The sequence below is a fragment of the Cinclus cinclus genome, chromosome 7, assembly GCF_963662255.1.
Source record: "Cinclus cinclus chromosome 7, bCinCin1.1, whole genome shotgun sequence".
Classification (NCBI taxonomy): Eukaryota; Metazoa; Chordata; class Aves; order Passeriformes; family Cinclidae; genus Cinclus; species Cinclus cinclus.
Genome location: NC_085052.1, coordinates 34,357,619 through 34,429,707, shown reverse-complemented (window position 1 = coordinate 34,429,707; position 72,089 = coordinate 34,357,619). Strand labels below are relative to the sequence as shown.

Below are 72,089 nucleotides of genomic sequence, written 5' to 3'. Positions count from 1 at the left end.
AAACCAACAAAAAACAGGGTTAACGCATTTTGGCCAACTACATTATCTTTCTTTCTTTGGGACAACCAATTAAAAAGAATCAAACCTAACCAATAATATTCTAAAAAGATAAGAGCTTACATTTCTTCTAGCATGAGTCATTCCAAGCAAGTAGTTTTTCTTATCTCAAAGAAAGTGCCAGCAGACCCTCACAGGGGTATCTGCAGAGGGATTCGTCTCCTCTACAAAGTACCACACCTAAAATGTTTCTACACTAATGAACACAGTACAAAACACAGGAAAAAACAAGAGTAGCTCCAGGCTTTGGCCCAGTCCCAGAGTTTGACATCACTGAACGAGTGAAACCTGGTGTGATGAGTCCTGTGCCTGGAAATCCCTGTGGGATGGTTACAGGCTCTTCAGGTGGGAGATGCAGGGCAGAAGACACAGAAGAGTGGCACTGTATGAAATAGAAGGGTTAGAATGTATGGAGCTCACAGCTGGCAAGGGCACAGTAGAGAGCCTCTGGATAAAATCCAGGGGCAAACAAGTAACACAGATGTCATTGTGGGAGTCTTCTGTAGGCCTCCTATGCAGGAAAATGACACTGACAAATTTTTCTTTGAGCATCTAAGGGACACTCCCAAGTCAACTGCCTGTCTCTTTATGGGGGACTTCTACTTGCCAGAAATTAACTGGTACAACCCAGGCCAGAAAATCCCTAAAAATCCTGGATGACAACTTTATGGAACAGATCCTAAGGAAGCCAACTCGGAAAGATGCCCTCATCGACCTGCTGCTTGTCAACAGAGAGGATCTCTGAGCAAAGTGGGGATTGGGGCTGTCTTGGCCACAGTGACCATGAAGAGATTGAGTTTAAAATCTCTGTTGACAGGAGGAGAAGTGCCAGCAGAACTTCAACCCTAAGCAGGAGGAGACCAGACTTCAGGCTGTTCAGGGAATTAGTAAACAAGGTCCCCTGGGAATATATCTTTGCAGGTGCTGGGGTCCATCAGTGCAGTCACTTTTTAAACATGATCTCCTAAGTGCACAGGAGCAGCAACTCCCAAATGCTGGAAGTGAGGCTGGTGAGGCAGAAGGCCAGCTTGGCTGAGCAGGAATCATCTCTTGGAAATAAGGCAAAAAAGGAAGGTGTATGCCCAGTGAAAGCAAGGCCAGGAGACATGGGAAGAACACAGGTATATTGCTAGCGACTGCGGGGATAAAATTCATGAGGCCAAAGCTCAGCTGGAGTTGAAGCTGACAGAACTGTAAGGGACAATAAAAAGGAGTTTTCTCAAATGTAATAATGGCAAGAGGCAGTGTAGAAATAGCACCAGCCTGTTCCAGGATGAGGATGGTCACCTCACAAACAGGGCCATGGACAAGGCAGAGCTGCTAAATGCATTCTTTGTCTTCAGCGTGGATGAGGGACCAATGGGGTCTCAGTGCCTTGAGCTGGAGGACCATGACTGAGAGAATGATCAATTCCCCGCTGACCCTGAAACTGTGCAGGATCTGCTGCTCCAGCTGCATCCCTGCAAATCCATGGGGCCTGATGGGATTCATCCAAGAATCCACAAAGAACTGATGATGCCATTGCAAAGCCTCTCTCTATGATTTTTGAGCTGTGTTGGAAATCCCTGCTAACTGGAAGCTGGCAAACGTTCCAGTTTTCAAGAAGGGCAAGAAAGAGGACCCTGGAAACTAAACCTGTCAGTGTCACTGCAGTGCCTGGCAGTGTTATGGAGAAGATTATTCTGGGAGGTATTGAAAAACACCTGAAAGAATGCAATCATTGGTCACAGCCAGCACAGCTTCATGAGAGAAGTCCTGCTTATCAAACCTGATTTCCTTTTATGACAAGGTAGCCCACCAAGGTGATCAAGGGAAGCCCGTTGATGGAATCTTTCTGGATTTCAATAAATCAGAATCTGAAATTTTGATACTGTCTCTCCCAGGATTATTCTGGACAAAATGTCCACCCCACAAGCACATTATAGGATGGGTGAACAACTGGCTCATGAGTCAGGTGCAAAGGGTGACAGTGACTGGGATAGGCATCAGAATGGTAACCTGTCACTAGTGGGGGTCCACAGGGCTCCATCCTCGGCCCTGTGTTCTTCAATATCTTCATCAATGACTCAGACAGAGGACTGGAAGGGATACTGAGCAAGTTTACAGCTGATACAAAGCTGGGAGGAGCTGCTGACTCTGTGGAAGGCAGAGAGGCCTTGCAGAGGGCTGGGCAGAGGACTGGGAAATCATCAACCACATGAAGTTCAACAGGGGAAAATGCTGGATTCTGAACCTGGGACAGGGCAACCATCTTTCCTCTGTGGTGACCAGTGATAGGACCTGGCAAATGGCCTGAAGCTGTGCCAGGGGAGGTTTACACTGGAATTTAGGAAAAGGGTCTTGACCCAGAAGATGGCTGGGCACTGGAACAGGCTCCCCAAGGAAGAGCCCCAAGCCTGACAGACCTCAGGAAGTGTTTGGACAATACTCTCAGGCACATGACTCTTGGAGATGGTCCTGTGCAGCACCAAGAGTTTGACTTGATGATCTTTATGGTTCCCTTCCAACCCAGCTTATTCCATGATTCTATGTGAAATCCTTGCTTCTATTTGCTTGTGTGCACAACTTTTGTTTCATTTATTAAACTGCCTTTATCTGAGTCCATAAGTTTCCCCACTTCACTCTTCTGATTCTCTCCCCCATCCTGCCAGAGGTTGGGAATGAGTGGCTGTGTGGGGCTTTGTTACCAGCTGAGGTAAAACCACGACAATATTTTACAAAAAGAGGGAAATATAAAAAAGTATCTGCAATGCACCAAGAACTTTTACATGAAAGAATTGTGCTTCCCTCTGACTTTTCATAGTGTTATGACTCCTAAAATAACTTTCTGAAGAACTACATTCCACAGATGAACTCCTTTTCTAGCACAGGTGCTCACTTGATAATATTTTGAGAGATCTGGGAGAAGGTCAAGAAGCCAGCTCTTACATCATTAGCTATGAAAAGGCTTATATATCAATTCTCCATCATAAATGTGTAATACTTTAGTAATCTTCTAAAATCAGAACTATGACAAGCATTTTTAATAAAATATCAACAATCGAGCAGCATGATAAACTGTTTAAAATTACAGAACACTTTTTGTTGCTGCTGTGTAGGAAGAATAGAAATGAAAGTCTTGTCTCTGTGTTTACCAAGTGATGTGGTAGGTTTTAGCCAGTCAAGGCTTTAAGCAATGAAACTCTGAAACTCTAAACAGTAACAGGGTTTCTCTATGTACTGGTTCAAGCGTGTTGAAGTTATTCCACCTATGTTTCTTTCTCATTTTTATTTACAGCTTAGTTTTGATTGTCTCTTTTAATTGCTTTTCCTCCAACAGTTCAATAACAAATTTAGAAGTTCTAGCTTTTTGAGTATCTGTAGTTACAGGTCATCCTGAAGGATTTCTGCACTGTTTCACTGGGTTTATTAAACTGAACACTCCAAAGAAGTCAGGAATATTTTACTATTCGAATCACACGTTTGCTGATTTTGCCTTTGGAGTTGCAAAACTTTTATGCTGTTACCAGTTGGGTTTCCTTTCCCTGTGACAGTAACCTTCGGGTTCTGATGGAAACGTAATGAAAGAGCAATAACGTAACTTGAAAAGGCTGAAGCGCAAAGCAGCTGCCGAGAGCGACACAATGCCACTACAGAACCTCTTGGATGAATCAGCAAAACCCACATATGCATCTATAGGGGCTGTTGCATGAGCGAGGAGAAGGCATTCTGTGCCCATAGGTGCAGTGGGAGCAGTGGATTCCCTGTCCAATGAGGTGGAATGCTCCGTGGGCACATGGTTTACGCTGCTCAAAATAACTTGGGACCTGCAAACTGACAAATGCTATTGCTCCGGTGGTGACAGGTTGTCCAGCTCCTTACAGCCATCCTCACAATAACGAAGGTTAACTTCCTTCACTCCATGGACTCCTAGCTGTTTGTGTTCCTGAGGACTTGAAGAATCCCCTGGCTTCCTTAACTTTAATCTCACACTTCTGGATAACTGTCAGCGCTACTCACTGCCAGGTTGGGCAGCAACATCTGGAGGAATTAAAAAAGGTAATCCCTCAATTTCAGATTGATCTACATTTTGATTTTGCAGAGTGTAGCAGAAGGGTTTGATAAGCATGTATATTTGAATGCTAATTTTAGCTGGTAAGGCATACACAGGGAACAAGTACTGTTTAAACTGACTTAGATTATGCTGAAGTATGTGCACTGCAGTGAAACACTGTTCTGCAGCCTTATGAAGGACCTGAATACCATTGGTGCGGTTCTCAAAATCCCTCGGAGCCAGTCTGACTCCTCTAAAGAGCCAACAAGATTCTAATGACCTGAAAAGTTCCTTGCTGGAACTCTTTCCTCTTCCTGCTCATCTTCCCTTCATGAAATAATAGAGGAGTGAAATATTTACATTCTTGTATTCAGCCTTAAACTGAGATGCCATAATTTGGAATTCCTTCTTAAGCAAAATCGAACCTAATTTAATGTGCCCCCCATAGTTAAATGCTTTCTACTTATTTAATTATTTATTCTGTCATGTAAAATGACCCCCGTGGCTATATTTAGTGCAGGGAGATCTGCTCTCTGGATTAATGTACACAACAGCTGCAGAAACAGTCCTGCTAGAAGGGCATAGCTCTCACCCTTGAGCTCTCACTATCTCCTTTGCTCTCTTTCTCTCTCTCAGAAAAGTATTTGACTGTCAGTAGCAAATGTTTGGCCCAATATATTGCAACATTAAGCAGTAATCAGAAGGCCATGTTAAGTTTTACCAAATAATACATCAACAATTGACAAGAGAACAGAGTAGTTCCTGAGCATATGTTAATAGAAAATTATACAAATCATTCTAAAGACACTGACGACTTTATCAGCAGTTTTGTTTCGGTCATGAGGTTTACATTTGTGAAGATGCTCTAGGGTTCAAGAGTGAAAACAAGATCAGCAAGCATTAATGGAACAATTTAATAAACTTCAACTCTGCTCTTCTCCCTCTCCTACACCTCCTGAAGGTTCCTAAGGTCAGGATATTTCTTTGCTTTTGTCTGTTTTTAATTTTTTTTTTTTTTTTTTTTTTACTTTCAGAAACAGCTAACAAAATTAAACAGCAATAGCAAGTGTGGTAGTTCCTGAGCAGAATAATATTTACATGTCAAAAAATATTTATAATCAATTCAGGAGTTAGGTCTTGTACATGGCAGAGTACCAAGCACAAAGGGGAACTGTGTGCTCTGTGCTGGTTTTTATTCCTGGCCATTCTTTAGAGATTTTACAGCAGGTCTTGCTATGGCACTGAAGGAATCTTTTTTTATCAATAGCTGATAACAATTAGTAGTCTAGGCATATTTGCACATAAATACAACATCTAGATAATTTGTTAAAAATGTACACAATACCATAAAGGCAATTGGGCAATGCAACCTCAGTTGTAACCTAAACCATGGGGTGGGGGGAAAGAAAAAAAAAAAAAATCAGTTTACTTTTCTGTTTAAAACTTAACTTTGGGTTAGTGCTTGTTTTCATAAAAAAGAATATTGTACAGGAATGGGCAAATCATTCCTGTAGAATATAAATCTCATTTAAACATTGCCATTTGAAAAGATGATTAAAATATTAAGGCTTTTATGTTACAATGTTCTCAGGGAAGACTGTTAAAAAAACACAATAAAAAACAGTGGACAAAAAGAAATGTAGTGGGACCATGAAAAAAGAAAGGTACTGAAAAACCTGAAGAGAAAAATGCAATCCAGACTTTCTTTGTGTCTAATTTACTGCTTTGTTGGAGTGTGTAAATCAGAGGCCTCTCTGAATTTTTCAGAGAGAGATCAGAGTGCAGGAACTGAATTAAAACCTTTGGCTGGATTGAAGTATATTAAGGCACTCATTCATTAAATAGAGGTGTAAGCTTAAGTTTTGGATAAGTAAGTAAGTAAATAAGTTTAAGTAAGTAAGAATATGTTTTAAGTGCCTTTAAGAGTAAAAGTCTTAGATACCAGTGTAGAAAACAAGTCTTATGGTAACAAAAATGTACAAAAAGCTGTAGTTTCAGTCTCAAGCTGAAACATTACAGTAGTCCTCAGCTACATGCATGTGTGGATTTCTGCACTGCTCACACATACTGCCAACACAAATGACCGAGTTTAAATAATTTGGCTCACAATCCAGGAAAATGGATTTGCAGTTTTAGCCATGAGAAAAGGTGTGCAGAGTGGTATGTTTGTGTTTGAACCAGGATAAATGAATATTATTGCCTCTCAGTTATATTTTCATTGAGCACTTCCGTACTGTGGATCTCTGCTGCAACTGTTTTGACCTTTCCTACAACTTTTTCTCATATGGGCAATGCTTGAGGGAAAGAGGACTATAAACATTACTTGAATCAATAAAAACTTGTCCTAGATTGAGAGCACTTGAAGTACACTGAGAAGTTGTCCTAAAAATCTGAGGCCTGGCTGCACAGGTCATTGGGAGAGAAGGATGGAGAAGCATCTCAGGCAGGACTCAAAGACAGCCATCACCTGTCTTCCTTTCTGAACTTCTAATTGAAAAATCAGCTGAAAATGTATTTGTTTCAATGAGATGTTGCTTCTTCAAGATATTTGCCTTGCAGTACAAGGAGATTCACTGAGGAGGAAAAGGAAACTTGAGACATGGGATAAAGGCTCTCAGTTCTCATTTCAAGAACTACTAAGGGGCAATATTAACTATGAAATAAGGAAGACATTTTGTGATCCGAGTGAAAAATAGAAGGTCTTTTTATTATATGAGAGTATAAGGGAAATGTTGAAAAAAGTAGAGAGCTCTTAATGTGCTTTTTCCTTTGAAGCAGTGTTGAGTATTTCCTCCTGCTTAGTGTGTCTAATACTGTAACAGTGAGGTCATGGGCCAGGGCACAACTCCAAGTGCACACAGGGCTTTTGCAGTCTGCTGCAGAACAGCTTGGAGAGAGGATTTACCCCATCACATTTTTGAGGCATTTTGTTTCCATGAGAAATTGTTACACTCCTGAGCCTAGAGATTCTCCATTTTCCATATTTAATTACATTACTTGGAACTGGGAGTTTAGTTGTCTGAATCATTACAGAGAATGGAAATCAAGGCCACCAAAGTGTCTAAACCAGAAAAGCAAACCACCCTCTTGTACACAGTTTTCTAAACACTATTTTAAAATATATCTCATAGGCACACCCCCAAACACACAGAAACGCTAACATTAGTCCTCTACTCCAGCCTAACCTTTAATGTGTTTGGAGTCTCAAGGCCTGTCTTGCAGCAGCCACAGCTTGTCAACAAGCAGCACCAGAAACTGTGACAATGGCAACTGCTAAGTGAGAATTCCTGCAAGCACACGAGAATGTGAGAGAATGTGACCGTGATCATCCAACGTCTGCAAGACACTTCACTTGTGTCAGCTCTTACCTTGTTTTCAGTTGGAACACCCCCATAAATGTTAAACTCTCCATGAGTAAATGCAATTCATGTGCATTAAATTAATCATGTAGATATAGCCTCTAATATTTGCTCCATTTTCCAGTTTCCATACTGAGGTGCTGGGTATGCAGAGTGCTGCTGTGTAAAGGCTCCAAAGGTGCCTCTGCAGTTTGCTTGCTGCTCTGATGTTGGGGTTTCGCACAAAAGCACTCCCAACAGAAACAATGGGAGCTGCAAAAACTAAGACAGGAACAACATGTACCGACTGGAATTTCTCCTTTTAGCTTCTGAAAGCCAAAGAAGATGTTTTTTTGCATATAACCTGTTTATTCTGACACAGAGAAGGAGAGTTTGAAAAATTATCTTCAGGGCATCAAGCATTAGAAGCTGTTCTCACCAAGTAAAACAGAGATATATCAGATATATCTGGGATTCCCTTCAGCTTGCTGAGATTTCACTAGTGCTGTTTTAGTAGGAAAAGCTCAGATTCTTTCAGTGGTGACTCAGGAATGAGTCTAAGAAAACTCAAGGAAGAAGAAATTGAAGTGTTTGGTGTCACGCTATGCAAGACTCCATGGTACACATTTCCTCCCTTCCACGTAAGGATTTTCAGGTCAAGCAGCACCAAAACAAACTGTGGAAAGTAATTCTACCTTTGTGACTATTTAATCCTAAAGATCACTTGGCTAATAAGAGAACATTGCCATAACCATAGGTTCTTGGAAACTCGAGGCTTGTTCAATTAGTTGCCTAATGGAAACTGAATTAGCAGAGTGAAGAAATTAATGGAGTCAGTTTTGTTGGTGGCATCCTCTGGTGCCTTTCAAGACAGCAGGTGCCTAAGGTCACTGCAGCTGGTGTCCCAGGAAAGCCAAAGATGCTGCCCTTGTGCTGTGGTTAGGTGCTGTAAGTAATGAGCCAGTCAAGAGGAGAGAAATGCAGGTTGCTGGTGCCAGTCACCCCATTTCCCCCTAAATAACACCAGTTCAGAGACATTACTTGTAACCAGCAATGCAATTCCTGCCCTTGATACAGGTATTATGACACTTTTCCAACTGGCAGAATTACTGGTGTTTTCATTGCCACCACAGATTGCTGCCTACAGTGTTTGTACTCATTTGTTCTTCTTACTGCCTGCTCAACACAGCTATCTGCACTTATCTGCTCAGCAGAGACATCAGCCATTACAATACAATTAGCACAGCTCTTTGGAAAAAAAAAAAACACAACAAATTGGACATCACTCAAGACATAAGCAAGGCAGAATTAATAACTGAAATGGGATTGCCCAGTAGCCTCACAGCAACATTCGCTGAAACTTTACATTTTCCATTCAATTAAAAATCCCAAATAATTCAAAATACTTTAAAACTTCAGTAGACAAGCATTGCCTCAAAGTGCTACATTTGACTAGAACCCAACTACTTCATTACTAAAAATAGAATAAAAAGTCATCTTCTACACCAGCTGAAAATAGAGAAGAGTTAGATATAAAATTCTGACCCTGGGTGAGCTCTAAAGAAAAGTGATGGCCCTCTAAGAATTAAGAATTTGGCATCGGATTCATTCTCATTAATATCTTGCTTCCCAACTCTAGAATGAGAACTCTGCTCCCTTCTACCTCTTCTGCTCCAATGGGCAGAAGGAAGGAAGTTGTTCCAGGTCCTTTGCTGGAGAACTCTTTGTTTTCCTCCCTTTGTTATCAAATTGTGGCTTCCTCATTAAGATTTTTCAAGGTGGAATCATAAAGCTATTTTGCCTAAACACATCTAAACAAATCTTAGAGAGCAGTTCCTTATGTTGCAGTAATACTCCTTAAACAAATTAGCAGAAATTACTTTTTTCATTTTTCAATTATTTCAATTCATTGAAAGAAGACATGCAAGAACAAAGTCTCAAATAACCATACTGAACACACAGTTGCTTTACTATGGTTTCCTGCAGAAAAGCTACACTGTGATTAACAACCTCTGTTGAAATGGATATAGCACTTATGCCTGTGCAACAGAGGAAAATGGAATTACCTCAGTCAGATAATTTTCATATACTCTTTAAATAAAACCATTATAGGAGTTCTTCAAGTTTATTTGACTTCAGGTTTTGATCACACAATATTCCTTCCCTACTTAAAGCGTCCAGTGTTCTCCAAAGATCTGCATCATCTTTTTTTCAGCTCTGATGACCTTTACAGACGCTGAGATGAAGATGTGCCATTCTGAAATGCTGCAGAAAGAGTGGCCAAGAAATACAGCAAGCTAAATTTTGCCACCTTGCAAAATACATACTTCTCCAGTAACAAATACAAAAATACAGCCTTCCACTGCATCCTGTAAAGCTACAAAGAGCTGGATGTTCTAATTCAGCCAGAGCCACACGTGGAGGGGTTCTGGGCGCTAGGACTGCAGTTCATTCAGGGGACAGGTCTGTCTCCCAGGCTGTAAACTCCTTATGTTAGAATGTATTTTAATTCTTGGAGCTGAAACTGTAGCTTTAGCTGTGACCTTTACAGCACATAGTCTGAGATCAGCACATAAACAAGCTAAGAAAGGCCCTGAAACACATTCAGCTTCACTAAGGTGGCACCGCTGCCCAAGAAGTTAAAGCTCAGAAAGCAAAACCAGTTTCCATTGAGCAGGAACTTAAAGCCTCATGGAGACCTCTTTGTACTCTTAAGAGGTTAAATTATAAACTCTGTCCAGTCATGAAACAGCTCACGATGTTATCTCATGTGGGCTTCCCAAACCAATGTTCTCTATGTGCCACAGCTTCACTGAAACACTGTGCCAGATAATGTAATGCCAAGTGTTCAGTTATCACAGACCCTGGCTCAGCTGCAGGGACTGGAAGGGGTGCTCAAAAGCCTACAATTTATATAGCATTTTATTTCTCATTCTTTGTACAGGTACAAAATTAGCAGTATTTTGATTGGGTGCCTTTGTAGTCTTAGTGATTTTCTTTGTTTCGTATTATGAAAATAAAGCAAAATCAATAAATCTAAAATGCCCAATATTTACATAAGGAAAAGGATTTCAGTATAAAAAAATGTGCCTCAAGAAGAGGGATTAAGGTCTCAAAATGCACATCAGATAATGACAGCTGTAAGTTCATTCATTGAAGAAGAATAGAAACAGTTTAAATTGAAACCTTCCCGGAATTTTTTGTAAATAAGGAGTAAAGGCTGACACTCACATTCCAGGAAGAAATACTGCAGCAGTATGAGACATTACCACTTCATTTATTTTTAACCAGCCCTTTTCCAGGGACAATTGTCCCACTATAAAAGCCCTAAGCCTTCCACAGCAGAGATACCTTTTTAGCTTTTCTTTCCCTGGTGACTTCAGCTGTTACATAAGGCTGTGAATGGAGATGGCCAATGCTAGGGCATGGACATTCTCGTCTCTTGATGCCACCACAGGAACAGAACCTTCTGAAGTGTGACAAACCAGACAGCTTGGGGTAGGAATACCTGAAACCATTGCAACAAGATTTGCCACACCATAAATGAAGTAGGAGGGGGATAATGAGCACTGCCTAGTCTGAGAGACAGATCCAGTAAATAGTCATGCACTTGTTTCAGGATCTGTGAGGAATCAGCTCTCTGAATGGGTAAAGAGCAGTTATCTTTCTTCATATTCAGAAGACCAGGGTGTTATCAGGGTGTCTGAATCCCTCTGCACTCACCATGGCTCTTGTATAAATAAAAGGGAGAACACCACACAGTTTTACTTGCTTAAGTATCAAAAGGGATGCTTTAGCTTTGCTCATCAGGCCTGCAGGTTAAGCATGTGCTTCCTGATATTCTCATCTCATGTGGTATATTTTTTCAGAATCAGGATGACCTATGAACATGGTTCTGAAAGCCCTCTAGTACAAATTAGGTTTGCATCAAATAATGACACAGTTCTCTACTTACTTTAAATTAATAATGACATAGTTCTCTACTTACTTTAAATAGCTTATTAGAATTAATGATGGATTTAAGAAGCTATGGAACATTTAGCACCATTATAGCTTCCTATAATGCATGAAAAATTGTCATTATAGATTGTTTTAGTTATTTCTCCCTCCTCCTCCTCCTCACATTCCTCTTATGATTTTGAGGGTTCATTTACTTACTACTTCAGTGCTTTTCAAGCTAAATTTATTTCACTTTAAAGTACTACTACTCTCAACAACTTTCAGTCCCTAATATCCAACACTTAATCTGTCTGATGAGATCGTTCCTTAGCTAAGAAACACATATCAGCCATGACGAGGATTTGACATTGAAACCAAATTAATATCTCTGTAGTTGAAGTTTTGCCTTGAACAGAGTAGAAAATACCACACTTGCAGTTACTTTATGTGCTGACAGTAGAAAGTGATGAAAGGTGAACTTTACTGGGTAAAGGCAAGTGTCTGGCAGGATGTGCAGAAGCAAGCTTTAACACAAGGCCATCCTTATGCTTCAAGTATTACAAGCACTTCCAAGCACTCAGCACACAGATGCAGTTTGAAAATGTTATGTTCTGCTTTTCAGAAGCCTGTTGTTGTGTTCAATCAAAAAATTGCTATTGATAAGGCGTGGTCCTATTTGTCCTTTTTGTTGGCAGCATGCAAGACGACAGTTTAGAAACTTCAACTTCAATATCTCAGCTTCTGAGAGAGAGTTATTTAGCAGAAACTAAGCGTCAAGGGAAGAGTGAAAGAAGCAGATCAGAGCCAGTTTCTCATAATTTCCATTATGGCAATGCCTCTGGTGATTCAGATGAGGTAGCTGCCCAAGATGATCTCCCAGATCTCTCTGCCTTTTTGAGCCAAGAAGAGCTTGATGAAAGTGTAAACCTGGCAAGACAAGCTATTGATCAGAATCCACTGGAAATCAAACAGGATGAGTTTCAGGCACATTCACAGCGCCCCCCAGACCAGCTGAACAACACAGGAAAACACAAACAAATGGCCCAGTCTACAGTTCTGAAAACATCAGACAATGGCCTGCACTCCAGCTTTTGTCAGGAACATGTCAGAAATACAAAGGGGTCCAAAGGGAGCTCTCAAGATCTAAAGAAACACCACTTCCCTTCTGAATCAGAATCCAAAAAGGAATTCCTAAATAAGGCGGCAGATTTCATTGAGGAGCTCTCGTCACTTTTCAAAGCTCACAACTCTGAAAGAATACGACCCCGAACATGCAAAAACTACAAGAGCAAAATTGATTCTAAGAACAAGTCTGCTCAAAAAGGTATTTCTAGCCTGTCTCTCACGTCAGAAAACAGAGAAAGGCTTTCCATTCCAACACCTCAAGACTCGGAAAACAAAGCAGAGAAAACTTTTCAACAAACAGATGATCAACAGGCAGCAACACTGGAATCTATGAGTCAATTAACAAGTGCAGAGCTGAAAACAGAGTCAGAATCTGCATCTGTATATTCTGATGAGCCCATTGGACAACCACCACGCTTTACTCAAAAACTGAAGAGCAGGGAAGTTCCTGAAGGATCCAAAGTGCAATTGGACTGCATTGTGGTAGGAATCCCAGCACCCGAAGTCAGGTAAACATATTCTGCACTTGTCATTTTGTATTTCTGTAATGGTAGGTGTGTGCAGGTGGGACATACCTTGTTTGGGAAGAGTACTATTTCCACTATGCTTCAGTCTAAACTTCCTGCTTTATTTAACAGTTTTGAAGTATTCCCTGGGTGGAGCTTATACCATTGCAAATGCTGTATTGTGTTCAGCTCTTAAACTCACAGAGCAGTCTGACTAAAAGAGAAAACAGTGCCAGAAATTTAGGGGTTTTTTAACAGAAAACAAACAGGAAATATCATCCCCTAGATATTTGCAACACTCTCTGAATACTTCTCTTGCTTATAAAGCAAGACTCTGAACACTTATCTTGCTTATTTCTCCAGGCATTTGCTTTGATAAATCCTTTGGACAATAAAAATGGCAGTAGGATCCCTGGAAGTGAGAAATCATTTTCCCCCCCTTTTATCATTCATAGCTTATAATGCAAAGACAGCAAGTGAAATAATCTTCTCTTATGTACTTGGACCTGTACACAAACTCACTTGGGCATTCTTTGTGTTCAGAACAGGTGAACACCGAATTGCTTGCTCCCAGACTGTACTCCAACACACAATGTTCAGTTCAGGTGTTTCTCCAGAAGGCCACAACACTGTCCTTGTACCAGCAGTCATGTTTGTGCTGTTGACATACATAAAAGTGACAAGGTGTCCATGTCATCCAAGTTTAGGTGTTTAGCAATCACCAGAATTAGAAGCTGACACTGTAAAGTCATGGAAGCTTCGCAAGGGCAGATTGGAGAAGCCAGAAACATCCTACAGTTATCCAGGGATGACCAGAATGCCTGTACACCCAATTCAAGATCCACTTGATTCCACAGAAATTAATGACTTATAATATCTTTACAACTTGGGTCCATTTTTGCCCCAGACAAAACTAAAGCTTTTAAATTGAAATTTCTATTTCAACATTTGATTTTGTTAATTTTGATTAATTAAATAAGCTACTTAATTGAATGCCATTCAATACAGGAGCTACTATATTTCTGTAGAATAAGTACCCATCAGATATAGGAAATTAGGGAGAGGGAGAAAGAAATCCCCTAGGGAGAGTTAGTCTTAGCTAAAGCTCAAGAAAAAGATCAGGCTCAGCTTTCAGTTCCACAATTTAAACTAAAACATAAAAGATAAGTTGCAAGGGGGAGAACTCAGAATTCTCTCTCCTTGTGTTTGTGTGTGTATGTACGTGCTATATTAATTAAGGAAGAAGCTGGAAATGTTAGCTCCTTGAACACTTTCCTGATCATAATTATTTATTAACAAAACTTTGTCATGTTCATCCAAGATTCTTTCAACTCCACCAATGTGCAGAAGTAACACTAAGAGAAGGTGTAAAAGTTGTCACTTGACTGAGTGATAAATATTCACATGCTTCCAGTGATCGTGGCCTTGTTAGTCACTGCTACAGCACAAGGAAATAATAAAACAGAAAAATGTACTTTGGGGTTTGCGTACCATTAATCGTGGGGACCAGAAGAACGCAGCATTTTCCTCCTAGAAATAGTGCTTATCTTTGATCTGCTGTGCAAAGCTTCCAAAAGAGTGAAGGAGGCAACTTGTTGATCATAGGTATGGAACTGTGAGCAGAACTGTGCTCAGAAATGCCAAATGTCTTGCTTGGAGGGTGAGAGTTTACCAAGGTTTATGGTGAGTTAGTTCAGCGTTTGTGGAGCTAGGCAAGGACAGAAGGATTCTAATAGATAGGTAAAATAAATAAAAAAATCAGCAGTCCCAGGAAAGGACCGACTGATAAGGTAGCAAATGAGAAAAGCAAGCTTAATGACCTTTGAATTAAAATGGACTTCTTAACCACTGAAAGGGATCCCAAGTGACTTATAATGCATGTATTAGATAAAATTACAAAGTGGAAGTCAGACTGTGGGAACCCAGAGCATTGTGAAACATGAACAGGATTCAGCAAGCTCTGTAATGTAGTTAATCAGTCAACACTTGGAGCAGTCTGATGGTTCAACTGATGTAATGGGGATTATAAGAGAGAAATTAGAGACAGGATATTTAGAAAGAAGCTGATCACAGGGGTAGAAAGGACTGGAAAATATGAAGGGCAGATACCACATCTGAAAGCAAGACAGTACTAAACCAATTTGATGTAAAAGATGGTGTAAATGACATTCATGATGGCTCAGGGTCAAAATACCATTTTGATTATTTATCAAATTACCAAACCATAGCAACGATAAAGCATTACAGGTGTGATACATAACTATTCAGCATGAGGGCTCACTGAGGGAAACTGGGTGGTGAAGCAAGAGAAGAAATGGGGAACTGATCTGAAACACCAGTATATGGAAAGCTAAGTCCTCTTGGCTGAATACAGAAAGATCTGCCTGAAGGTAATTCAGCCTTAATGTAACAAGCCCACAATTGAGAGGAAGCTGGTTTGGCCAGCCTATCTAGAGGTTAGTGTGAGAAGTTACCCATTTTTCAGTACCATCAGCTGAATGCAGTGTCACAGAAGAGACAAAGACTGATAGCACAGGATGTGTGCCTGCAGCTAGCTCAAACCTTAGCTCACAGTTAAAGAGCACTACTGCAGTTACTGCTGACTGCTGTACTCTGTACTGTGGGTTACATGCAAGCCTCTGAGAGAAATGTGCATTTCCAAAGTGTTCAATGACCTCCTTCTCATGCTCCCTTCTACAGCTCTGCTTCTCTATGAGTAATGGTAGGTGTGACATTTACTCCCCTCTGTGAGGAGAGCACTCCTTTTTTTCCCTCAGGTTCAGAGGTGTCTACATTTTTCCAAACTGTTTGGCACATCACTCCTAGGTTAATTTTACTGATGAATCACATTGCATGGTTTGGCATACACAGCTATCCTGGAAGTGTCATGAGGATTTAAGGTTCTAAAAACAGGCTGTATGTCATAAGGTTTCCATGAAAACATTCTTTAACATAGGCATAGAAATCTTAAAAGCTGCATTTTATGCTGCTTTGTTTGAGGAGACCAGACCTACAGCTAATCAGAGATTTTTAGAAACTCTGAAACCCAGCAAGATAGATTAAGATTTTTCTTCCTGGATGCCAAACAAAAGCATTTCTCTGTTTAAGTGCTCAAAGTCTAGAGCCAAGCTTCTCTTACATTCAACTCCAGTCAAGTCAATGGATTAAGATCTAGGCTGAATTTGGCACAGGGGATGACACTGCCTGTGCTTAATGTGAAGCTCCCTTGCATGAGGAAGCTACCGTTGCAATCCATGGCAGGAATGAAATGTCAGTGAGAGAGCACTGCTACTTCAGTCACGCCACGTATCCCAATGTCAGAACTCCTCCTGGAACTGACATTTCATTGCTACCACGTACCGTGTTTTCACGGTAAGTATAAAATCAAGCTAACGAGGAAGTAAGAGATACGGCCATACCAAAGTTTTCCATGAAGCTTAACTTCACAGGAGACCATTGTTTTTGATTTATAAGCATTACAAAAAGACAACATTCACATAACAAGCTCATTTTTCCAACTTAACCTCAAAATACTTGAACGTTACGCTGAAAAGTGTGACTACAGAACACACTGCATAGAGAACTAAACACAGGTTTGAAGCAGTAGTTTTAAGTCACTGATGCTGCAAATTTGGGATTAACCAAAGGATAATGTAACTGCAAAGAAAACAATTAACTCGATCCTGCTTCACTGTTTGAATCTACTAAAGGAATATAATACTTGTATACTAATGAAAGAAGTGTAAAAATTATCTTACATGGTGTTTTAAAATTTGCTTATAGGAAAATTGAATTGTGCCTCACAAAAGCATGTGATACAGACTTAATTCTGCACAAACACAAAACAGGTTAATTGGTAAAGCTGATCAGTAACACAATGAGTTCTGCCTCAATGACAATTATATCACAGCGTTTTGTGTAATGTGTTTTGCTCCATGTGCTACTTCAGTAAGGAAAAACATTTAAGTGGACACAAAAATATAGTATCACTGTACTATGCAAGTTCTTTTAACGTTCTGAAAAGATGCCCCTGAAAATGAAATCAAATTCTAGAACAAGGGCATTCTCTTTAATGCTTATTCATATCTGCTAGGGCTAACATGCTAAAACAAGGCTACAATACAACAAAGAGGCATGGGGTAGGTATATAAAAAGACATGAGTAAGTGCCATGACTCATGTCCCAAAGTACACAGTTCATGTGCCTACATGAATTACACACCTAAAAGGCAACTTGTACATTCATATACCAAATTTGTGCCTATAGTCAGACAACTGCATGAACCTTCTCTCCTGATAATGTGACCATTTTCAGTGATCACCAACTGCAGTTCTTGAGAACAACAGCAGAATAAACCATATTGCAGAGAGAATTTTAAAAAATTCTCCCTTCAGTCGCACAGGAATCCTGTATAATTCCAAGTCTGGAACTGGAAAAGGCACTAATAATTGCCAAAGGACATTTTCAATCGACCCTGTAATGCACATTACCGTATTTCTCCCTCGGGACTGCTGAACATTTCCTCTGCTTGCTCCTGGTAGAGTTGTTCACCTATCCCAGGCACTGAAGTTTGTGTTCTGGATGCCAACTACAAGCTATGGTGTCTGTACCTGCATGTGTGTAAGGACAGCACTGAACAGAAAACAAAATGTGATACTCAGTTCTGGGGAGCCAGTGAAAAAAAACCCCTTTGCATTCAAGTACTAGTGGGGAAAATTCCAGATTTGGGCAAGCATTTTGCAGACAAAGTTTAAAATAGATGTAGCTGCTCCTTCTCTTTGAAGAGGTTTTGTTTTAGAGAATCTGAGAGGACTATGACAGAATATGACCACTAAAAGTTGATCAGAAGAAGGTAGAAAGACAATTTTTTTAAAGGAAATGTATTTTGAATAGAAACACAGACTAATAGTTTCAAAATAAAGACAGCAGAAATAAAGATCAGTATTTTCAAAATAAATGTTTGCAAGGAACCATTCAATCTAATCTACTGGAAAATAATGCTAATGGTACTGTGATCATGAAATCCTTAAAGGGAGAGGTAGTTTATAAATAATGATTTTAAGACCAGTGATTTCACATTTTTAGAGCTATTTTTAAGTGCTGCTTCACACCTCAGGAAAGAAGTTAGAGAGAATGGTTGCACACTCCAGAGCATTAAGTGTACACACATGTGTATGTTCACTCTGCTCTTACACCTCCCCTCAGTGTCTGCTTTTGGCCACTGTCAGGAGAGTGTGCTGCCTTAGGTGGATCTGTAATCTGAGCCACAACACCCGGGGGGCTCTTCCTCATCCTTCCACATGTGCCAGCTCACCTGGCGTCCTTGGATTTGTGCTGCTGGTACTGCTCCCTCTTGGCTTGGACTGATGGGCACAAACAGGGCCTGGTCTTCCACTTAGCTGTAGAATCAGAATTTAAGTGCTAGATCTGTACTCCTTTGTACCTCAGAGACCCCTCGAGGCTCCTTCCTCAATTCCCTATTATACTTCTGGTATATTCTGGCCTTCTGCTGGTATGGACTGTTTAGAGATTTTTTTTTTCCAATACATTAATTTGGGGTTTTCTTCACGCCTAATTCGTAGCACAAACTTATTTAAAAGTTCTGCAATTGAGTGGTCAAATTTATTTATTCATGTTTTTCTAAAATATATGAGATGGAAATGTATCGAAGTACCTTATAGTGTAAGACAGGAGATATTAATTATTACAATTTCTTACTTAAAAACCTATCCTTATCCTTTCCACAACAATCTTATTTTCTGTAGTACCAGTCAAATGTTGACAGCTTCTTTTACCAAGTTCCCATAAAAGATGGATGAAACGATTACTAATTTTTTTAGAAGTCAATTGAATTAAAAATATTGCCAGTATGACAGCCCCCACCCTCACATGAAGAAGATTCATTAGCTAATTGCATGTGATTAAGAAAGTCAGAATAAGAAAATACAAATACTTTTGTGGCATTTTCTTTCCTTCTATCTATCTATCTATCTATCTATCTATCTATCTATCTATCTATCCATCCATCCATCCATCCATCCATCCATCCATCCATCTATCTATCTATATGAGAAAAGTTACAGTGAAGATGAATGCACTTAAGTTTGGCTTTTCAAATTGAGCTAGTTATCTATATTTACAGGTATTTCTGAGTATTATCTCAAGTATTATTTCACTCTGGATCTTGATACATAGCATATCTTCTTTATAAAGCCCAGATTCAATTGGAATCTGTTTCTGCAGACCCACCAACTTTTTGTGCTTCTGTTCTGCCTTGTAACCAGCATCCATCAGCCCTTCTGCCATCCTTCTGCCAGCTCAGAGTTACTGATTACTGATAGCATAGAGCTCTCTGTGAAGGTGCTGCTTTTCCTTCTGTGTGGATTCCTGCATTTTCCACTGAAACAACCCTTCTGAACACTGAGGGACTTAGGAATGCCTGAGATGAGAGTGTGAAAGCTCTAGAGGGCCCAACAGATTCTTGGATATGTAGCAGTGTTTAAAGAGGAGTACAGCAGTATCACGCAGAAAAGCACTCCAGGTGCAGCTGTTTCTGTATGGAAGTACCTCTGTATTGCAATAGATCAACTTCTTACCTTGGGATACACTCCTGCCATCTTTTATAAAAAGCAGATTGTGTTAAATATATGACAAAACAAATTTGGGTCACATTCTGAATTAACATGAACTTAAGAAACACAAGTTTGAGGGATATTTGTTAACTTAGGGTTCGTTTTGTTGCTGCACTTTAAGCCAGTACACAGATCTGATTTGCACCTCAAGAGAAATTCAGATCTGAATTGACAGTGTTCGAAATTCAGAGCTCTTTTACTCTTTATTGAATATTATTAAAATCATCACTATTTTATTCCTATGACTATTAAGTCAATACTCGCCTGCAGTACTCTGTCAGAATCTTCAGGCTAAACCCACTGATTTTATCATCAGGAAGACTTCAAACATTATCACCCTAGTTAACAACTTATTTGCGTTGAAACACAATTTCTTTTTGCTTTGCAGGTGGTACTGTGAAGGGAAGGAGCTTGAGAACTCACCAGACATTCAGATTATCCAGACAGGCGATCGCCACTCGCTGATTATTGTGGAAGCTTTTGAGGAGGACACAGGGCGTTACTCGTGCTTTGCTTCCAACATCTATGGAACAGACTCCACTTCTGCAGAGATTTACATAGAAGGTAATGTTCCAAGTGTTGCACAAACTGGTGCTTGAAACTGGTCATACAGGATTAAGATACAATTATGTATCGTTTGCTAACTGTGATGGTTTTGTCATAAAAAAACCAGCATGAGTCAACACTTTCCATCATTACTAATATCATTATTATTTTCCTGTAAAATATTCTTCGGACAAGGGACCAGCCCTTACATTTTATTGTGTTACTTCCCAGAGATTTTATATATCTCACTGCAAGATCCAAGTCTAAAAATATTCAGATTCTGAAACAACCTTGTATTTTTTGTCTGTGGAACTCTACAGAAGTATAAGAAACTAAACTTTGTGTCTAATTCTTATTTATCCCTTTTCCCTGCAGTCATGATTATAAATTGAATGTAGGACAGCTTCCTCTTAACTCTTTCTTGGGACCTTGTAACCAAAATAAATATGCCAGCAATTTGATATTCTACTTGCCCAGTAGATGCTGTAAATCAAACAGAATATATATATGCAGATTTAGGTGTCTTTTCTTTCTCCTTATGTTTTTACTATACCTAGTAGGCCTAAGAGTGGTATATTTATTAAATTTCTTTTTTACACTTTCTTGGGTAAGATTTGAGATTGAATCCATCATTGTGCTAGAAGGACTATACACTTAAACACATAGGAGTTTGTTTTTTTTCTTTTTCTCTCAGAGAAGCATACCATGAACAGAGGGGGACCGTTCATAAATTAAAGCACTGCCCTGAAAGTGAATTTCATTCTGCTGTTATTCTTTTTCCACGTCTCTAATTTGACAGTGAAAGGACAAATCCTTTTTTAGTATCTGCACTGCCCCTGACTTTGATGGGAGACGTCTGTGCTTGGCAGGGATTTACAAGTTCTCGAGACAGGGGCCAAGATCTGCTTTTACCCAGCTTGGTGGATGCTGGGTGGGAGCCATGGCTGATGGAGATGCTCACTGGCAGGAACTGCAGAGAAAATGCAAATTCCAAGCACAGTGAAGGCAGAATCAGAAGTGTAAAATGTCTCAGTAACTGGCAGCAGTTAGTAAACAGAGCTAGTATCTCCTTCACATCATGGTACAAGGCACTAGCTGGAGAATAACAGCTATGATTCCAGGTCTCTCTCTTTTTCCTTTTAATCTGGTAGTATCAGCTATCTGAGAGAAGAAAGATCTTACCTGATTCGCAACAAACATGGACTAAATCATAGTGGCATTTGGAAGAGAACCCCAGCAACAGCCAGGTATTCATTCACTCTGGGATGTTCTTACTTCAGATGCACCTCCTTCCAAATCTGCCTTATCTCAACAGGAGTTCTGGTTCACTTCTCCTTCAATGGGATCTTTTGTCTGGGCACAGCTTTATAATACATATCCATAGAGTCCTCTACAGGAAATCTGAGTAAAGGTTTGTATCATTCATAGAGAAACTTAAAAAACCCTCTGCTAAATAATTTCTATTTTTTCATAGGCATCTCTTCTTCTGACTCTGAAGGTGAAATCACCAAAGACGAAATGGATCAGTAAGTTTTAAATCAATTATATCTTCCATACTTCTTACAGTTAGAAACCCACAAGTGCAGGCATTTCAGCTTCCAACATATTATCATCCTGTTTAGGATTCATTTGGATTGGTTGGGTTGAATTTTGTTTGTGTGCTTGTTTGTTTGCTTTACAAATATTATAGAACAAATATTTGTTTGCTTTTGTGTTCTCAACTTTAGATTAAGAACTGAAATTTTAATATTAAATGTTAATATAAGAAGAAAGATGTCACCATAAAGATTGAAATTCCAAAATTAACTTACTAGACTACATTTGACTAGATCTAGCTTAAATGCTCATTTAAGAGTCTGACTTGGACAAAGAATGTAGTACAAATTCTCACATGAAAATACACAAAGTTTTTGGCAGAATATAGGGAGAGGCTGGTTATTTAGATTTAAGATAAATTAACAGACATGCTCTAGAGTGAACTGAAATGATGGTATAAAAGACTACTTAATTGTAAAAATAAAATATGTCAGATGTAATCTAAAATTTGGGAAATATTTATTTTTCGGAAATTAAATCCATCCCCTGATGATTTAGAATCTGATACAATGCTGTTAAAATTCTTTCAGAATCAAAGTCTTTCTGTTAACTAGAAAGGGAGTCAGACTGGTTGAAAACTAAAATAATTAGTCTTTTGTTTTGAACTCCTTTGTATGCACAAATTCAACATCAAAAGCAACACAGTGCTTGATAAAAGAGGCCTTAATCATATGGACTAATGCACCCTGTTGTTTTATTCCATCACTAAGGAGAATTACACTCACTACAAATGCCAGTGTTTAAAATGCAAAGAGAAGACATTTGCAGTGTATTTGACTGAAGACCTCAAGCTGACAGCAAATCCTGTTGTATGTGATTTAAGCTTCGAAGTCATAAAGTACTCCAGCTGGAATTATGGACTTCGATAAATGTTAGGGGTTTTATAAAACTTAAAGTTAACAAACTGTCAAACTTGGGATGTTCTGCTAATTGGTTTGGGAAGAATTGTGAAGTTTTCCATTCTAGCTCAGACTTGTCTAAATGTCAAAGGCTTTTTTTTCATATTCATCTCATGAGGTGTCAATGTAAGGTTGACCATGATCCTGATCACTTAATGGCATCTCTAAACCACTTACCTCATCACGTTTTGAGGTAGTTTTTTTCTCAATGCTGCTCTGACATCATAGTAGGATGTCCTCAAATGATCACATTATGAAAGACCAGGTTTGGGTACAATAAGAGTGTCTTCATTTTTGCTTAGCTTCCAGCTGTCACCACACAAATCTGAACACCTGTAACTAAAGGGAGTTAATGAGAACAGGAGCTAAAAGAAGTTCAAAAGAGAAATCAGTGATCACAACAGTTGTACCTTCACTCTGAGTAAAGCTTCCTCTGTTTTGAAGGCTACCTTTCAGGGGGGACCTCAAACTGAATAAAAATACCAGCTCTTCACTGTCTGCATTATTTCACCTAGCAATAAAATTTAAAAGGGTCAACTCTTGTATTTCCATATATAAACAACCACAAAGTGAAGAGGTATCAATCTGTACACTAGCAAAATTGATGATACGTTGGTCAGAAAGCATGTATCTTTTTTATTTTTCAGCAATTAATTATTGAATCTATATCCAAGCAAACCATGGTATTTTCATTAACTTAGAGGCCCAGCTCTTCACAAAATAGAAACTAGCAGTGTCCTCTGTGAAACCAGCATTCCTTACTCCTGCTGCTCTGAGCTGGTAACAGTCACAGTTGGGTTAATCCAGGACATTAACTGCACTTGGTGTGACTGAACCGAGTGGTCAGATATGCAGGCTGACCTACAAAACGCAGTTTTACCTGGGAGTACAGATCAGCTTAGATCAAGAGTAATTCAGTCCCACAAGTGAGGCTTGACATGTAACTGAGACAGACATAACTTAGGGGCACACACACAGCTCTAGCTTCGAGTTAGAGAACTTGTTCTTGGTTAATATTTCACAGCAAACCAAAGCCAGCCAGCACCTCTGTGAATGCAGCATCTCCTGCTGTCAGAACTGCAACCAAGCATCAAGAAACCTCCAAGGCCCCATCAGCTGTGGTCCAGCCTGTGTCTGTACCTGTCCAGACTGTGTCAACACCACCTAACCAGGTAGGGGGGACACCACGGTGAATTTCAAGGACTAAAAAACAAGCTCTCAATAAAGTGTTTCTCTTACTGTTTGTGACTGAGAACCCCAAATTTTCTAGCATTTGCTTTGCTGTTGAACTTCAGCTTTGAGCCTGGCAGCCATACAGTCCACAGAGGAGAGATCCTGCCTCCAAGGAAACCTAGAGCACCTGGCCAAGGGCAGGGCCCCTTTCTCCCCTGGCTGTAGAAGGAGCAGGTGACTTGGCCAGCACTGGGATCTAGGTGCATTCCAGCAGAGCTCAGGGGCTGCACAGGATCCAGGAGCGTTCCAGCAGAACTCAGGAACTGTGCAGGATCCAGGTGCATTCCATGATCTCAGGAAATGCACAGGATCCAGGTGCATTCCAGCAGAACTCAGGGGCTGCACATGATCCAGGTGCATTCCATGATCTCAGGAAATGCACAGGATCCAGGTGCATTCCAGCAGAACTCAGGGGCTGCACATGATCCAGGTGCATTCCATGATCTCAGGAAATGCACAGGATCCAGGTGCATTCCAGCAGCTCCGGGGCTGGAGGGGTACCTGGATGTGCAGGTCACCTTGCCGGCCTCTCCTCATTTCAGATGGCTCATCCACTTTCCAGCCTAGTATGTTCTCATTTGAAATCTTTTCCTCTCAGTTAAACTTCCTTTAAGCTGAATCGTTTCACTACTATGTTCACTTGGTATGTAGATAAGCTTGTTTGCTACACAACATTTTACTTTCCACATCAAAGGGTTTTTAATTAGCATCACCATGCATTTGCAGTCGCTTTTGTTGCAAACTGACAGCATGTTGAAGTTGTGAATTCTGTCCTGATAGGAAAGGACTCATTCTTACTTAAAACTGAAAAGTTCATGAGCTTCTGAGTTTCTGGTTTTTCAGTGCCTTTTCAAAGTTCACAGCCCAGAATCAGGTGGTGACCAATAAATAGACACTGAACAGGTACTGAACTAAGGCACGTTTATGTTTGATCACAATGAGAATAGAACTAAGCCTATGCCACACGGTTATAGTTACTTCAGAAGTCACTATTTTAAATTTTGTTGGCTTAAAAGGCACCATGTATATAATTTAGCTATTTCCTGAGATACTGAATCATTAATTCTGCTGTTCTGGAGCAACTCTTATTGCACTAAAATGAAAAACTGTATTAAATCCTCAACCTGTACAACGAAGTTTTCCAGGAGGAAAACAACTCCATTCTGTTTTCACTGAGTAGGATCAACAAGTTGATATCACACCTCTGTAAAAAGTTTGGTTTTGGCAAAAGAGAAGAATTATAGTAGCAGTCACATGTAACTTGATTTAACATTTTCCTATTAACATCAATAACTATTTTGTAAGTAGGAATTTTTAAAAGAACACTACGACCAAGCAGATAACATACATTTGCCTTACTGAAATGTGAAGAAAAGATGCTACAATACACTGTGCTATAGCATTTCTTGCCAGGGTTAACTGAGTAAGGCAACAAGTTAATAACAGCATTTTTGCTGTTATCCCATCCAGGAAGATCACGAGTAGTTGCCCCCAACAGAATTTCTGTTCATTACATTAGGTGTTTTGCTTTGGACTTCATCCACCAAAATCTCTTTTATGTCATTACAAAAGCACATTTCTCTTGTATACAAAAAAATAATGTCTGTACACCTAAACATCATCTTATGATGTTTTGTAATCTACAGGCTCGAAGCCCCACTAGCTATTTGCAAGGACTGGATGGAAGACCTATAATTGCTGCTCCTGTATTTACAAAGGTAATTTCTTCTGTGACATATTTGAGAAGTAGAGGTCAGGTAACTGTAAAGAGAGATAATTAAAAATTAGCTAAAAAAAAAAGATGCTTTTCCTAAGCCATTCAGGTGGCTTTACTAAAACTTACTGAAATCAGTATTACCTCCAGACCATTAAGACATTTACTGACTGTCTATTCATTCTCTCTATTAGATGTTACAGGATATTTCAGCTTCTGAGGGGCAGCTTGTTGTTTTTGAATGTCGGGTGAAAGGAGCTCCTTCCCCAAAGGTTGAATGGTATAGAGAAGGAACACTGATAGAAGACTCTCCAGATTTTAGGATATTACAGAAAAGTATGTTTCTTGTGTGAAAATATTGTGTCTAATAAAACATGGGCAAGCAACAAAATTGCTAACATAGCAACACTGTGAATTTCTTATTACAACTGTGATTTTAATTTTCAAATGCAGTCAGAACAGCTGCAATTTTCTCTAAGTCGCTGAAATGCTAAAATTGTGAAAATTCAACCACACTAAACTAAACCTAAGTGAAACAATGGTTCATCATATCTTGATTTAATGTGGGCCAGAGTTTCAGAAACTGTCTTCAAGACAAAATAAAATTCTGCCACTACTGAAATAAAACCTCAAAGCAGTATTGGAGAATTTATTTCCTAATCCCAAGTTCCCAACAGTGTTTGTAAGTATTCACATTGTTCAGTGGTTTTGACACACCATTGAGTAAAAGGCCTGGCTGTCTTCACTCCGCCTTTGACAGAAAACTGGATCAAAAAGAGTATTCCACAATATTTAGAAGGTCAAACTTTATATTTAGTGCTTAAGGAAAAAGAAATGTTGGCAAAAATAACTATATTCAATCTAATAATTCTGCTCTTTTTCCCTTTAGAACCACGATCTATGGCTGAACCAGGTGAGGATCATCAAAAAGCTCCTATTTTTTTCAATACATAAACGTGGTGATTTAACCTCACAAAATATTAATTATCAAAACTTCATTATTTAATTTACATAATTTCTTTTTTCTCCCACGTTCTATAGCTCCTAGGGACATAGATTTCACTGTAGACTGTTCCACAGGCGTGTAATTTGAATTAATTCAGTCTCTTTTGAGGAAAATGTTTCCACTCTGCTTTGACCCACTTTTAACTCAGGATCTAAGTGAGCTAAAGATTAATAAAATTAATGTATCAGGGTCCCCTGTACATGTGAGGTCCTGAAGTATATGAGATTAGGTAGACCTGAGCTATTTTTATCTAGTTTACCAGTTAGGGAACATTGCATCAGATGTTTAGCCATGTCAGCCATGCCCTGTGCTCCCTACCAGCGTAATGTGAGAGTACCACATCAGGTGTTCCACCCCTGATATCAGCAAATCCTCAAAATGTGGCTGGATCTCCTGCTATCAAGGAAAAGGGCAGAATGTGCACTACTTTGCACAGTTGGAGCAGAGGAGCCTTATAGCTTTGATTACTTCTCCACAAGAGATTCACTCTCCTCATTATGCTTTTTACCATTAAAAATATAAAGCTGCCCCTCTCAAGATGGAAAATTACCAAAGGAATATTAGCTCTTATGGAATAGAAACCTCTGTTTGAAACATTTTTACGCCGGAAAGAGTCTTGAAAGAAACTGCCTCTGAGATTTAGGAAGGAAAAAATGGAGCTTTGAGCAGAAGCCACCAACACTGTTCTGTTACTGTCCAGTGGCATCACTGCTGAGTAATGTGAAGCAGTTTTTAGGGGATAATCAGTTGGGTGCAGTTGTCACAGCCTCATCACCTGCTGCTCATTCAGAAGGAATCTGGATTTCCATGCATGCAGTGGCTGGCAGATCCCAGCACAATAAACTAGATACTATAATACCTTAAACTAGTTCTGTTATCATGCTACTATAATAAACTATTAGTCTCCTGTAGTTGATAGCAAACAAACTCTTTGTTGCTATTAGGTTTTCCTTGGTGATGACATGAAACAATCAAGCTTAACTGTGTTATGGCCTTCTGCAAAATTACTCATAGAATATTTATCCTGTAGGGTTTTAGGAAAGTTTATTGCAAAACTGTAGAAAAATCATCACTGAGTAGGCAAAGAAATTTTATCAGCCCACATTTCAATTCACTTTAGATGTTACTGTCCCTCCTCCTCCCAGCTACACAGCCAAACCAAGATTTCCAATCCCATCATGATAGGTATTTATTAGCTGGCACTGCTGCCCAGACACGTCAGATACTGGTCAGACAAGAATGTCAGAAACCCAGACTGACTTTTCTAGATGGAATATAATTTTTCCTAGTACAATTTTGCTAGCATATTTTGGTGCCCATTAGTCATCTTCACAAAGAAGTCAAAAGACAACTTTCTGTAAGCACAGTTAGCACAATCCCCTCTATCTGCACTGGTATTTTTGAAAACAACAGTCTATATGTATGTGTTTTATATTTCTCTCCCACTTGAATTGTTCCCAGTCAATTATAATTAATCTTTCAATCTGCAGAGATAAAAATACCTATATTTTAGTGAGTGGAGAGTGTGGAATACACTGTATATTCTCCCAAATTAAATTCTAAGTTTTTAAAGTCTGTACTTCATGTGTTAGGAAAACATTTTCTAATGTTTTCCACACACTGCTGACACCTGTTCTTTGCTTTCATTGGGCATGCTGGAGCACAGAGGGTACCAGTTGCTGCAGACAATGCTGATAACAGCTGCTGCACACAAAGGCTGCCAAAATTGATAATACTGATGGAACTAGAAACAAACTGAGCAAGGTGGAAGACCTTAAGGAAATCTCCCCAGAGGTAGTCAGGGTTCTGTGTGTTTGTTCACTGCAAGCTCACTTCAAGCACTAATACCGCTCTGATGCTTTGCAGAGGAGATTTGTACTCTTGTTATTGCTGAAGTATTTTCAGAAGATTCTGGCAGTTTCACCTGTACTGCAAGCAATAAATATGGCACAGTGTCCAGTATTGCTCATCTGACTGTCAAAGGTAAGAGTTAGTTTGGGTCCTTTGCTCCCTAGTAAATACAAGCAGAGCAGGCTGTGATTTATGCTGTGTACTGGTGACTCCAATGCAGCTCAAGTTTTGGCAGTGCTCTTCACAACTAAAAAGTGTGAGAATTCTCGGGGGGGGGGGGGGGGGGGGGAATGTTTGAATTTCAAAGACTGTGTAGTTAGTGGAATAATTCACTGGGGACATGGCTAAAGTAAAGACCACTGATTGATTTTCCAAACTGGAACAGCATCCCTTTTCCCTCTACCTTTACTACATTCCTTTTTCAAGGGAATTTGTTCTCAAACAAACAAGGTCAAACAACTCAGTGCAACAACTGAGATCAGAGTGAGTTTTTTGAAGTGTAACTTTGGTGATTTCATTTCACTATGATTTCTGGCATGGACATATCCCAAAGGTTTGACCTTTCATCTTTCAGCACCTGAAGACAGCAGTAATGCAGCTGCTCCTCACACGACAAGCTCCATCGACTTTGTCGCTACTGAGCACCAACCTCCCCCCACCACTCCTTCCAGCCATGGGGCAAATCAAACACCCAAACCCAAACTCGAAGGTGTTCTTGTGAACCACAACGAACCCAGGTCCAGTTCCAAGGCAGGGCTCCGTGTCCACTTCAAGCTGCCTGAAGATGAAAAAGGAAGCGAATCATCCTCAGAGGATGGACCTCGAGCCACAAACCAAATCAGACCCAACCATTTCCCAGAGAAGATAAATGGACAGCCAATGAAAATCCCAGAGCCAACATCACCATCCAAGGAACCTCCCCCAGTACTGGCTAAACCAAAGCTGTAAGTAAACACAAGTCTAATTCTCAGGAGCATCATTGATATTATTTAGCATATATTGACCATGACACTATTGCACTAGAGGAAAAAGTCAAATGCAGAATAAAAAGATTACATGGCAATGGCCTAACTAACCATAATCTTAAAAAACAAATTCTCCAGTGGTAGATTATTTTTTCTGTATATCCCTCTCGGAAAAAGTGATCTTCAATTTAAAAAGGAGAATGTTTTCCCTTTGAAACGTTATTAATTCCACAATGTTTTCTGCTGCAATCAGAAGGTGAAGAACACTGATCTTACACAGGCAAAATAAAAGCAGGTTCTTCAAACATATCTCACTCAATTCTAGGTAGGGAATATTGCCCACAGCAGACATATTCAGTCTTACACATGGTACAGACTGGCAACCAGCAGGCAACTGACATCCCAAAGGCCATGCCTCATGACCTGTGTGCCCAAAAACGTCATCTCCTCCTAAACAGATAAAATACTTGGAAATGCCTGATAATGTGAAACCACTTGAACTAAAAAGCACCTGTGTGATTGGTGCACTGAGAGCTCAAGGGGAAATCTGAAGAAGTAATGTTGTTTTCTTAGAGGATAATTTATGGAATTCACACTACAGTTTATTAAGAAAAGTATTTTCAGCATTTTTTCAACCTCCCACACATAGTTCAACAAAAAGCAGGCAAACATCTTCATTTCACTTCTTAAATAGGTAGAAGCTTTACCTAAGGGCTCAGGAAGGACTTCATAAACTAATTCACTGGCACTCTTAAGCAAGGATGTCATTTCATAGCATTAGCATTACAAGAAGAGGACAGAACTTACATTTCTTGTAGCAGAAGAAGAACTTGGAGCACAGGGTTTTAATTTGTGAAGCCTACACTCATTGCCCTACATACTTTCTGAGCTATAGGGAGTTTGTGGGGAGGCACAGAAGCAGTATTTAAGTACCCAATACTTGCATAAAGCAGAACTTCTCTCAGCTCCCCCTTCCCAAAAAAGCTGTGTTACAAAGGACTGCTTTACTATGCAGATGTATGTATGAAGGGCACAACATCAGGCCCACACATCTGCTAATTCTCTTACATTATAGTTTATGGAAGCTTGAAATGTCTATCTTTATCTGCCTTTAATATGGTTTTTGTTTAGTACATTGTAGAAACAAAGTCTTTTAATTAAAAGCAAATTATGTTGAGTATGTATTTGCTTTGTCAGCAGCAGTTGTGGTTGATCACTGCATCTACATTTTCCACTATTTAACAGTAGTTATTTAGTACTCCATAGTTTATTACACTATCATTTTCCATATCCTCTATGTCTTTTCTGGTTTTGGAAGGGAAAAAGCTCTCCTGTCTTTCATGTGCTGTATTTCCATATACATAATAACTAAATAAACTACTTGACAAGGCAAAACTACTTTCCTTAATCACAAAGTAAAAAAGCCCTGAAAAACTCTAGTAGACAGCATCTAGAAAAATAACAACTGTAGGGAATGCAAGTCCTCTCAGAATTACCCACTTCTGCCTGTCACTGAATGTCAACACCACCTAAACTATGTTGGTAATATCTCCTATGGTGGATTATTATAAAACTTTATCAGTCAAAGTGCTGGTTTCACAGCCCACTTCAGCAGGAGGTAAATAATGCAACCTGGCTTACAAACGCTCATTGAAATTACGATACACCAAATCTCACTCTTAGTTACACAAGCAAAGAGGTACTAAGGCGACTTTGACAATGCTATCCCTGAAATATCTTCGAGTAAGATTTATATTTATATTTCACATGCTAAAATGTAAGAATTACCTTCAGTCAAATAACTTGCAGAGAAAAAGCTTTGGTGCCTCTGGCAAAGAAGGGGAGATGAAGGGAAAGGTAACTGTAGTGACAAACTAATACAATGCTCTTCTCAGAGCATGGTAGAGAATATGTCATGTAGAACTTTCCTGTCTCTTCCTGTATCACAGGACATAGAATTTTTCTCTCTGAATTCATATACAGAAATGCAGCGAACCAGCTCATTCGGGGCTCATAACCAATTCTGTTCATCTTTATTTTCTGTGCAGTGATCAGAGCCAGTTAAAACAGCTCCACAACCAGGTCTTGCTTGAACAACAGCAGGTGCATCAGGCATCTATAAGAGAGCTGTCATTCAACAGCACTTTGGTGAATTCTGCTACTTCTCTGTACCAGCAGTCCACCTCGACCCTGTACAAGCAAAGCTCAGCCTCTGCTTCGCAAGCCTTGGGCTACAGCCGCCCCACGCAGCTCCTGGCACCACAAACGCCCCCACTGGGCAGCCCCTCTGCCAGCTCCTCAGCCACATTCAGCAGCATCCCTCAGGCAACTCAGAGAACAAATAACATGGAAAATTTCATAGGAAATCCTCCACCTGCCCCGTCGAGGCCCTCAGGAGGGTTTGCAAGCAGGAGTGAACAGTCTCTAGCAAGCCCTAAGGAACCTGTGGTGCCTCCAGTACCACTTTCTACATGCAGTGTAAAACAGTTCCAGCCACAGACTGTGACTTCTGCTCCCCTCTCCCCAACCGGCCGGATCCAGAACCCAGTAGCTTTCCTTAGTGCTGTTCTTCCTTCGCTTCCCACCGCCCCATCCACCAATGCCATGGGACTGCCCAGAAGTACACCAGCCATGTAAGTAGCAGAAAGCACGTGCACAGAAGCAGGGACAAATACTCCAAGGAAACTAGGATGTACTTCTGTTCACATGTTCAGTGGGGGAGACACTGAAATGCAAGCCTTTTGTAAAATAGAAAAGTGAGTTATTCATACATTCTGGTCATTTAATCTAACCCTTGCTTCCAGTAAAGAGAAGAAGGGATAATACCTCTGTAATAAGACAGAATTCACGACAGAGAAATGTGAATGTACAAACAGATTTACAGGAATGCGGGGGCTCAGAGATCCATAAGACTGTACTAATGTGAAAAAAGAGATTTCATGAGTTTGCAGGATAAGTCACTCCAAGACTCTTTGCCTACAACAGGTATAAAAACATTCATACCTAGTGTAAGCAACCAGTAATGTTTTAAAGGTACATTATACTGCAAGGTTTTTTTTTAGTCCAGGTGAATCTCATGTAAAGGTATTTTTCAGGCTGCAGTACTTTCTACATTTGAAGTCCCCCAGAAAATCTCAGGAGAGTTAGTGCACATAAATACTTTAATTAACAGCCAGCATGATTTCTATGACAAAATATCTACCATGGTACAAGCAAATAAGGATGATGATGTACTGGCCTTAAGAGTTTCTTCTTTACTGGTGAAGTTGAAGCAAATTTCCCTTTTGTGGACTACGTGAATTCTGTGTTAGCATGGCTAGCACCTGTACATTGGTACAACTATTCACCCACAGGACTCCAAATCCTGCACAAAGTAAGGAGCATTTTCCCCTTTGATCAATGGTACAGTTCAAGGCAGTGATAGCCATCATCAAGTCACAACCTCCTGACTATCCTGCTGATACTACATCAACCAATCTGTTATTACAACAGAAAAACGTGTCCCTGTGTCTGTAGCATTCACCACTCTGTGTGCCAAGAATCCTGCCTTCAAACCAGAACTGCACTGCTACTCACAGACCTCCCAGTTGCCCAGCACAGCCACATAATTGCCATCACCCCATGACATGTGCCTGGAAGTCTTCCCAGCCCCGGCATCCTGATCAGGCACACAGCATAAAGCTGTAAGGTCACAGTGAAGGTTTTCACTTGAGCCAGCTCAAGCCTTTGGTCTGCTTCCACAATGCTGCAAGAGCAAGCAAAAATCACTGCAGCTGTCACCAGTCCCCTTCCACCCCTTCAGAACTGGGGCACAAGTGCTCAAGGGCTGTTCTCTTTGCATTAATGACACTTAACCTCTGCAGTGTGCTTTGCTTTTCTCACTGCTGCACAGGCATGGCCACACAAGTCACCACAATATGCCTCCCAGGCAGACAGTTAATTAAATATGTTTTCTTCATTTCAGCCCAGAGCTGAATTCCACACAGCTAGTGCTCCTTTTGCTGAGATTCAGATCTTGACCTCTTCATGGGAGAGTCTTAGCAGAGCACAAAAGGTCAGGAAGGAACCTGAACAGTATTTGTGATAATCTGTAAATACCTATACTCTTTTTGGCAGTATCAATGATGGTAATTCTGGCTACAAAGGAGTGAGAGTTCAGTGTCTGCAGAACAGGACAAGGCTGATACCTTGCAAAGAAACCACCAGTTATGCCTTTACCTAGAGCTTGCTATCAAGATTCCAAAACCTGTTCTAGTAAACTACCAGAATACTACACACTCCCTTGTAGTGTCCTGCTGCTGTGCTCCAGCACGGCATTCTCACAGTTTCCTGGCGGTTTTATTTAAGAATTAAACTATTTTCAAACCTTACTAAAATGAAACATCCACAGTCCACATCTACAAAATAAAACAAAACCAAAAAATAACTGTTGATCTTAGGTGTCATAAAAGAGTGAGAGAAATTAAAGAAATTCATGGAAAGATAGGTGATATAAAGATCAATCAGAAAACGTATTAACTTTTAAATTATTACCTGAGAGCAGTCAAATGTACACACTGTACACCTAAAGTAACACCTACACTAATTTCTTTAGCATTTCCTGTGGCATCATTCTTGCAGGATAAATATAAATGGAGTCTAGATGCTCATTGTAACACTACAACTCTTATTTTCTTTAAGATGTGTGTTTTTAATTTCTACTGCATGGGAATGGGATACCCCATTGAGATAGTACCAAAACCAAATCATATCCTGTATTGTGCTTTGGCTTCTATGTAAGTAAATAATAGACTCCACTATAACATATCATATCATATATCGGTGACAAAATATATATATACTGTTTGCTGCATGTTAGTATCAGAATTTTCTTTTAATAGCCCAACCCAGGGATTAACAAAGAAAAACCTGAAGCCTCTGCCATTAGCGACAGAAGATTCTATTCGGGAAAACAAAGTCACGCTTGTAAAGGACCTGGAAAGAAAACTGCATTTCAGAGAGAATGCTAATCAACAAAGTGATCAGCAGGTAAGAAAATCGAGTGTTAAAATAAATTTCACTCATGAGCAAGAAATACATGATGATGATGATGATGTGGAAAAAAGCTGTCTGTGTGGGTGAGCTGCTACACTATTTTGTAGGGGGAGATTTCTGGTTTGGAATAGGAAACTGGAGCTTTAAACAAAGCATGAGGGATGCAGCTGTAGAAAATTTACTTTGTGACTGGGCAGCATTTTTAATTTCTGATCATCTCAAAGGCTGGTATGAATGTAAAACTTCTTTATTTTCATGGAAGCTTCTGGACACCGGCTTTTACTTTTTTGCTTTACAAGTTGCTCAATTCATTGCACACACACGTTCATACACTCTACCTTTTAAAACAGAGTGAAGTAACAAGACAGTTTAGGATAAGGTTTTTGTTTTTCTTTTGTTTGAACTAAAACAGGCTTTCAATTTTTTAGCATTAAATCCATTTTTCCAAATTTCCAAACTTAAATGAATTGACAGGGACTTCTTGGAGAACTCTGTAACACTAATTCAAGCAAAATAAAAAACTTCTTACAACGTTCAAGGAACAAAATATCAGCTCACTCTCAACTGGGATCAATACATGCACTGGATCTATGCACTGTCTATGAAACTAAAGAAGAAATTAAAAATGAGATGGTATTTAGAGGTTGAAATGACTGCAAACCAGGTCTTGGCACGCTCAAATCACAGCAGGACACACTAAGGACTGTTAAATAGCTGCTCTGCCTGCAGGTGCTTATTCTTCTCTCACCTTAGCTGCCCCACCATAGCTCAGGTTTAAGGAAGCAAATAAGGGTTTGGCCTCATCTGTTGTCAACCAAAGAACTTTTCCCAACATCCATCAGCTCTTCCGACAGAGAACATGCAGAGAGAAGCAAAACGCCACTGAGGCTCTGGAGCAAAGTCCCCTCTGTGGACAACTGCAGCATAATCCCTGGGGGTTTTTAATTTTGCTGCTGACCTTTCCTTCTGGCAGACCATGCTGCCAAAGCACTTTGAGTAAAACAACTGGCAAGCAGAACGTTTTGCAGATGAATCACAAGTGTTACAATTTGTACTTGCTATGCTAGTAAGACAAATTATTTAGAGAGCTACTGTGAAATACCAGTCAGTCTTTGGAGTTAACTGCATGATAACTCCTTTAGAAACAATGATCACTACTAGTGTCAAAGTCATCTGCTGACAGCAAAAGTTATTTATACACTTACTTGCTATTCTGTATGAGACCAAAGTGAAATCTTGATTCTCAAATTCCTCCAACACTGAAAAAAGTTCAAAGCTGGCACTTCCCTAATTGTTACATTAATCAGAATGCCAATGGCAATGCACTAAAATCAAGAAAAGTTTCCTCATTTTCCTCTCAATTCCCAGCTTTAATCCCTTCTCTCTTTTACTCTTCTCATCCAAGAAAAGGCTACACCAGCAAATTCAAGCCTGAGGCTTCTCCTCAATGAAGGCAGTGATTATTTCAACAGATGACAGGATGAAGAGTATTTTCCAAAATTCCTATTGCTTTACACTATATAGAACAATCATGAGAATGATATGCTGGAGTGCTGGATTCACACCCATGTATTTTGTCATGTTTTCTCCTCTCACAGTTAACACAGAATTAAAAAGGAGACATCTTCATTCCACACATAGAATATCTGTACTAAATCAATTATTGTAATGGTAGGGAAGGGCTTACTCTCTCATAAATACAAATGCAAGTCTCCTGTGTGCAAGATCTCTGCATAATTGAGTATCGCATCCAGTAAGAATCTCAAATGTTGGTTTTTTTGTATTGTCTACGTGCTATTTTAAAAATTCCTTCTCATGAAAGGTGTCCTCTGGTGTATTTTTATTTAGAGCTTTGTATTCTAAATGTACAATGTACTCATGTGTACTGGGACCCCACATTTCAACAGCAGAATTCATTCTCATTTACAATACCTGCAGAGCATGCAGGGATCATCCAGAACAAACAGCTGCAGATGACATGACAAGCCTGTGCCTTAAAGTCCTGGTATTGTCTTCTTTTTACATAAAGGGCAGTAATGAACAGGAGGGATTTGCATTCTGGTGCTCTATTTATTATCTAAAATTGACTTCCATATGAAAAATGCTTAGCTCACAAGATGAGATTTTCCTAAGTGTCAGCATTATGCACTCAGCATGATATCTGATAATCCAGATGTACTCCTTCTGTTTCATCCAGTACATCATTCATCACCAACAATAAAAAAATCCAGGATCAGAACATAGTTGGGAATTTTGCTGATGCTGCATGAGACAGAACAGATTAGTCTCTGGGCTTCTACAGCTCTGATGACCAGGAGGTGCTGAAAGAAATACAAATATGACTTTGCCAAGATTCTAACTGCAACTTTGACCAAGTACATGCAATAACAAGCTGTCATTTTTACCAGAAAAAGCCATCATACCCATCATTCCCGCAGATGGTGGCAAGCTCTAGTGCCAGGTGAAATTTTGTCACAATTAGGAGTGCTGAAAAAAAAATGTGATTGAGTTACACCCAAACATCTTCAGTCAGATTTGCTCAGTTCTATCAAAACAAAAGGTGCATCAATGGCTTTATTCCTAACAGGAAGATATTAAGACAAATCCCAGGATAGAGGAGACTTGACCCAGCGTCTTCTTTAGCTTGAAGACAATCAAATTCATAACGATGAACTCACATAAGGACATGCTTCACTCCTTGCCAGTGGGTACATGTGGTGCTGGTGCTGTCCCAGATTGTTCAAATAATTAAGCATTCTTTAACAGCAGGAGAAAAATCTGGAAATTCCATCTTTCAGGACAGCTTCTGTAACAGGTGACCTGAGCTAGAAAAGCTACAAAGCTACCTAGGTGGTAGAAAACCACCTTCTCCAGCTCCAAGGGTAAGACTTTCAGGCACCAAGAACAGGCCCTCACTTAGCAGGACATTTCAAAGAGCATTTCAGCTCAGTGATTAGGGTCCTCTGGGGAAGCTGAATTTTAGAATTTTTTCTTCCATATTGTAATGGAGAAAAGGAACAGAGAAATAAAAAGAGAATCACTCTAGTGCCCAGAAATGAGGCCAAAAATACACCTGCATTCTTGTCCTTGCTGTAGTGCATGTTTCAGTATTTCTGCCAAGTGAAAGAGAACAAGAAGGACAAAGAAGATCCCCATCCACTGCTCTCCACCCCCAGAATGTTTTATTGGCACAAAGCTTGAAGCTTTCTCTTGGAGACTGAGACTGAAATGCTGTGTGACCAAGCATCCAAGTCTCATAACCCCAGTGAGTGTCAGGCAACTACTGGAAATGAAAAGATGTGTGGGGAGGAAAGGAAAGAAAGAGACTTTGGGGAGACTTTGGCAAATGGAAAAATATTAATCTATAATGGAAATTAATTCTTCTCCCCTAATATTTGAAAGCATTCACAGGCTTCACCAGTATAAATAAATTTATAAATATTTCTTCTGTTAACAGAGGAAATTCAGCTTTACAGGCAAAACTTAGAAATTAATGACATTATCTCCTCAACTTTTTGTTATAGAAACAATTTAAAATAAAAAAATGAGGTAATTAAACCTCAAAATCCTGTAATAAAACTAAATTAATTACCCATGCAATAATAAAGGAAGGCAAAATTAAATAGTTAAATAGTTCATACATTTTGGTTATAAGAACTACAAACCATGCTCATATATCTTTGTCATTTACTATGAAGAATATCATGCGGCAATGCCGATTGGTTGTGTCATATGTAAGACTCAGATAGCAGCCTTATTTTTAGGACAAAGAAAAAACCTACAGCTGTTTAGAAACTTATGCACAGCCTTCACAGGAATATTCTTTACTTTTGCTAGAGAATACTTGATAAGAAATTTCAGACCAGAAGATATGTAGGGGTTTGTCCAAAAGCATTAGGTCACCAAAAGCCAAAGCCTTATGCAGATCCCAACTCATCACGCGGCCCTGACACCAGTAACATCACAGCACTGATCCCACAGAACCATCTCCTTGCAGTTCCCATAGTGAGCCCTCAGTCTCAGAAAGGCCCAGGGATCACCCAGAACTCTGTTCCCAGGGCACAAAAATCACACTTCATTTAATCACTCCAAAAATCTGGCTCAAAATCAAGCTTCACATCATCTCTCAAAAGTCAGCAAATGTAAGCAATTTCAGACTAAGGATGGGAATTTGACCACAAAGACTCCCATGGAAGCTTGTCTGCTCTGTACTAGAAATGAAAAATTATGTAAGAATCTGACCAAGACAAACTGATACTAATATGTATAAACTCCCTGTAATTGTGGCAATGAACTTGTGGCTGTCTTCTCAAGACTTGGATCTAATCAATAAGAAAGCACAGACAAGTTTTAATGGTAGGGATCCTGGCTGGCAGAGCTCATCACATTCGAGAGGGAAGCAGAGCTCTTCATGCTTGCACACACTCACTCCAGCTGCTAAATCTGGGAACTGGAGATGGCAACTCCATTTACTTTCTCCTCCATTTCCTTCTTGCTTCATCACTCTGAACTGTATTTTGAATATTGTCTAGCTAGACAATGACTTGCTACGCTCTTCATGGGTTTGTGTTTGGGTAAGCATGAGATTCATGCCTCGTTCTATGTAAGATGTCCCATATAATTAATCTGCAGGAAATAAATCACTCCAGTGGTACCTCTTCATAGGACATGCCAAGTGGAGCAAACCCTGTACAATGGATCTGCTCTTTTTGATTCCCACTGCTGAGAGGGAATAGGGAGAAGAGAGAGAACCCAAACTAATCAGGATATTTCAGTCAGACTAGCCTAGATTAGGCTGTGAAGTTAAGGAGTGTTACAGCTTGGAAACAGATGCTGAGATGCAATATATGCCACTTTCGTAGATAAACTGTTATATGGATATAGAATAATCTTGCCAAAATGGCAATCTAGTAAAAGTTACAAAACTGGGATTAAATTGGGAAATTTGTCTAGCACTGGCAACAGAATTGTTTTTATATAGTATATGAGAATCAACATTCCAGTAGAGCTTCCCTAGCCTTTCTGTTTGTGTTAATTTCCATGAGTTACTATGCTAGCATCAGGTTATTTTTATTCTACAAGTTTCTACTAACTGTTAGTATGTATATTCCCTAAGATCTGAATCCCGCTAAAGATAAATCTGAACTACAACGGATGCAGGATTTTAGAACTCATATTCATACACAAAGGTGCTTAGAATCTAACAGGAATTACTACACTCTATGCATTTCCCTTTTTTGCCAAAAATGTTCACAGATAGCAGAAAGGCCCAGGAGTTAAATTGCTTGACAAGATCTAAGAGACCATGATGCAGCTCTCTGCTCTGTCACAGATTTGTTGTGCTACCTTCAGCTTCTTTAGGCCTCAATTTCAGGTAAAATGCAGGCAACGGCCCTTCCCTGAAGGGTGCCGTGCTCTTGGATTGTTAAAAATGATGGTGATGGGGCCAAACATCCATCACAGAGACAAAATGATACAAACCTGTACCTTTGGCAAGGCTGGCATGGAGAGAAGATTTTGTTTGTTGTGCAGGACAAAGTACAGCCACCCACCAGCAGCCTACAACAACATTGCCAAGTCAGAGCAAAGGCAAGTAGAAGCAAAGCTGCATTTCCCTTCTCTATCTGCCACAAAGTTCCATTAGAACAGTACAAAACCACTTCGGATACATATTCAGCACATTTCCTGGCTCTGTTTTGGCCCGTTCAAAGTCTTTTACCTTTCAAACTATACTGTGACAATATTAATATAAGCATCACTTTTTGCATGCTGTGCACACTAAACAATGTGCATTAGATGTAGGAGAAATAGCCAGGTTTTCAAAACTGCAATCTACTCAGCCTATACAGATAAATATATACCATTAGAGATGCATTAAATACATTATACTTTGTACAGAGCATTACACCACTGAAGAGGAGCTTAAATTTTTAGCTGGTAGATATAATAATTTTAAATATCTGGCGACAGTATTGAACACGCGTATGAATTACTGCCTGTAAAAGTTTCGTGTTCTAGGAAAGCTGCCAAAAAAGGAGCTGCAATGCTACATTTTTGACTCCAAACCCAGACCTTGAACCTTCCTACTCTTTCCCTCAGCCTCCTCAGTATGCTGAACTGCAGCCTAGTTTTAACATTGCACCCCATGGCTCCATGGGCTTGTTCTTTGTGCGACACTTTACTAAACACTTGTCTGAACCACAACAACACTTTGCCCCACACCGCTTTTGTAATCACGTTCAGAAATAGGCTTATGGCTTCTGTGATAAAAACAGTTCTTCAGAAAGCCGTATTAACAACTCCTTTTTGTTCTTGCTAATCCTAAAAGAAAACCTACCAGACAAGCAAAAACCTCCAAGATTATACTCTGCATGCAAAAGGGTATTCTGACGTATTTCAGAGATTTCTGTTCTTTAAGAAGTTTGGTGTAGCACTTCGGCCTCTGAATGCTGGTGTTCAGATTTTCACAGCAAAGTTAACTTGGTCTTGATGGTTTGGTTGTAAATTTATACAAGCATGTATATGCACACAGAACAGGTTCAGAAAAGCAGAGACTGAAGTATGAGCGCAACACACAGGAAGCAGGAGCTATGGGAGCTCTGACTTTAATGTTTTCTAATTTAAAATGTATTTTTTAATGTAACTCCTTCAAAAGAGCAAACTCCTGCAGTCAGCCTGCACAGTTCCCTGCCACAGACCTGCCTTTGTACAAGGACACTTGGGGCTTCCATGGGCAGAGAAGCAGCTGCCAGCAATGGCAACCTGGTGCTGATGGTGCAGCAAAATGCTTTTGTTTTCACAAAGAGCTACTTTTATCCCTCTTTCTGTGTATGCACGTACATCCAGGGTCACATGCAAAGAAATGTGGGAGAAAACCTGTCCACGATTAACTTCAAAGGGTCCCATGAAATGCATTCCTTCCTCGATTGTATTTTCTGCTGCAAGCAGACATTTGAAAAGGAAGAAATGCCCATAATTCTTAATGAAGTAGTTTGTAGGAAGTTAATATCCTCAGCACATCAGCCAGGTAAAAAAATGATACACTGCACTCACAGAACAGATCTAAATCAGACACAAGGTTAATTTGGTTATGTACAACTTGAAAATAACTGCTCTAAGTTTTATTTATTTTAGTTGGTTAGATCACTTAAGACACATCTGCACTTTTGGAGTAGAGGAAAAAAATATGTTGTCTCTATCAGCATTATTTGATTTCATATGTAGGCCATCATGGCTACAGCAACCCTATGTTATTAATTTCTTATAACATACCATGACTTCTTTTAGACAACAATTACTCTAGAAAAAAAAATCCATATGAAAAACTGCTGACTAAACTCAGCTGTCTATAAACAGTACTGGACTGTGCCATCAGCTTGCAATATTTCAAAATTTGACTGTTCTGCAGTCAACACTTTCCACATTAAGGTGATGCCTTGAAAGCATCATGGCAACGCCCTTCTAGCCCCATTACTTCCCTCTGCTATAGCAGCCACTCCCTGATTCTTACATGATCCTGCCTTCCTAGAAGGCACAGGCTGTTCTCAGTATCAAGGGTAAAACACTGATTGCTTAACTCCCCCTTGGAACACTAGAAACAGTTCTTGCCACCTACATGGGTAAATGGTTTGTTTGGCAGGGGAGAAATCAGAGCAACTCCAGTTTTACACTGGCTTTAATGAGATGAGAATTTGATCCATAAAGCAATTTGCTGAGACCAGCTGCATGAGAGAAGAAAAGCTGAAGGAGATTAAACTCTATTGGGCTGTTTGGTGCTCCCCAGCCCTCTGAGGTGGTGGCTGGTACCACGCCTTGCCTGGATCCCAGCCTCTGGCACGGCTCACCCTGGCACAGAGCAGCCAGCTCAGAGCTCTGCTTGGCACAGCTGGGCTGGCAGGACAGTGCCAGAGAGCAGAGTGGCCACGCCACAGTGGGGGAAGGTGGTCAAGGTAAGGAAGGGATCTTGCAGGGAGGACTCAGCAACCTCAGCTCCCTGTGAATGCTCCTGAAACCTTGTAGCTCTCTGCTCTGCTTCGAAGCTGCATGGAATGAACAGCCCTGCAGCATCAGAGAACAAGGGACCAGTGCAAGGAGGTGCAACTTCCTTCAGCAAATTCCTTTCCTACCTACTCCTACCATAGCTAACCTTCAAACAACTTCCCCAGCACAGACATTTTCAATGAAAACACACATATCTACCACTACAGCTCCAAAATCAGATACTACCAGGGTGTTCATTCTACCACAGCAATTTCCAACTTTTTCTACTTCATGACTGCCACACTTTCCTCCTCTCACTCCCAAATCTTACAAACCCCTGTCTCCTCAAAACTCCGCTGTAATGTCTAAATTTATGGCCGCTTCTCTCTCCTTGGTCTCTTGAAGAGAGAGAAGAATGCAGAAGAGTTTGTCAGCTAAAATTTTTTACTGCCCCTCCATCTTTTCTCCCTATTATCTGGAAACTGTTGGTCAGGAGCATGATCAGCAGTAAGATGGAATGGCCAAATGATTAGAGATGTATTCACATTCAGAAACAGGCTTATGGCTTCTGTTACAAGAACAGTTCTTCAGAAAGCCATACTAACAACTCCTTTTTGTTCTTGATAATCCTAAAAGAAAACCTACCAGACAAGCAAAAACCTCCAAGATTATACTCTGCATACAGAAGTATATTCTCATTTATTCTCATATATTATACGCCAGTGTTTTGGCATATCTGCTGGTTCTTTAGTTAACTTACTGTAAGACAAGAGGCATTTTCTGAACCTTGTTTTTTCAGCAAAACTAATATATCTAAGGACTGGCTACACCCTTATTTACTACTTGTTGGTTTCTAAAATTCCATTTTCAATAGAAGCAGGAATGCAAACTCTAGACTTAAAATCTGCACAAACCCAGGTCTGAGCAAACTGATTTTTCTTCTACAGGTAACACAGGATTTTCCCCCAAAAAAAAGGCAGTTTGTAATGACTTAGAAGCAAGGAACTCTTGCAGGTGTGTTTGTCAGTGCAGGGGGCAGAGTGTGCTACCTGAGAAGTCCATCCAGGTGTAGCTGCAGTGCTCCACCATGCCCAGGACAAGCACTGGTTTGGAGGCACAAACTGATGCTGGCTCTTGGTCTGAGGCTTCACAAGCCACAGAAAGAGACATTTGGTCAAATGCCTCCTGGTCTAGACATGAGATTTCCTCATGTAAAACAGCTAAGTCATGAGACATTTCTAATTGAATTCAGGGGACCAGGAGAAAGTTCATAATCACGCTGAACTATCTGGAAATGTTCGTTTATGTAGGAATATGCTGGGTTTATTGCATCATCTGTTTAATCTTCTAAGAATTTCAATGTATTTTGCATTCTCAGCTACACCAGCTAGAAATCTGCCCAAGTTTAACCTGAAGTTAATTACTCTGAAAATAATTCCCTTTCTTCCTAATTTTCTATTTTAGTAGGTATAGTTTTCCTTATTTAATTATGAACTAAAATATACAGCATTCATTTCTATAATTAGCATGTGACTAATATTTGAACACAAAATCCTCAAAAATTTGGTATGTTTTAATAATTTATTTTGATCAACAGTGTGCAAGAGTATGTATTTTTTTTGACAGGGACTATAGGAATTACATGTTTGACTTATTCTGCTGTCTGTGAAAAAACTCAGTGTCATTACACTGTGCGGAGTCTGTGCCTGCAAACCAAATTCAGACTGTTTTGGGACATCCCAGGTTTACTTAGGCCTTTTTATTTTTGCATGTTGTAAATTAGTCTAAAAGTGCCAATGGCTGCAAATACCCAGGACATGACTGGTTTTGCTCAGACCTGTGCCTCTCTCACCCTGCAGGAATACAGAATTTCAAGCTTTGAGCAGAGGTTGATGAATGAAATCGAATTTCGCCTTGAGCGGACACCAGTGGATGAATCAGATGATGAAGTCCAACACGAGGAAATCCCTACAGGCAAATACATAGCTCCCATCTTTGATAAGAGACTCAAGCATTTTCGGGTAATGGAAGGATCCCCTATCACATTCACCTGCAAAATAGTTGGAATACCTGTTCCCAAGGTATGTCATTCTCGCTGTAACCGGGAAAGGAACAAAACCCATCTCCGTGCTGGTTTCTGTACATCCCTCCTGAGCACGTGGCTCTGTGGAGAGAGCTCCCAAATGAATCAGTTCCCCCACCCTTCTAAAAATAAGTATCTAAAGTATCTGTTCCTGAGCATGCATCAGGCCTTGAGGTGCAACCACCTGACTCCAGGAGATACAAAACTGCACACCCCCCAGAACTCCCAGGAAGATGAGAACTGATCTAACCAGTAATGTGCCTGGAGCCAAGAATAGAGAACCTGACAGGCCCAGCTAGGATATGCGACTTCCTGAGCTCAACTTGGGAAGCTCAATTCTGTCTCACATTATAACTGATCTGCAAAGTTTATAATACTCTAAAATTTTATTAGCTATCACTCATATCATTTTTCTAGTCACTGTTAAGTCATGGGGGCATGTCTGATCACTACAGGTCTACTGGTTCAAGGATGGCAAGCAGATTTCAAAGAAAAACACACATTTCAAAATGAACAGAGAAGAAGATGGAACATGTTCTTTACATATTGAAACGGCTACTAATGATGATGATGGCAACTATACGATTATGGCTGCAAACCCACAAGTAAGGTGTTTTATTTTACAAAAATGCTTGTTTAATCTTTTCCTAATATACATTATTAGGCCACGTACTTTGACATCGAGCGATGACTGTATCTCAAATAATGTGCTTCAGAGCATAGGAGAGGAAACCACATAAAGATGACTGATGAAACTACTCCCGTTACACAGTCAGTCAAAAGCACTACGGACATTTTGTCATGGTACTAACTCCTGCCCTATCTCCATCCCACTCTCACTTGCTGATAGGTACCTTTTGAGATGTGCTGACAAGACAGACATGACGTTTCAGGCAGAAAGAATAGAGCAGGAACAAGCAAATAGTTACAGCAAATTTGGAACTGTTACCAATCACAATTGTGTTCTTTATCCAGGATGCAAAGATGTGAATCTGCAAATAGTCCCACTCCCATACACCACTATTGACCCCATGTGCTAGCTTAGCTGTTTATTTAGAAGTACATTCATCAGGTAACTTTTTTCAGTTTAAATGTTTTTTTTTTTTTAAGATTATTTTTCTTTTCAGTTTCTATATGGCTACATTTTAAAGTATGCCAGTACAAAGGTACTAGCAGACAGTACCTGTGACATGAATACATAAGCAGGAACAGGCACCACTGCTAAATGCATTGCCACAGCGTGGAAGAGTTTGAGAAACCCCTGCCTCAACTGCAGGCAAACAACATTTGCTTCTGGGGAAGTGGTATTCTCACTATAGTTCAGCTACTTTATAAAAAATAATCCTAATGCACTGTAAGTGTTCAATATTTATCATTTAAAATTAAATAATCCATTAACCAACTATTAATTTTGTTTCCATTGTGAATTGCAGGGGAGGATCAGTTGTTCAGGACACCTGATGGTTCAGAGTGTCCCTTTTCGGGGACGAATATCAACAACTCAGCCTCACAGGTGAAAGAAAAAAGTCCTGCAGACCTTCTTTATGCTTTTTACTGAAGGCATCCAAAATAACCACTGCATTGAACTTCAGTTCTCAATCATAAAATGGAAATAACAGCAGCAGTTCCCTCCAACAGGTCACTTCTTTGTTTTTGAAGGTCATCTTCAAATAGAGGGAAGTTCAAGTACGACTTCATTTACTTGTGGTAGTGGAGCTAAAGGCAAGGGATGGATTAGCCAAATGAAATTTAGCCCAAAAAATGCAAAGAGAAGCAAAGGCTGGCTTGGGAATCTGAAGATACTACATGATAACTATTTCTAAATGGAAAATATGCAAGAATTAAATTACAATCAGTCCATTTCTTTCTGCCCTTTTATGTAACTCAAGCTATCTCTCCATCCTTTTCCTCAATATCTTCCTTTTTTTTAAAAGCATTAGGGAAAAAAACTTGACTTCCAAACACACGCCTGTGATTTTTGTGTTGCAGAACACGACCCCGGGTGCCAGAAGGAGACAAAGAGGCAGTTCAGGAACGCTTTTTCAGGCCATACTTCCTACAGGCTCCAGGTGACATGGTGGCACATGAAGGGAGACTCTGTAGGTTGGATTGTAAGGTATTAACTGGTTCCTCTGTTCACTCTCACTTTCCCTACCTCTGTACACGTAGTGCTGTGTGTTTTCATGTTCTTTGTTGCATGCATGAATGTTTTCCATTCAAGTTTTAATGCTTCATTTCTAAAACTATTTCTTAATGCCATTGTCTCTGAGCTGATTCCAGGCATTTCTTTTTGAACAAATATTCTGTGGGATGAAGAACACAGAAAACACAACCCAGACACAGAAGGCTCATTTACAAGGTTGTTCAAATTACTAGATATGCTCACTGTGTCCTTTACCAGTATGAACTCCAAAAGTGTTGCTCCATTATCAGATTCTTGAACATAATCCAGAATAGCACAGAACCATGAGAAAGAGAGGATGCAGCATGTTTCTTTGTGTTCAAACAAATGTTCCCATTGTATTGGACTGAATTACTGAAGATTAATACTCCCTGAAAAGCGGGAACTCAGCCCAGTTCATTTTATGCTTCCCCAGCATGCACAGAGGCAGAAATATCCCCATTTACTGATTGAAATCCTGGCATGAAAGAGTAGTCAGAGGTTAGAGTACACAAAGTGAACATCCTGTTGTAGAACACCTTTAGGAGAATCAGCTGCTCCAACATATTCTGGTAGCCCCTCCATGCCCTTGCAGTGCAGCAAAGGTGGCAGTGACCTCTACCCTGAAGAGAGTAGAAGCTCTGAGGCACAAGTTAATGCCCTGAAGATGAACAAGACTCATTACTACTTAATTTATGACGTAAAGTTTACGAGGAGCATGCCAAAGAATTTGGTTATTCCTAGCTCTGCTACCCTGGCAGAGCTTGTGAAGCCTTAAAGAATGTCTGGCATTGCACAGACCTGGGAGAGAGCAGTCCTCACTCAGGCAAGTTCTGCTTCCCTCTTGCTCTGCTTTGCAAAACGTTGTTTGGAAAGCAGTATTTTAGAAGAGAGTAAGAACTGCTCCCTATTGAAAAGGTTTTTGATACCACAATACAGTCTAATCTTCCAAAAAATACTTAGTTTGTAGTGTTCTAGAGTAGACAAGTTCAACAGCTATGAAGTATTATATAATTCTTCATCAAATTTTACAAAGTAATATGTATAGAATTTATTTTCATCTCTGTTAAACTCTAGCATTTTAGATTGAGGAATTTGATTTATATTCAGCACAAAAAAAGGAAAACTACCAGATTATTAAATCTTTTGTGAATCTCCTATTCTAATTTTATATTTCAAACTAAGTTTCTTCCTTACTGACTAAGAAAAACGTAGATATTTCATGTATTTTTAAAAATCTTTTTGTTTGTTTGCTTTCTTGTTTTCTCCCTTTTGGAAGTAGTAAGCAGAGATACAAAAATTGAGAAATTATATTAAAAAAAACCAATATATATATATTTCCAGTCTAGATTTTGTCATGATTCAGCTGGCATTTGTAAAAAGGCCTAGCTCTGAATTTCCTAACCTCTCTCTGTCAGTTGGCAGTGTCTTGAGCTGCTTCCCTGTCTCTTAGGTGAGTGGGTTACCAACTCCAGACCTGACGTGGCTCCTGAATGGCAAACCCGTGCTCCCAGATGCCAGACACAAGATGCTGGTCAGAGAGACTGGAGTGCACTCTCTGCTCATCGACCCTCTCTCCCAAAGTGATGCTGGAACTTATACCTGCCTTGCCAGTAACAAAACAGGACAAAATTCATTTAGTCTTGAGCTCACTGTTGTAGGTAAGAAGCACTGAAAAATTAATCTCAATTATTAAGTTATCTGTATGTATTTCTTCAAACTGACCTTACATAGTTTCCCTACAGTCAAGTACAGATAAATTGTTAATGCACTGAAAAAAGGAGAATCCAACAGCTGTAGATACAGATATGTAATTTTTATGTATAGATATATATTTCCCTCCTCAGCTGATGCAGAGAAATGCACCTGGTGCTCAGATGAGTGCACTCCTGTTACTAAGAGTGCCATAAGAACTCTGCCTCATTATCACCCTTCCTCTCTTGTCTGGGCAAAATGACATTCATAACTTTCTCCCAAGAAAATGCTTAGGGTTCGAATTCACAATATGTATGTTGAGCTATCCCAGATTTCAGCCCAAATTCTACTGGTTTAAAAATGTTTTAAAACATAATAATTTAATGTGAATACTGCTCTTCAATAAAGCCTTAAAAGATATGAGATATTGAAATTTACAGATGTGGCATTGATTTCCTGCAATGGTAGTAAGTTTAGACTCCGTAGACGTGCACTGATTCTTTTATGAACTTCAGTTCTGCCTATTATTTACTTTATGTCCCCCTACAGAGGGTATGTCATGGCATTTTGATTCCCTTCCAACATCCCATGAAAACTTCACAACCTATTTTGGTATCACAAGACAAGAACAATTTTGTGTTCTTCCATACTATTCAAAGAGAAACAAACAATAAAATATCTGTTGTTGGCTAATTCTTTTTCCAGCAAAGGAAGTAAAAAGAGCCCCCATGTTTCTGGAGAAGCTTCAGAACTGTGGTGTTCCAGAAGGCTACCCCGTAAGATTAGAGTGCAGAGTTGTGGGAATGCCACCTCCTGTATTTTACTGGAAGAAAGACAATGAGACTATCCCATCAAACAGAGAGAGGATGAGGTACTGTACCCTAACACCCGTGCCTGAAGTTTCTTGTGGCTGGACCAGCTGCTTCCATGAAAATCTCCGTGATAAGTGCAGATGGTGGTGCTTTACAACAACTCCTCTCACCCACATAAAGCTGTATAAATCTTGCTTCCCTGTGGGGTGAACAGTGGCTGTTTCCTTGGTTCAGAACAAAGGCACAATGCCCCACTGCCTAAGAGAGTGGGGACAGAGCCTGCAGGCCACAGGCCTGGCAGAGTGTATCAATCTCCTATCAAACATACTCTGCCATGGTAGTTTAATGAATTCATCTCCTATCAAACATACATTGATATGGTATTTTAATGAATTCAGCACCTTATTTTCTTTTAGCTATTTCTTCCCAGTTTAGCTCCAACAAGGTATGAGTTCAAACTCATAACAGTTTCAGTGCCCCAGAGCATGTGATAATAGAGAGTTTACCATGTCAGATAGAGAAACTTAACAACGTTGGCCACAAAGGCAAAGACTTTGATCCATGCTTACAAAATACAACAATGTTCAGGTTCAGCTCTTGCAGTCAAATGCATCACTATTTTTTAACTTTTGCAAAAGAAAAGCTGATGAAATAATGTGCCTGGCTGTAATTAATGATAAATTAGGTGCCTTTTAAAAAAAAATACTTCTGCTTTCTCACATATATATACACACACACACGTATATATGTATACATATATATATATACACACACATATCTGATTTAAAGTATTTTATTTCACTTGGTTCCAACTAACAACTTGATGCAGTCCCTGGATCTTTGAGATCAGCTTCAGGAAGCAGCAGCCCTTCACACACCTACCTGCAGGCTATCAGTACAGAAAGGTGGCTCTGCAGCAGCTCATGTTGGGGATGGACACCAATCACAAGGGAAAGAAAGCATTCTTGGAGAACTCCTCCAGTGGTCACCCTGTCCCCTCCCCAGACACTGCTGTCCCTCTCCAAAAACCCCACCTAACCCTGACCTTCTACAGCCTGTAGTGTATATGGTCTGGGCCCAGTCCTGTTTAATATCTTTATAGATAATCTGGAAGAGGGGATTGAGTCTGCCATTAGCAAATTCATGGATTACACCATATAGATGTTCCCATTTCATAGGGATTGTGGTTGTACACACGCACACACTGTAGTTACTGGAAAATGAACAACTGTCCTAAAATGCCACATTTCCAGTTGTTTCACAAAAGGTTAGAAAAGAAACATTTGCTTCAGCTCAGCAGAGGAATGGCTAAGGGAAACCTCCCACATCCCACAGTGCCAGGAGCAAGCTCTGGGGTTGTGACAGCTCTGCTATTTGAGCCAGTTGAGAGCAGAAACCCCAGAGTTCCAATGGCTCTGCGCAGACCCACGAGCAGCATCATCTTCGCATGTCCCTATCTGATCTCACTGTTGCCTTCCTGCCTGGAGCAGAGAGAGGTTTTTGGATCACAACAAGGACACGCCCAGCTCCTATACCCCAGCAGAAGGCAAGTTTTGTAGGGCAGGAAGCAAAGGGTGAATGTTCCCTTTTTTTATTAGAGCTGTTGGAAGCACAAAATGTCCAGTTGTCCTGCAAGTCCGTGGTTTCATTCCAGTTCATACAGAAACAAAATCTCAAATTTCAGAACATCCTGGAACTTCAAGTGTTCATCTCGCACCTCTTCCTTTATAACGAGAGAAACACTCGGGCTGATAAAAAAGACCAGCCCCAGCCTAGAGAGAAGAGGAGTCTCACTTCTGTTATGTCCTACTGAAAAGATTTCCCTGGAAATTGAAGCCACAAAGTCTTAGATCACTGGAGAGCAAAGGAAGTTAAGGGAACAATGAAGCAGGTTTCTTCAGAGTGCTGGCTAAACAAATCTTTCTGATTTTCCCTCTTGGTCATGTTCTCATGGAAAAGGGTACCCCAAAAAAGTTTCTGACTGGCTCGGGTTGCTGTCATGAAAAATATCACAACTTTGTACAAATGCTCTTGGCATTTTGTTATGTTCTTGCTCCAGCTTCTGAACTAGAAAAAAAATACAACAGGAGTGTGCAGCAGCTTTGCACAGGTTTAGCTCTCCAGTGTTCAACAAATAATGCTAATATTAATATATACAGAGTAACAGTTCAGCCCCCACAGTCACACCATGGCTGTGCACAACTGAGAGGAGCCAGAACAGATCTGAGATTTCCTGCTCATTCTTTGAGGCCATACTGAAAGCAAATCTATTGACTAGACTGCTACCTCTTTGTGAACAGAGATGACAACGTATCTGTTTCATATTTAATAGACATATTTTAAACTCTGAAAGTTGATGTGCTCTTGAGAAATACTGATTTGCAAACACTTGTCTTCCAGCATGCATCAAGATACAACAGGCTATGTCTGCCTCCTGATCCAGCCTGCCAAGAAAGCAGATGCTGGCTGGTATACCTTGTCTGCAAAGAATGAAGCTGGCATTGTTTCCTGCACTGCTCGACTTGACATATACGGTAGGTAGTGGCTGGGAAAGGAAACAACCCCTGACTAGTTCTTAGTCTGTGTTTAGCGTGGATTAGAAGTCAGTGTCACAGCATGGCCACAGCTTAATAAGGCCCCGGAAGAGAAACAATGATACAGCTAAACGGCCAAACCAGCTCTGCTGCATCGGTGTAAAGGAGGGGAAGGACAAAAAGCCAAAGCAGGAGTTTTGCACAATATTCTCTACTCCCATTTTCCACTTCCCAGAATCTCTAGACACATTAGCATATATTTTCAAACTGAACCTCAACTCCACTGCCTTTGACTTATCTGTGCTACAGCCCTGACCTGACAGAGCAATAAACTGCACACAAAGAAGCAGACCCCTTCCTCCACAGAGCACAGGGGCTGCAAACCAAACCTAACTGATGGGGGCTACTTCACATCCAATACATTTGTCTAGGACTCAGAAGGACCCAGCCCACTTCAAGAACTACAACACATCATTTAATGGTTATGTCTGCAAGACAGAATAGAAAAAGCAGAGTATCTTGATCACTTAAGCAGCATAATAAAACAGAAAGCATGTTCCACAAACTGGATTATACATATATATATATTCCATAAACTGGCTGGATTAGAATCAGCCTTAAAAGAAAAAAAAAAAACAAAGAGCCCACTATTTTCTATTCCGTATTTCTATTTTGTTTTTTAAACCTCACCTAATCATCAGAAGCCACCAGTGCATCTCTGTCAGCCTCCTGCCACCTTGTGGTGAAATGTGCAATAATAATGGAAGGCTCAAGAGAGGGCTAGGGGGAGGCTGGTTTAAGAAAGGTGGGACAAAATTTTAAAATTCCTTAGGTATCTAAATGTTGGAAGACATAAATTTTCAAAATAAGGATTCAAGGCACAAAAAAAGAAAAATATACAGAAATCAGTAAATGCTTCCCAGTTCTAGCCACATTTTCTAAGATACGAAACTCACACCCCAAAGTGAGTGACAGAAGTCATTTTTCTTTGTGCTATATTGAATGGGTGGGGTCGAGGGATTGGAGGTGTGGTCTGATATTTGCAATTCTGTACGCAAAGAAAAATAATAATGAGTAAATAATGAGTTCAAGTAGAAACAAATTGAGTGCTGCAAGAAAAAAAGGAGGCTCTTCTAAAAATAATTCCAGACAGGGTCAAAATTCAGCATGGAAAGATTTGGCATGAAAAGACATTTCCTATCAATGCCTAACGTGTGGACTGTTGTCTCCCACACCAAGTTACCTCAGAGCACTGGAGCCTGAACTTTACTTCCATTTTCATACCCTTTCATTTTAACTGCTGACAGACATATCCATAGGATTTGGGTGCAGACCCATATGGATAAACTCTGGCAAAGATAATATAATTTTCCCTTGTCTGAAGTGTTTTAGGGGTAAAAACTACTAGGTATTACATAATTTTACAAGATTTCTGCAGTATTTGTTCACATGTAGAATGCTACTTTTAAATTACTGAATATGTATCTTTGGATTACATTTCTTTCAGTAATTAGAAATATTTTAGGAAGTGTGTTAGTAGTTGTAACTACAACATGACAATAAAAATGGTAATCACTTCCCTGAAGAAAAGCCATCCAGGGGATGAAGCAGTACAGAATCAGAGCCCTGACCACTTTGTTCATCTCTGCTCCATGCTATGTATGTTTTTAGTTTTGATTGCAAAGGCTTTGGAGAAGGCTCCAAAGATTCAATCATTATATTCTGGACTTTATGAAATCCTTGCAAACATTGCCATTGAATTGAACCGGGATGAAATTTTATCTGTAGACTTCAATAGAATCACTGAGCATACAAACAATGGCAATGGTAATATCTGAAAGAGCAGACTCTCACCCAGAAAGAACAATGCTGTGCTGCCTTCAAGGATGCTGGAAGCAACTTTGCAGGTGTGTGTATTGATTCCCATTGTTTCTTTGTGACCCGAGCTAGAGGTTTACACCGCCCATTGTGTTTCTCTTGCTCCAGCTCAGTGGCACCGTCAAATTCCTCAAGCGCTCAAGCTCCGCCCTGGTGGCAGCCGCTACACGAACCTCAGCAGCCAAGGACTCGACATCTTCTCTGCCTTTCCAGCTCCCGAGAGCCCTATGCTGTTTGCATCCCCAACCCAAAAGCTGGTGGAGAGTGAAGAACTTTGAAAAACAAACACTTGTTCCAAGTTGCACCTGCGGAGATACTTAGAACTGTGAAAAAACTAAATAATAATAATAACAATAATTACAATAATAACAGTAATAACAATAATAACAATAATAACAATAATAATAATAATAATAATAATAATAAAAGGAGGTACAACTCACGATGCTCAAGGTTTACAAGCAACTTGTTTGTAATGAAGTGCTCTGCTGTTGCAAATGCTGCAAGTAATATATCATACAAGACTTTTGCATATGGTTTTAATGCAGGATAATTGTGGTATGGAGTGTTGTGCAATAAATTCAGTACTGTGCAGTTTGCTAAGAATTACATAGTAAACATAGTTTTCAGCACCTAAAAGCCAATACCACTTTTACTTCTTGAATTAGAGCTACTGCACAGTAGCTGCCAAGGTAAGGATTGAGGATGATTAGCTGGAATACTGCCAGTGAAAACACTGACATTACAGTAACACCAATCCTGAATGAGGGTAAACAACAAGACTTTGAATGTAATCTTAAAAACATGCTAAATGATCACAAAGCACAAGTTAAATGGAAAAGATGTAACTCATTTTTATATATTATTATTACGCCAGCCTATTCTAGAATTTTTGAACTCCAGACTAGATAAATATAGCATTTAATGTAGGTAGAGCTCTATACCCTAACTATTTATATCTGTGTGTGTGTACTCCATGAACTGTGTATTCTTGGTGTAAGGGTTCATAAAATAAGGTACAGGACATGTGCAAAAGGCACATAGGAAATGGAAATTTCTCTTGTCTGAAGCATGTTCTCTTGAGCCTGTAGCTGAAACTATTTTCCAGATGTGCTTCATACCTTTTCCTTCACCATGTCAGTGATCCTCTGACTTTAACACATGATACCAAACTTGTCACTCCGTGGCTTTTAAATATCAGTCTCTTTCTCCTAATTTTTAATGTGCATCTACCATCTAGCTCGTTTTGTAGCTAAATGGAAAGGAAATGTGACCTGGTAATTTTTCACCACCATTTAGGAAACAATCACAAGTGTGGTGTCTAATAGGAAGACAGCAAATTCTATTAATATACAAAAGTTAAGAAGTTAAGCAACAGTTACCTGCAAAAAGCTAAAAACCCCCAACAGTAGTAATAAGGCAAATTGGCATCTATACAGTTACATTAATACCCCCAGCTGTTAGCCTCTGTTAATGTTTAAGATGTTTTCCTGCATCTTTAAATTACTGCTAACCCTGTCCTCTGGACATTGGTTTCAAGCACTTCTCACTGCTTTCAATGTGGCTGCAGAATACAATGATGTCATGATCAAAGTCACAGAGATGAAAAAAAAATTAACAGATACTATCATTTTAGACTATGTTCAGGGTTTCCCCAAATTTAAAGTTTTAACTTTAAAAATTTCCAAAGAAAATTACAAAGAAAACAATAAAGAGCTATGTTAAGAGCAAAAGAATGTTGGATCTAGCCAGAGACTGAGAATGTCCTTCACTGAGCTTCCCACAAATACAGCTTCTGCTGTTCCTAACTGTTGATTCCCTCAGGATTTAAAGGAAGTGAATTTTTCATGTTGTTTTATTTCCCACCTGAGTGAACACCATAATACAAAACCATCATTCTAACTCATACTTTTTTGTTAGAAATCTCAGTCAACTCAACCCAGACTGGACAGACCAGAAAGCTAAAACACAGTCTTATCCTAAGAATTAAAACAAGGTGCAGGTATTTTCATGGGAAAGCAGATATTGCCCACCTTGTACCTATTCCCTGGCAAACAAAATAAAACTCATGGGTATTAAAAGTGATGCATTGAGTTAAGTGACTTGAGTAATGAGCTGCACAACTTAAGACATAGTGTGGGTCTAATCTTCTAGGATAGAGAACCTACTGCTCCTGTTACCTTCACTTGGTTTTTAGGCTGGTATAGAGATTCCAAAAGTACACCCAAAATTTTGTTTCCCATATTAGTTACTGCTCTTGGAAAAATAATCCCAGAAAAGTTACTGGATTTTGCTTGCTTAATTCAGTTCTGTTGGGAAATGGAAAGGTAGGAAATTAGGACACAAAAGACCAAACTCACATCTACAGCCCTGGTCTTCCCATCATTTCACAAACCAGAGAGTAGGTTTTGATCTCAAGTGTTCCAGGTTGCATAGTGGCCATCAGGCTTCATCCCTAAGCACAAGCTTAGTCTGCTTGTAAGTCCCCTGTGGCCCCTTTGCCTGGCTGAGAGTGAGGGGTTGGACCAGATGACCCTCTGAGTTTTCTTCAGACCTAAATCACTCTGTGCTCCCTAAATTATTTTATTTTCCACTGCCTGGCTGAATACCCTACCCAGATTAAGTTATCAGTCAGCTGAGTAGAAACTAAGAATTCAAGCAAGCACAAACTTTTCCTCTTTGCTAGAATCTAACCTATTAGGCAAATCCAGCTACAAGAGCTCTTCACACAGTGCAGAAGGAATGCTAGTACTCAGCACTGGCAAGTGCCTGCTTACCATTGCTGGAATCATACTGATTAGTCTTACAGCAGCAGTGGTTTTCACATTTTACAACATCAGACATTGCACCCAAAAGCTCAGTGCAAATTAAAAGACACAGTGTGCAGTGCAAACACGCAAACCACATCACTTCACCTTTTCTCTGCAGTATCAGTGGAGTGTCTTCAAACCCACACCATTATAACCCAAGCTGATAATGCTGACAATTAAGTGGTACAATGTTCCTTAAAACATACATTCGGTTCTTTGGAATTGGGAGAAGATGAAAGGCTTTTCCCAAACATCTGTGTAAAAAGGATTAATCCTTAGTCATTCAAGAAAAGACCCCAGAAATCTCAGTGAGAGTCAGGCTACAGAACGCAGGTGACCAAAAATGTGTTAGCTGAATTATGATATTCTCTCCTGAACAGTATTTCCTAGCAGAAAGATTGCTAGGAAACCTTCAAAACCCTTCACATTTCCCTACAGAATGCAGAAGCTGGCAATCTCAATTCCTTTCAGTAGCTCTGATCAAAACAAACCCATACTCTGATCCCAAATGGTCTGTAGTTGTTACATTTTGCTCCTTAACTGCTAACAGGACATTTCTCCTCTGCATATAGAGAGCCCATGAGCCTGCAAAGGCAGCTTGTGTGAATGGATGTCAATGCTGTTAAACAAGTACTATTGATGTGCTCATCACAAGGAGGAACTTGCAAGAAACGACACCAAAATTACATTTGTGTTGTTAAGTGGTGGAAAAGAAGGGGAAAAGGCCTATGGAAGAGAAGGACAGAAGGACAGTAGGAGAGCCCTGTATGTCAGGATGTGCTAGAGCCACTCTGCTCCCTCCTGAACTACCTGGCTGCTCATTGCTGGTCTTTACTGAATAATCAGTTCCACTTCACAGCTTTTCATTCTGGTATTCAGGGCAGGCTACTGCAGCACAAAAACATACACTGAAGTCACTATTAGTCATGAACTTCCAAAAGTCCATGAAACCACCACAATGCAGAGCATAATGCTGCACAAGTGTGACACAGAAACACTCAGCTTTGTAACCTCTCACCTGTTTACTGATTTACAGTCTTGAAGGTTTATTTAGTTTCCCATTTCCTCCTAGTCCTGGTTTTGTATGCAACCAGAGGCAGGGTATACTGCAAACTAGAGCAGAAATGACATCGTCTGTGATGCAATTCTAGACTTCAGAAAGTATTATTTCTGCTTTAAACTTTTGGTCCAGATTGATGCAAACCCAGCCTGCAGAAGCATTGCATATGGGTCTGCACTGATATCACTGGACCTCTTGCCTTAAAACCACTGGATTGAGTTCCTTGCTTCCACATGGAAGGTGGAGCAACCCTTCTGCAAGCCTTACATCTGCTAACACGAGGAGAGCACACACTGCAAAAAGGAAAATCCAGGTCTGCAGTTCTCATCTCAATATGTAAACAACTGCCAGTCCCAATTGTTTACAGTAATTGTAGGTACTTCAACCAATAAATCTGGAATACAGATTCCTTTGAAGACTGTGTGCTTAATGCCACCAGGTTTAAAAGTTCTGGTGAAATTTCTGAAAAATGTCTTTACAAAACCTAATGAAATATTTATACTGTTAATACTGGAGAAGTGATTCATTGATAATTGCCTTATTATTTCCAATACAAAGATGTTCACTTTCAGCCTTAAAACTCTAGTTAATATTTCTTCCTGATTAAAGTTGATTTTTTTCTCCAAAGTCATTCTCACTAGGAACAAAAATGCTCATGTCAGTTTTATGGTATATTTTAAGTGCTCATGAAAGGAAAAAAACACCTGTCTGTTCAGTAATGTATTTCACTTCATCTCATCTGAACTTAAATAAATGCTTCAGAGTTGCATATAAGACTGTGTCCTTCACATGTTCAAATAATTGTGAAAATGTGCAACAATGCCAGTTCTCAGAACTTTGCTGAGACAGCTGATTAATTAAGTCAGATGTTACATTATTTAGAAGAAAATCATAAATATTGTGAAGTTACATACTAGCCATGCTTCTAGCAGCTAGCTGTGAAATAAAGTTGTTGCTTTTTTAAACAATTCTTGGTGTCAGCTCCCATCGGTTTTAAAATACACTCCTACCTACAGCCTGCCATAGCTGAACTCTGTTGTGTCTCAAAAATTCATTCAGAGTCTACCTGTTCCATGGTCACCTGGCCCCCACCCTGCCCTGTTTGCTGCATCCAGTCCAGCACTGCTGCACAGGAGCCTGGCACAGATCACTGGTCTTCTCAACCCCGGCTGTGTATCCAGCACTTGAATAGGAAAAATCTGGATGAGGGCAAAGCAAACACACAAAACACACTGAAGTTCACTCTTCCCTACACATGCTTTCAACACGAAAAACTGAGCATCTTCTTTGTGTAAGGCCCATTAGTACATTTTGGAATGGGTTTTAAATAAGCTGCAGGTGCAAACCAAACATTTGAAGGAAGCTGGATCTCATAGCTCAGGTACAGACAGAGGAGAACAGGACCAAAAAAAGGATGAGTCCTCCCATGTAACCATGTTTCTCCATTCCCACCTGATTTATGTGTACTTCTGTGTCTACCAGGTCAAAGGAAATGCTCTTAAAATCATTTTAACTCAGCTACAGCTCCACGAGCTAAAGTGGCTCCTTCACATTTTATCATTTCCTCCAAGCAACAAAAGTTGCTTCTTTTAATGCCTTTATACATCAAGTCCACTATAAAGAACCATTTATTGCATAATCAAAAGAAATCTTGGTCCATATGTGTGTGAATTTAAGTGGAGTTCTCCATTTATACCAGTGGGAATTCTGTTCAGGAACTGACTGTCCATCACACAGTCTGTTGGCAACAGGAAACAGAGTTTTGTAAAGAAATGGAAAAAAACATTGAAGACAATCTGAAATGTTAGAGAAAAGTATTACTATGCACCCCAGACTGCAGGAAGCCAGTCAAAAATGAACATATTCCTTGGAGTCACTTATGCAGACACTTGAAGCAAATTTTGTAAGATGTATTTTGTATGCTAATTTCTGTACACATGAAAACTGAACTACAAACTAGGAAAAAAATAGTAGATAATATTAAATTGTACTCCAAAGTAGAAGAGACATCTAAATATTATACATGGGGTTGGTTAGGAGTTTTGAAGCCAGGTTTGCCTGAAATGTAATTAAAGTTTAAAATATAGAGCATTTTAAAAGAAGTCCACAAGTACCAGGTGAAATTATTGTTTGTTGTGAGATATCTGTGTAGAGGAAACACTGGACTGCTTCTTCCATGAATGAATAAACATGTCTTCATCCTCACTGCACTTGTTTTTTTTCCCCTGGATATTTTGTAGAAATAGAAGAGTTGAACATATTTAGAGCAAAAAGCAACTCTTCTGTGAATTATTTTTAAAATCTGGATAAATTTCACTCCTGAACTACAAAGAACTGCATCTAAATTGCTTAGCTCAAATATTTGGAATCCCAAGAGTAAGGGTACCTATGTTAAAGCAAAAGCTTCCTTTGGCAAACCAATTCCTTTGGCCTGGAAATAGCACTTTTTAAAAATTTGTTCCTAGTGAATCCCATCACAGGAGGGACCCCCACAAAGATTTTACAGTGAAAGTTTTACTTAACAAGGTAGAGGGAGTGAGCTAAATATTGAAATGCCTAATGATACTCATGCTTTCCCACAGCAGGAAGCTGCAGTGTCACTGACTTCACAAATGTAAAATGTAAGTGCATAGCTGAGGTCACATTTTTACTTTGAAGAATGGGTACTGTAGCACCATTTCACGATTCCAGTCAACAACTGAGACCTGCCCTGTGTGTATGCAGAGTACAAGATGGACTGTGCACTACATACCTTATAAATGCTGAGATGGAAGACAAAATCCTACAAATTTGGAATGAATGGAAGTTGAAAGACATGCTGATGATGAGGAAGAAAGCACTGACTTTTTATTATGAATATACGTTTTGGGAATGTGCTACCCTAATTCTGCTTTTAGCCACTGCAAAATCACTGCAGTAACAAATTCCACTCTAGTTCCAAGCTCAAAAATAACTGTGGGCATGTCAAAACAGGGTGATACCATTAAAATAATCATAGAAGCAGGGTATCTGTAGCTTCAAATAGAAAACCATGCAGAAAGTCCCTTCAGAAAAACATAGGTCAACTTCCCAAAAAGAGTTCATTAGAATTTCACACTGAGTTTCAACAGTGAAGCACATATCTGTATAGTATGCAAATCCTATTTAATGAAGCAAGCACTTGTCATCCCCAATGCTCTCACAATAATGTGGTTCTAGAATTACAGTGAGAACTGGACAGATGGATCAGATGTAGTACTGATACTACAAACAAAAGTATTTCAGGTTTGCACTGCTGTTCGGTGGGACAAAGATTTATGAGCGGACAAAACTCAGCCTCTAAGAACACACCAAGCTCTGAGCATCTAAGCTCCTGCTTATTTGGAGGCCTAATAGAAGCCATAATTATTTAAGGAGAGGGGGTATGAAATGCCCATACCTGCAAAGTCCAGTACAGAAGGGACAGCATCAAACAGTCAGTGGGGAACAAATATTCGGGAGCAATAATCAAACCCAAGTCAAACTGCCAAGTTTAAATTTCACAAACGTACCAGAACTATTCGTAAAGGAAAGTTATGAAAATAAATCAATGATTTACTAAATAGTTGTGTTTGAGAAGTCTCAACCAGCATGGATATGATCAGCTTTTCAAATTGCACTCAGCAAGAACTTTTAGTGATCAAACTTTTCCATCACCTCAGTTGAGTCCCCAAAAGGCTTTGACATATAATCAATAGACAGACAGCTTGTCTGTGCACTACATAAAATTTACTCTGCTGCCTTCACTACTACAGTAAACTGAAAATCTCAGCTTCCACACTGCATCCTCCCAAGAAACAAAACCAGTACAGCATTAGATAAAATCACCATTTTCCCAGCAGCAATATTACTAATTATAAATAAAGGTATCTATAAACATTCAGTCCCATTAGCACAACAAAATCTAAGAGAATGGGGATTACAGGGGATTATAACCTTAACCATATTGTTCAGCAGCAGACATTGATACCATGACCTGATTTGTAAATGTTCACTACCAATATACTGCACTGAAGTGCTTTGCAGGGCTTCAGTTTCAATTATTAACTTTTGGTTATTATGAGCCCATATATTTTATGGTTCATGTTGCTTTGTTCCTCTTTACGAGAGTTTCCTGCCATTTAATCATTCCCTGCATACTAATCCATTATTTTTAAACTATATCATCATATACAGTAGAAAAAGTACAGTGCTGCATGGAAGAAACAAAATTGGAAGAGAAATGGCTGTTAAATACTTTCATCTGAATTACTGCAATGTCACATCCCACATAAAAAAAATCATATGCCAGTAGCACAGAAGCATCAGTCGTGCTCTTGCACCCTACTCTGGCATTTATCCTTTTGTACTGTATTCCCCTTTGCACCTCAGCTTCAGGCAACCTTTCACTAACCCAAGCTTTCCATGTCACATGCTTTATTTGCATCCTATTCCTGTTTCAAAATGGAAAACCTATTGCTGTGTTAGCAGTGCAGGTGAGACAGTGTCTGCCTGAAGTTTACAGGTAATACACTGGGGTATGACAGCACATCATTTAATTAAGAACTGTATTCCTTGTCATTACATACATAAACTTGCCACTTAATGGTAAGTGAGAATCACACAGTATTAACTTGACTATACTGATAAGACAACAATTAATTCTACTGAGTAACATGACTTTACATCCCCGAGGCTGAATCCACTTTCTGCTTGCTCATAAAGATCTAAGGTAATTCCCACAAAGCAAAGGCCCACATTTTAATAATTAACACTATTCATTACCTTTAAAGAGGCTAAACATACATTTAAAAATCCATTCCTGAATGCCAGTGTTTAAATATACAGTGTGTTTAAGGCAGCCTGAATCCCAGCCTCCATGCCAGGCACCACCCAACTCCCAGGCCAGCAAATCTGGGAGCCTTAGCAGTGACCAAGGGCACGTCAGCAAGGGACAGACACACAGGGAGTCCCTCACCCCCTCAACACAGCTTAGTTCCTATTAATGCCTTTGTTCTTCTCTGAAAGCTGCTTAATTGTCAAAAATAACTCCTATCAAATCTATTCATTTGTCATTTGAAAGAATCCTAAAATATAAGGCATGGCAGCAGCCAGCAGGGAACCCGCAAGCCTTCCCTGCTGGAAATCCACCACCAGCTGTTGTGGGACAGCAGCTCCCTTTCTCCTTCCCTCTCTGGGCTAACACCAGGGAGGGCTTTCCTCTGGAATCTCCCCTCAGCAGCACCAGTAGAAGCACCCTTCAGCCCCACAGTCTGCTGCCACCACACCAGGCACTAAGAGCTGAGCCTTGCAGACTCTGCACCCTGCTACAAACACATCTGCTTCCCCAGCCACCCCCTCCCAATTTCTTCATCTTCCCTTTTCCCAACCTCCTTTTCTCCCTGGACCCCTCTATCCCTCACGAGTGAAAGCAGCAAGTAAACAAAAGGCCATTCAGCATATCACCAGGCCTGAAATGAATTTGCAAGAAAGCTCCATCATTTTTTCCCAAATTCGTACATAAAATACACTCCTTACTTCAGCTGGGAAGAAAACATCACTTGCTGGTTGGTTCTTCAGCACATTAAACTGCCAGGATTGTGATGGCAGTAGTGTAACATTTGGGGTAGAAAATCCACTAATAATTCCTAGGGTAGGAATTCCAGATATTTGGTGAGGACATAGCATAGAAAACACTTTATTTATGATTTACAAAATCTGTGATTGTTTCCAAGTAACATAAGATTAAAAAATAAAGTCCTGTCATTTAAAGCCTACAAAATTCTAGAAGCTTTGATTATTTTCACACGAGCATTCTCATTTAGGGTGTACAATCACACATGCTTTTACAACCACTGAAAAAAACACTCCTTCCAAGACTTGAAAACAGCTCTTTTTTGAGCATACAAGAGACACCATAAGTTGGATTAAAGCAAACCTACACAACTTTGGAACCCGTATGTCAAACTTACAAAGTTTAAGAAAGTTAGTTCTCTGAGGACTAGAACTCCAATACATTATGAAACTTTTTTCCATGTGAACCATTTATGTGAAAAGAACCTAAAGAACAACTTCAAAGCAGACATAAAAAGAAAAACATGGAATGAAGTTCATTTGTGGTGCTATTCCATTCCATTACACCATGGGTCAACTCATCCCGTGATCTGTAGAAATACTGTCATGATTCATCACAGTAAAAAAACATCAAAAGCTTATTTAACCATCAAATACACTAGATGAACTAGGAAACAGAAATATTTCAAATTAAAATTATAACTTCCACCAGCATTAAATAAATTCAATCATCCTAAATGCCTTTTGATTTTATGTTCTCAGAGCAAATTTATTTTGTCAAATTGCTGTAAGACGCAAACAAGAGTGAGCTATTATCGTGCCAATATTACCTTAGCCAAGCAGATTAACTCTTGCTAATTATTAAGTTACACATCTGGCCTGCTGCATATTCCCAGCTGGCAACAAGTTCTAGTTAGCTATTTGGAAGTGCTCGGGGTGGTAGCCGAGCACCCTCTGTGCGTAAGGATCGCTGTCCGCTGCGGGTTTCTGTGCCGGGTAGCGCTGGTAGCTGTCAGCATGGAAGTGCTCACAGTGCAGGCTAATCCACTCTCGCTCACTACTGTACCTTTCAGCTTCGGCCAGGATCCTGGTCAGAGCCATGATGTAGCTCAGAGCCATCTGCAGGGTCTCGTACTTGGACAGTTTCTTATCCTGCCCCCACTGCGGAACCACCTTTCTGAGGCGGTCGAAGGCCGTGTTCAGCCCCTGCATGCGCCTCCTCTCGCGGGCATTGGCAGCCAGTCTCCTCTTGGCAGCGTTCTCCATCCTCTCCGAGCTGCACTTCACAACGCAGCCTGCTCCACTTCTGCACTGCGTGTCTGGCTCCACACCTGCGTCCAGCTGACTGGATTTACAGGTTTTCATATTCGATGTGGCTTCACCGTCACACGCACAAAGATCGCCTAGCAAAAATTCCGTATCCAAAAAGTGGTAAGGAGAGCACTCATGGGGCAGCCTTTGTACCTCTGGAATCTGTTTCCCAATATCAATTACGGAGTATTTTTCTTGGCTTCTAAAAAAATAAATATAATAAAATAAAAGTTCTTCTGGTTCTTCTGGAAACGTCTGAAAATTGTTTCTTATCATTGAAGGAAAGAACGAAGCATTTTTTAATGTCTTATGCTTTTGTTCTTTTGATTTCTTTAATCTCAAAGAGAGAGAGAAAACAATGAAATCTCCATTCTCAAAATGTATGTTACCGAAGAAAATGGTCCCTTTAATCCAATAAGGTTCTTACTGGATTAAAGGCACGACAACTCCAAGTGGCTCTTGCAAATGAGAGAAGTTCTGGTTCAGTTTAGGAGAGTATTTTGCAATGATGAAGGGCTGGATCTGAAGACATAACTTCCTAAAAGAGATCTCTTTTTCCTTGGCTCCTGCCGGCCAGCAGCGATTGTGTCGAGTGGACAAGACGAGGCTTTATAGAAACTGCAAAAGCTGAACAGGTGGCAGCAGGTGGGCGGGCGGCAGGCTGCTGCCATCCCAGCACCTTCCCACCCTGGGAACTACAGGGGGAAAAAAAGCCAAACAGTAAAATCCCAACATTAAAGCCTTCAGCTGGTGAGAAGTCTTCCAAAGCCATTCTGTCCAGCCCTAACAACTTGCCATCTGGAGTAGTGTCTGTCTCGCCCCACAAGACTCTGGGCAGTTAAGCAAAAGATCCTTTCAATGGATAATCTGTTGCAACTCAGGGGGAAAAAAAAAAATCTCTGTGCATTGTAGTATTTGTACATTAAAACATGTGAAAATTCTAAGTATTGAGGCTAGAAGAAATAACTGCATTAATGAAGCAAGAAAAAGAACTAAAAGACACATGGCCAAGAATACCACTGTTTTGCACATATATACCAAATTAAGTCAACTCAAATTATTAGAAACCCTCCAGCATTCAAAATTTTAATGCTGTATAAAGTACACAACATTGCAACCAGAGCAGTATCTTGAGAAAAAAGGGGATTAATATTTGCTTGTCAGCAAACTCAGTCATTAAAATAATTTGAATATATTTAAACAGTTAAAATATAGCTATAGATTTATCTAATAATTGCAATAATATTTAGAGTGGTTATGATAGTTATACACAGAAACATGCAAGTATACAAATCACCTGAAAACTGTCCTTTTTGATACAGCCTATTAAAGTATGTATATGTATTTGACATGAATTAAAGGTGTCTTTTTAGTAATATCTCTGAATAAGTGCCAAGAATAAAAGAGGATGTGAAAATTAAATCTGCTTGCTAGCTGCAAGGGATCAACTCTGCTACCAACTGTAATGACAGAGGAGCCACAATATATACAAACACCATGCCCTGTAATTAATACATCTTTCTTCTACTGTACTTGTATGACTAAAATTATAACTACAAAAACTTAGAAGGAACTACCGTAAGATCTTTTTATGATGTACACAAAAGGGAAAAAAAAAACCTGCCACACAATGATTTATTATCTGTATTGATTTCAAACTTAATTAAATTGTTACCAGCATTCATAAATTAGCAACATTTTTCATTAGAGACTGAATACTGTATATTTATTTAGAACTATAGCTCAATTGTTTTCATCATGACTCCAAAACTTGGTGTAGTTGTAAACAGCTGATTAGTCCCTAGCAAAAGCAATGACAATGAAATGAGGTTGAATAATCCAAAAACAATGGGATGCAATTGAACACTAATGGACTCCAGCATGACAGATGTTGGACGTCGGCTGTTACGCCCAGTTGCTCTGCTCTTAATATTCCGCATCCTAATGATCATGAACAGAGATGATAGTTGGGGTAGGGAGCCTCCATTATTCCATTATCAAAGTGTATGCCACTTCTTCAATTTTTAAAGAAGTGCAACTTCATCACGTTTCATTAGAAATGTTCGACTTGGCTAGCTGTGTGCACTGACCTATTCTCCCCAACATAAAGAGCTCCCACCACACACTAAAACAACACTTTCTGAGAGACTATTTCTGATTATCTGTGTGAGAACAGCTCCCTTCACATACCCACAGAAACATATGTCTTTCCCAAAAGGATCAGCAATTAGAACTTGTGAGATTTCCGTTTCTGAAGATGCTCCATGGGAAGTACTGAATGTGCAGTAGAAAAGAAGATCCACAGCTGATCTTCGTGCTATTGCTAAAGCATGTTTTAGTGCTACTGCAGTCTTCCATCCCAAATGAGTTTGTTTTGTCTCTTACAATGAATGTCAAATGATTTTTCGTGTCAAAGAACACCAGAGAATTAAAGTGTTCTGCAAGTAAATAAACATTGTGTTCTCATGAAATAGCTGTTACTCAATTCAGGTAATTAATCACTCTTTGTCTTAAGAGTGCTACTAATGTCATGCCATAAATATGAAAAGCTCCCCTTTAAAATACAGTGCTGTATTTTTTCACTGGACAGCAGTTTTCTTTTTTCCTTAACTTCATATGTCCTGCCAGCATAAATTACAATGAAGACTTCAAATAAATTGAAAAACACAGTGCTTCAGAAACTCTGTGTTTTACTCCCCTAATGCACAGTAACACAGCACCCAGCAGTGCTGTTAATTTTCCCTTCCTAATTGATTCACCACCATTATCATGCTTTGACTAACATACTGCTGTAACCTCGAGAGAGAAGCTGTGATTTATCTCTCCTACGGAAGACACTGTAACTCCAGCTTAAATGATTTACTATCAAATCACAGGACAAGAACCCAGATCCATTTAGACTAATAACAAACTAAAAACCAGATTTTATACCTCACAGGCAAAACTAAAAAATTCTGGCTGATCAAAATACCTGCTTTTCATCACTTAAAGTTTGTAAAGTTCCTGCTTTATGAAAATGGAATGCAAAACTTATCAAGGTCTTATCCACACTGATCTAGTTCATTTGCACAGCCCCCTTGCATAGCCTCATGATGATGTTACCTTAAAATAAAAAATAATCTACTTTATTGCTCAGTGCATGAGAAAGTGTACCAGTTGGAATTTTCACGTTCCCCTCACTTTGTTTGATTTCCTCTATATTTCAGCTTGTCTCAATCAGTGCTTATGTAACCATATTCCCTTACTCCCTTCACTTTTAACAATTTCTCACCTGTTTCACTATTTGAAATATTTTTTAAATATCAATATTTGTATTATATATATTTTAAGAGCTATTACTATATCCTGATGTGATAAGCTGCTGTGGTGCTAAAGCCTCTTCCTAAATCCTAGCTTATATTAATTTCATGGGTTCTGTACATCAACCATTTCTCAAAAAATTCCCTTTCACTCCTTTTTTTTTTTCTTATAAAATAATCTCAAACCAGGTACCAATTCAGTGCTACTCCATGATGCTTGCAGCATTATTCCTCAGTCATATTTTAATTGCAAAACAGTATCATTAACTAAAATATTATGTTTTCCTCAGAGAAAACCAAAAGACAGATAAGAATGCTATTTCAGTCATAAACCAGATTATTTTAGCAACTTCAAGTCACCACCAATATTAGGAAAATAAAGGAGATTTTCAATACCTTAAAGAAAATAGCTAGTTTCAGGATTTGTGACTACATACACAAACCCATTAAAAACTGTCTGCTAGGTATCCAAGTTAAAAACTCAGATGCAATTAGTGTAGCACCCACTAAAGATGAACTCATTCCACCTGTACTACTATGGAAAACACAGTCTAATTACTTTCACTGAGGATTGACTGGGGCCAGATACTAAATTTAAAATGAAATGAAAGCAGTACTTCTGCTTAAAGTCTAATTCCTCCCTACTTGCTCTACCTGTATTTATAAAAATATACACAAGCAACATATCAAATCCAGAATCTTACCTCTCCCTTCTGGCCAGAACTACTTCCTCTCAGGTAGATCCTTTTTAAAAGCCTCAAGACTCCTTACCACTGTCTTTTACAGTGAGCAAAGCAGAAAGACTGGTATGCTGTAAGATGCCTAATTAAGAGCAGGTGGGTAACTACCAAACTATGACCACCCTTAAGGGCCCAATTTCTTGTAACATTTGACTCAGCTCACAAGACAGGCTAGAAATCTGTGGTATGCACAATCCCTTCTTTTCCTGCCTTGGTTATTTGCACTGTTTTCCTTGTCATAGCTATAGCATTATCCAAACCCAACCATTCACTAGAGAATGTTGTATCCTGAAGGGACACTTAGTGACTAATACTGGAAATGGAATAACAATCTACAGCTGCCGAAGTTTGCAGTCATTTCACCTGGGGCTTCCCACCCTGGTACTTACTGAACACCCTTTCCTTTGAAGTGCTTAGAACAGCTCACTTTCCTCTTCAGTCTCTCCAGGCTGAGCTATTGCTACTAGCAGCTCAAGTCACTGTTCCAGCTACACTTAAGGCTCTCCCTGCCATGCTGCCCTCCAGTCAGTACTTCTCAATTCACCCATTTATCTTTTGTTCCACGTTATCCTTCTCACCTCCCTCAGGTGAGGCTCAAAAAGCAGAGCTTTCCCCAGTGACCCTGCACAGAACACCCTTTCAACATAACTTTATTTGAAAGCGTGCTTTTATAACAGAAGGTCAGAAACCTCTTAAAAAAACGAAAAGGAGAAAGGAGTCCTTTTACCACCTTACTAGAGGAACATATTTTGAATGTTTAACTGTTTCTCTCCTACATTATACATTGATTTTGGTTACATTATGCACCTTTGCATACACACACCACAGATCATGAAAGAAGTTCCCACCTAGAATGATATTGCAACCCACTGCACCACTAGAGGAGCAAAAAAGCTCTGAAGTATTACAAAGCTAGTGAATTTTCCAAGTATCATATACATCTCATGTGTTTAAAAACAGTTATCTATCAAGGTCAACTGCACCTGCACATGCTCAGCAATTTGCAAAAGCTGTCCTGATGTTTTTCACAGGGGAACCTACAGACACGACACACCAGGGCAGGGCACACACTGGCACAATGTTCACTGCTTCAGCAGAACTGTGCCAGGAAGCTTGGCAGCTGCAGTACCACAGCTGTGGGAGCTTTGTTCCACAGTGAACCAACCAGTCTGGCTGAAATACTGACACTGCTCATCTTTCACCTGTGAATTAACTTGATCAGCACCATCTCCAGTACCACCAGGTAATATAAATTTTAAAAAAAGTGAAAAATATTTGTTAAGTATTACATAGGCATTCTGACACAAGCAAGAGCAGAACCCATTTATTTAAGATATAATTCTGTTTCTTTAAGCCTCTTTTATTTTCCTACATACTCAGTTTCAATGAGACAAGAGTCTTCCAGAAGAGACCTTCCATTTCTATATAGCTTGAGACTTGTTAAAAGCACTATGCATGCTCTGCACCATGAGACAGGTGTGGGAAGGAATCTACTTTATCCTCCTGATTCCAGACAGGAATTACTGTTTTTATGATCTCTGGTAGGTGCTTTCCTAACCTGTTCTATAAAACCTCTAACAGAGTAATCAGCAGCACAAGTGATAAAATATTATCTTTCCATAGATCAGATACCTCAAGATTAGAAAGTTGAAATAGATTGTCATACCACACTTCATCAGCTGATTTGACCACATTTCCTCACAGCAGAAGTATTTATAAACTCAGGACTCTTGTGTCCAGCACCAGATTCTGGAGGGAGCAATTCTCCAGAGCATATTTACCTCTTAGTGCTGAGGACCTTACTTTAGTCCTTCTCTCTTGGGGTCCCTCCCCTTTATCTAACTTTTTCAGGTGTCTCTCATCCAATTATCACCCTGCCCATTCCTCACACCTCACAGACACCTCTGTAAAATACAAGGGGATCTTTGAGGTTACAGGGATGGGATTGCCTGTGATTATCTCCTGTGTCCACTGCTATCCAAATACAATTGGTTGGTCCTTTTAGCCTCAAACCAGAGAGGTTTGTTCCAAATGGATTCTGCAGAGATGGCACCAGCCAAAGCCCAACCATTTAAGAACCTGCCTGTGTGAACTAGGATGTGTGCACTTGTTTTTAGAACTTCATATGTGTAGCTAAATTTAATGAGATTCTTGGCATGGAAGCAACACCACTGCCACAAATGAAACAAAACCAAAAATCCCAAATGTGCTGCAAAGAATGGATGAATCAAAATATTTTAAGAGCAAATCAGCTGTGTTCTTCCTTAACCAACAGACATAGTCAGACAACCTCAAGCAGAAGGTGTGATTTGTTATTACATTTGACCTGCTGACAAGTCAGCCTTTTGCTGCATCACGTGGTGTTTTGGCTTTCCTCTCCCTAAGAGCTGCTTTCTCCCAAACACCAGCATGGGCAACAACACAGCAGCCATAGGTTGAGTCAGTTCTCCACACCAACCTTGTGAAAAAGTAGTCTTTCCTTCCCTGTAGTATATTACTCTTAAATTACCTATTTGCTATGACATCAGAAGCACAAGAAACACATTATTGCAATCACTGCTAAAAAACCCCTCTATTTTATTTGCTTTACATTCCAAAAAAATACCAAGACCATTCACAAGTTAGCCTTTAAATTCTTTTTTTCCCTTTGGCATTGAGTAGAAAGCCCACAAAAAGTCCTAAAAATAGAAACTGAATGGGTAACTGTCCTGAGAGACAGTATGGAAATTCATCATGGAAGAAAATTATTTCCCTAGAACACTCTCCCTAGCTCTTGAAGACCATCAAATATCAAGGTGGGAAAACACAACCCCTTTTTATTTTCTGATAAATCTTGTAATATCTGGGGATTGTATTTGTGATACACAGGAGAACTAAATCCATTCATACAGTATTTACAGACGTCAGTATTGGTAATGAACTGACTTAATCACAGCCTATGGAAGAGAGAGCTGCTACAGGAGTGGAGCTTTCTGTTTACTCTTGAGGGGACAAAGGAGCAGAGAAAGGCAGATATGAAAGGTGTGTCATGGTATCAAAGGAGAAGAGTGTAAGAATGTGCTCCCACTGAGTTTCCTAAATACCTCATCAAAAAAGATCTTATTTACAATCAAGTAAACAAAAGAATTGCTTGCACATGCAGATTTTGGTCAAAGAGTTCAGTGTACTTCAAAATTAGGGAAAAAAATTGCAGCATTTTATTACTGAATCACATCCTATTTTATTAAAACTTTTCTGCATAATTTTAACTGTGAAAAAAATGCACTCCCTGAATAAAAGCACCGTTTTTCTCCCCAGACATGAACAGCTAGTCCATCTCACTTTTAGTGAGGTTTTTCCCTCACATGCCAACTGTCCACGGGACGGGACCAATGACAGCAACTCTGAATATTCAGCTTTTCATCCTTCCAGCAAGAACATTGATTTTCTCAATTAATTTGTACATTGAAAAGTCACAGCCTATTGTCTATTCTCTGTCAAGAGGCATAGAGACCTCAGGCTGAAGCTGACATCTTCCCTGCACTTGCTGCCACAAAACCCAAGGAGACATGAAAATGCTCCAATCCACTCATGGGGCACTATGACTAGTGTAGTTTCTATACCATAAAGACTTTGCAACCTGCTTCACTCCAAGTACAGAAAAATGAATGTGCAGAACAATACAAGGTAGTTTAAGGATGA

The 72,089-nt window shown here is 39.7% G+C and overlaps 2 protein-coding genes across 2 annotated transcripts; one reads left to right on the top strand and one right to left on the bottom strand.

Annotated features, from left to right (window-relative positions):
- The first annotated feature begins 12,063 nt into the window (after positions 1-12,063).
- On the top strand, positions 12,064-53,895 carry MYPN (myopalladin). Its single transcript, XM_062496256.1, has 19 exons — positions 12,064-13,001; positions 20,019-20,194; positions 21,651-21,702; positions 23,696-23,843; positions 25,551-25,622; positions 25,813-25,954; positions 26,508-26,531; positions 28,491-28,607; positions 29,050-29,419; positions 31,489-32,073; positions 34,321-34,468; positions 44,314-44,535; positions 44,993-45,142; positions 45,971-46,050; positions 46,527-46,653; positions 48,152-48,359; positions 49,099-49,264; positions 51,606-51,739; positions 53,726-53,895. The coding sequence occupies exons 1-19, from the start codon at positions 12,064-12,066 to the stop codon at positions 53,893-53,895; spliced, it is 4,029 nt and encodes a 1,342-aa protein (XP_062352240.1).
- Positions 53,896-63,868: 9,973 nt separating this feature from the next.
- ATOH7 (atonal bHLH transcription factor 7) lies at positions 63,869-64,423 on the bottom strand. The gene has a single exon (XM_062496744.1). The coding sequence runs from the start codon at positions 64,421-64,423 to the stop codon at positions 63,968-63,970; it is 456 nt and encodes a 151-aa protein (XP_062352728.1). The 3' UTR covers positions 63,869-63,967.
- Positions 64,424-72,089: the final 7,666 nt, after the last annotated feature.

Coding starts and splice junctions, on each gene's coding strand:
- MYPN (XM_062496256.1), top strand. CDS start 12,064: ATGCAAGACGACAGTTTAGAAACTTCAACTTCAATATCTCAGCTTCTG. Junction 13,002..20,018: donor ATCCCAGCACCCGAAGTCAG/GTAAACATATTC, acceptor TTTGCTTTGCAG/GTGGTACTGTGAAGGGAAGG. Junction 46,654..48,151: donor TCTGTAGGTTGGATTGTAAG/GTATTAACTGGT, acceptor CCTGTCTCTTAG/GTGAGTGGGTTACCAACTCC.
- ATOH7 (XM_062496744.1), bottom strand. CDS start 64,423: ATGAAAACCTGTAAATCCAGTCAGCTGGACGCAGGTGTGGAGCCAGAC.